Raw genomic sequence first — 72,089 nt, forward strand, 5'->3', positions numbered from 1 at the left:
TCAGGTCAGAACGAACCGATATTCCTGAACAACTCTCTTTCCCTTTCAAATTTCTTGAATTCCTAAGAATGACCTTTTTCATATCCTCCTTCTCCACCGTTATGCGTACGGGGCGAGGTTTGCCATCACAATTTTTTCCAACGGGTAGTGCAAGTCACTCGCAGCTTATAACGCTGATATCCACCTTATCGATGTCAAGCTTATTCTTAAGCCAGATTTCCGCCTCCAAAGCAGAATTAAAATCGCTGCAGGGGGCACCGAAGACCATAATATTTTTTTTCCCTCTCCTTCTTCCGAGCGAGTTCGGCAACCGCTTTTCTCACTACTTGTTCTATTGGTTTCGAGGGATTTCGAGTATCCAAAGTGTTGTCCACCGCACCCGTCTGATTAGCCATTTTCCTGTGCAATTCTGCAATTTCATTCTGAGTCCTCTCAAATTTTTCTGACAACTCCTCAAACTTCAATTCAGATATTTTTGCTTCTTTCAATTTTTCTGTTACCAGATCACCACAATAGGATTCCAAGACCATTTGAAAGTTCGACATTTTCCTCTCAACCGTTTCCTCAATCTCCTTTTTAAGCTCGAATTGAAAAGTCTTCATTTTAACATCGAACAATTGACTCATACGTAAAATAAGGCGATCTTCATCGAACGCATCTCCACTAGACGAATTTGCATTGTCGACTCCATCCGAATATCTCCACACTTGTTTTCCAGACGTTATGCCGTCATCCTGCGCCAAAGCTGTATTCTTAGTTTCCTTTGCTGACCGTAAGGAAAGTTTACAGGGACCCTTTACACGGGATCGTAGATTTGAAGTCACGATCGTTTGAGACATTACGAAAGTGTCACGCGATAAGAAATTCGAAACGCGAGCCACGTTTTCAGTTCGTCAAATTTGCGCACGCTCACCAAAATTGTTAAGAGACTTTTTTCAAAACGTTTGCCCTATTTAGGGTTAAACCGTCAAAAATCAACACCAGGAAACTTCTTCTTTCGCCGAAATAAACAACTTTACGAATAAAAACGCACTGAAAACAGATTCCCGACACTTTAAAATACTATAATAGTCACTGATCAAAAGCAAAAGCCGGGTAAAGACTCCCAAAATCTACGAGAAAATCCACTAAAAACGTGAGTGACATCTACTCTCTTCACCAGCGTAAGGGGGGGGGGGGGCGAGGAGGTAGTTAGGGGTGCCATTTGCTTGTCAAAAAGTTCGGTAGGGTGGCGGGCCATAGCTAGGCAGGGGTGGGCGAGTAGGCCACCTGCCGACGAAATATTGCCGCCCCGGAGATCCAGCCATCTTAAGCCGCCCCTGCTGCCGTAAAGGTGAAAATTTTCCATAATTTTAACAAGCACTATATAAACAGTGACTTGCCGGTCCTGGCTCTCGGAAATATTACTTCTTGGCGATTTCCTGGGAGGATGGTTTATTGAAGCTAGGAATATAATACAGTGCCATTTATGTTTCAAATAGGATACTGTTAAAGCCACTTGCACCAACAACATCTTTCTAACCCAATAAAACTTAATTTAGAAAAAAAGTGACACACAACATTTTGTTTGCTGTACGACCTAACTAATTAAAACAAGTTGTCAAGCTTGCCAAAATATACCTCTCCTCGGAAGAATTTGCCCTTGGGTGTATTAGCTACTGGACACGGTACTCCATGATATTTCGTCATATCCAAAGCCTCTCCCAAAAAAATGTTATCCCGTACTATCCCAACCAGTAGATTATTTTTTATTATAATTATAATAAATATTACAAATGTTATTGCATTAAACAGATTTCCAATATCAATAGAACAAAAAACCAACTTTAGACCAAAACGGTATTAAATTACCAAAGCAACAAAATGAGAAATAGAAAATACAAAATTTAAAATTATTAGAACGCTCACGAAACGTAAAATATACCTATTTTATGGAGAAAAACCAACCCATTGTATTATAGGTCTTAAACAATCGAATTTATATATACAAACAAAAGTTAAAGCGAAAACCAAAACTATAAGTGAAAGCACTTATAAAAACTGCTTGGGCTCATGACGACAACTCAACGAAGCCGATAAAAATCAATGCAAATAAAAAATCGTAGACCTAAATTATCCCCCACATTATCAACATGCAAGAAAAATAACCATAAAAAAATGTATAATAATAACCCACCCAAGTAACAAGTTAATTAAAATACTAAGGAATCAAGAAAAAGTCAATTAAAATACTCAGGAACCAAGAAAAAGTCAATCTAAATACCCACAGTAATAAACATTGTATTAACAGAAATATGCAATAAAAAATATATAAAAATAACCCAATCAAACAACAAGGTAATTCAAATACTTAGAAATCCAGAAAATGTCAATCCATATACCCACGGTAATTAAAATTGTAATAGAAAAAACCAAAAACACCTTACCGTTAACAATTCTTAAAAAAAACCTTAACTAAATAGTGAAGGCTAAACAAGAGCGCATATCTCAAAATATAAAACCAACGTAACCACATTAATGAAAATGTGTCACACATTTAAAGCCGATAAGAAAACACGTAAAATAAATTACGAAGTTACGAGTAAAGTAAGCAAAACGAAAAAAAAACGCGTTGTATACCACTTGAAATTTTATTCATAAATGACCCTTAACGTTTCAAAGTACCGATAGTCAAAAAAATAACTAAGTGGACCACCCGCGGGTTCTATCCTTTAGCCCTCTTATCTCAGCTGACTGCGCTAAAACAAGATTTGACCTTTCCAATTCCATACGTAAAAATTTGAATCGTAACATGTATCGGTGGTTCTGTGGTAGAGCACTCGCCTGTCTCGCAGGAGGGCTCGGGTTCGAAACCCGCCCGATGCGATCGCAAAAGGATACAATGACCAAGAACGCATAGATTTACTAAGAACTATGACAGACTTAAATGGTGGCGCCATGTAGTTATACTTTACCCATGGCTTAAGCCTAACTTGGGCCTTGGTGTAATGGATTTTTACTTAGAGAGAGAACCGTCGACTGCATATTTTATTATTAGACTGCTACTGAAAGTATAACAACAAGGCAGCATAGGCGAATGTTAAGGTTCCACGTTCTTAGTACCTCTATGGTAATAATTTATATGGGTGCCTACATTATAAACTAGGAGGATATAAAGAACGCCTGAGGGTGAACATTTAAGGAAATTAACTTTCAAGGTATGACAGAGATAGTCCGCCAAACAAAAAGTACGGTCAAAGCTACAGCTTCTAATCGGGCCGCTTCCCGCCATTCGAATATGCATTCTAGTTATTCCTCCTATTTATACGGTCTGTACTTCATATCTGTAGTTTCTTCTAAGGATTTCTGCAAATTTGTTTAGGGTTTAGATTTTTATCCTTTTTCATTTTGGTATGGAGATAACATACGTCATGTGGTGAAACTCATGGCTATAAAGAGTGTAAGGCCACAACTAAATGTTGTCGTGCTTGCCATCAAAACAACCTGACCCGTGGCACTTCCTACAAAACTGGTCACAAATCGATCGATCCGAATTGCCCCCTTTACAAAAGGGAGATGGAACTCCGGAAACTTCGTACCGGCTATGTGGAGCTCTCTGAGTAACAACTCCCAACCGGTACTCTCTCTTCTGCTTTTGTACTAACCCTTCCTTCAACTAATTTTATTTATATTTCTTTTCTCTAGTTTTCCCATTTTAACCTGGGTCCTTCTGGCCCTCCCCTTTCGGCCTTTTGGCTTTCTCTCCTGTACTCTTTTCTGTACTTCTCAATATGCCGTTTTATTGGCCTTTGTACTTCTCCTATTAGTAATTTATAACTCCTGTAGTATGGATATTTTTATATACCGTGGAACAGGAGTGTAAAACAGACACCTAATGCTCGAAGACCTATTGGTACGAGCTATTAGTAAGTTTTTAAATTTCTTCAAATTTGTTTAGGGTTTAGCTTTATTATCCCTTATCATAATGGACTAATATTATCATCCTGTAGAAAGCGTTCAACAAGACGTTAAGTAACGGTCCAATGAAAATAATTTTTCAGAAAACTGTTTCCTCTCCGTTTAGTCTTACTGAACGCAGCCTTAGTCTAGACTATACAAAGTGGTCTGGCAGCCACGAATTCAGTCCGTTATACAGCTGCTCTTAGATTTAACAGCTCCTTGTAAATCATGTTAAAAATAAAATGGCGATACATGTTAGATATAAATATATTAGGTTTAAGATATATTTTACTTACATTTATGGAATATTTTACGCAATTTTGCTTCTACAAATAGCAAATATAGGTAACTATGCATTCTGTTTAATTGTTTATTTTTTCTAGTCTAGGTGGAGGATTTTCCTATATGTTTTTTTAAGTGATTTTTAGCCTTGGTTGATCAAGTCAAGTCTTCAATTTGCTTTTCCTACAAAGATTTAACCCTAGGTCAACCTTGATGGTTTTCATGTTAGTTAGTACTGACAAACTCTTTGTGAGATATTATTCATACCTATGGGCCACGTTTAATATCTTAAGATAATGAAAATTCACATTTTACTAAAGTATTCTTTGGTGTTGCTGTCTACCTACATAATTCGCCACTGATACATACTTCTTCAGCCATTAACATAAAAATGATACATGAAGCGATAGGAAATTACTTAAATTTGCTATCTTAAGCAACTGGAGTCCCTGAACTTATGCTATACCTATATTTTCGATTTCCTTGTATTTTACATACTGTTATAAACAATGGGGTTAGAAGGCAATTGGTACCTTTTTTAATGCTCTATACTCATTTCCCAATATCGGTTTCGGTGATTAGGGCTCCATAACCTTTTAATCACAAAATTTAAACATAAATCTCAATCATGAAGGTTTTTCGAAAAATTTCATGCACTCAGAAATTTAGTTAAAAAGTATATGAGAGTCAAGTTTAGAATCTCTGCAGTCTTACATTATTAGGTATTTGAATTTATTTTGAGGAAAACCCTACTTCAATTGAATGGTTTTCTTTTTTAAAGCTTCATCTTTAGAATGTTATTGTTCCATTCATTGTCCTGATGATCAAAGCAATGGGACCTGCATAGCCAGACCAGGCAGTGTCTGCTTCAGTGCTATTGAACAGGTGTACAACCCAGAAAATGGTTTATTGGAAGCTGAGAGATCGTATGGCTGTCTTCCACCCGATGAAAGTGGGCTCATGCTATGCAAAGGATATCTTGTACCCCATAAGAATCCTAAGTCCATTGCTTGTTGCGAGGATTCCGATCTCTGCAATAAGAAATTAAAGCCTATGTATGTAGTGAGACCAACACCTGAAGGACCAGGTAAATAATTTTGTGTAGTAATTGTCTCTTAATCATGCCCATTTTCAATTTTTAATTCGTAACTTATAACATTTTTCAAATGATGTAAAAGCACTGCTTTTTTGATGTTCGCTCTGAAGTTACAAAGATTAACAATTGTATCCTAAATTGTAATATCATTGTTAACCTCTTAAGTATGACTATATTATAGTTATTTCCAAAAGATACGCCTGGGGTAATATGGTACTAAAAATTAAAAGAATATCTGCAGTGCCTATGTGAAGAATAGCCACCCCTCCCCCCATAATTTTTTTGGGTGAAGTGCACTACAGCGGCCTCATCGAATTTTATATTAATTTAGGTTGCGCCTGATAGACCTTGTCACGTAGATGTAGAGGGTAATTTTTATTTTGGCCGCAAATGATTATTTAATTTTTTAATGTAATTTTAAATTTCTAATTTTTTGGCATTTTCACGTGTTTCGTTGTACTTATTTCCGTCGTGTGTTCGCCGACACCACAGTTTCGGTGTCCTAATGAATTCCACGCGATATTCCCTTTTTTTATAAAATCAATTACAGTTTTTGTTCATTTTCGCGGTGTTTTGTATTTTTGGGCCACAAAGTGATATTCCCGTACTTTATGAAATCTATTACAGTTTTTGTTCATTTTCTAGGTGTTTTCTATTTTTGGGCCTCTTTTTTTCTGGTTGAGATTAAAAATATATACTTGATGCGCAAGGCTTGGTACTGTCCTTTAGGTCGCGTTATAGATGGCCCATCGCCAATACGAGGAATCTCAAAGTGCGTCAGGCGCCAATACGGGGAGTTTAGTAACGTGTTTTGGAAGTAATTATCTTCGTTGGAATGGGGCTGGGGCGTGTCAAAACAGTGGTGTCGACGGATACACGACTAAAATATTTTTTAGAAATACGTTACTAAACTCCTAAAATGACGCCTTTTTTAAAAGTTAAGTTGATTAAAAATTTATCATTTGCGGCCGCAAAAAAATTGGTTTAGTAAAAAAATACAAAAACACGGTAATTCCCTAAAATTACAAAATTTTTAAAATTAAGTTAATTAATTAAATTATCATTTGCAGCCCAAAAAAAAAATAGTTTCGTAATCTACGCGTCAAGTGCTACATTCTCCACCAAAAAAAAAACGAAATTACATGAGGCCGCTGTAGTGCACTGAACCCTTGCCATTTGCTCTTTCCATTTAAAACCTTTCTAATTACTTCGGTTCATTTTCTGATTTTACTCACTTTAAACCAAATCCTTTTATTAGATGTTTATGTGTTTTTCAGCACATCGTAATGCATTACTTTTCCATCTGTAATTTCAGATCTTGAAGTTGGAGAGTTTCGTACCTACGATGACAGCATTCACCAAATAGCTTTGCTAATTTCGATCACTATATGTTTGATATTGCTTGCTATTTTGATTATCTTTGCATACCTCAGATGCAAGAGGAGAAACGTTGGCCATAGAACTCATCATCATGGAAAATTTTTAACTGAACAGTGTGACGCGTTTCTGCAACCTGGAGAATCATTGAAAGACTTAATTGAGCATACTCTCAGCTCTGGTAGTGGATCTGGTCTCCCTCTATTGGTATGTTTTTTATTATGAGCTAGGCATAAGCCATTCAGCCCCTACTACACAATGTAACTGTGAATTTGGAGCATGCAAATAGAATAGGCTAGTTTAAACAACTTTTTGGTTCTGAGAAAGGGATTTTAACTAACTTATTTTTATGATAATTCAACTCATATTTACATTAAGAACTAGGAAGTTCACTAAATTAGTACTAATAGGAGGCAGGATTATTAAATTAATATGGAGCAGCCAAAATTACAATTAAAACTTCTGGACCCTTAATTCCCCGCAATTTTTTTTTTAATTTGCGTACATAAATAGGGTTACTGCATTTATGTTCTTTGTGGATGCTTTATTACCTGACTGAAATGTTTATTATCGTAGGTTCAAAGGACTATTGCCAAACAAATAGAAATGGTCCATAGCATTGGAAAAGGTCGTTACGGAGAAGTGTGGAGAGCAAAATGGAGAGGGGAAGATGTTGCGGTTAAAGTATTTTTTACCACTGAAGAAGCTTCATGGTTTAGGGAAACAGAAATTTACCAAACGGTTCTACTTTGCCATGAAAATATCCTTGGTAAGTAAGATATGACTTGATTCTGTTGTGCACTAGGCTCTCAAATAAAATCATCCGGGACTTTCTTGCCCACTCCCCCACCCCCCTTTTGGCAGCGTAAAGAGGAACTATAGACAAACTAGTTATATCATTTACTACCTGATTACTATACTATATGACTGAAAAAGTAGAAAAATATTCAAGTTAAACTATTTTATACCAAACAGTATTTGTGTAAGAGATCTCACAGAGACCCATCATGGACTAATTAACACAGGGACACCCCGTTCCCATGTTATTCCTATAGGGAGCTCCGAAAGACCCTTGTTAAATGCTCTTCCTCTTTTTATCCCCCCGACTGAATTTTACTCGGGTCAAAACGTCACAAAAAGGAAACTCCTACCGCCATCTAGTATATAGTTTTCAATATCACTTAAAGACCGAGACCAGAGCGAATTTCCACCCCTCTTATCCTGTACTTAATTTTTTGACGAGTGACAACTGATTGACATCTCTGACAACTTAAGTGACAGCTCTGACAGCTGGAGTGACCGCCTGGACAATTCCATGTATTGTAGCTTACCTCTTTTTTTGATGCTCATTGTATATATTCTATTCTAAAACATTCCAAGCCGTCGGTCTAGCTGTCGAAATCCAAAAAACGAAACTGTACGCACCGCAACATGGTAGCCACATTGACTAGGTTTATGTTCACCCCCCCCCCCATTTTCCTCCTTCCCGTTTGACCCTAGTTTTCCGTTAGTTCTTAACTATACCGCCAGAGCGCACATTTAACAATCGCCCGAAGCAAATATTCGGGAACGGGGTGTCCCTGTGTTAATTAGTCCATGGACCCATACTCTGACCTTGGAAATAGTGGTTTCCATTCCCAACTTCCAGTTGAGTTGGCCGGGCTGGTCAATTTTATAATATAGCTTACAATGAAAAAATTATAGTTTCAATAATATTTGACACATGCGCAGTTAGGTCGAAAAGCAGGCAAGGTCAGTACTTTGATGTCAAATATCACCGTAACCTCAGTGACCTATGATGTCTGTTTAGGCTTCTTTTTGTTGTTGTGTTATAATTATTTTTAAAGCTGGTAGATGGGCAGTACTTTTATTGAAACTCCAAAAGTTAACGTGTTAAATGCAGGGTTGGCAGGTTTAAACCACAGTGGTTTATTTTTAATGAACCTGGTCCAGGTTTTATTCCAACCCTGGTTAAAGATGGATGATCAACAACCCGATTGTTTATTTTATCTCTAAATTTTAATGATTTGATTGAACCATTTTTCTTACAAATTGGTCTTGTTACAGGTTTTATAGCAGCAGATATTCGTGGAACAGGATCATGGACTCAGCTGCTTCTTATAACGAACTACCACGAAAAAGGCTCTCTCTATGATTTTCTTCAAGTGCATTCGGTGACAACAACAGAAGCGATTCATCTGGCTCATTCCGCCGCATGTGGTCTTGCTCATCTTCACATGGAGATGGTTGGGAAGCAAGGGAAACCTGCCATTGCTCACAGAGACATCAAAAGCAAAAACATTTTAGTCAAGAAGGATGGCTCTTGTGTTATTGCTGACTTTGGTTTAGCAGTGAGGTTTAACAGGTAGTTCAATTAATTTTTCGGTTCTTTACCTATTATCCAAACCCTCTGGGCATTTATAACAAGGGGCTGACTACTTACCATAATTGGAGTACATGGAGTAAAATGCATACACTAATTGCTGTAAACGTTTCCAGATTGCGTGTTTAGTGTACCGAAAAATTTTAAAAAAAATTTAATTTTATCTTGACACTTCTTAGCCTCACCTCTCTAGTTATAGAGGGATTGAGGTTGTAACAGTTCCGTTCAACCTAGTCGTATCCTGACAAGGATGTAACACGACTAGGTTAGTGTAGGGCTTGGCTAGCAGGGCTTGCCACCACCCTCCTACGCATTGTTACCCAGCCACCTGAATTAATGGCTTTAAAAGTCGCATGATGACTTAGGCCTAAGGTGGTGCTTTGGGTATTAGCCTAGCTGGTTATTATTATTATTATTATTATTATTATTTTCTCTTTACTGAATATATCTATATCTAACTAACTAATCGCTGGTTTGCAAAGAAAACTAAAAAAACTCCACTGGTGGTTGACAGAAACAACAATCAAACATCGAGCTGCCAGGCCGCGGTGTTTCGTGCTATCTGCATTTTCATTGGCCATGAAGCGCTGTGAATCGTCGTGGCCCGCTAATGTCATATTTTTTGGACAACTACAAATAATTAAAATTCTGATTCTGATTCTGAAAACCCAAAGTTGGTATAATACAAAAGAAATTTTTGCAATGATAACCGAACTAGACGCCATCTGGTGACTGGATCGGTTACAAGGTTATTTTCACTCTTGACGTTATCGGTGATGGTGGTGGTGGTGCTGAATACATCGAAAGGGGCACCGTGAAAATTCAATGGCTTTTGAAAAAAGTGAAATTGATACGTAGTTTGATTGGTATTAGTTTCCTCTATCTAACTATTAAACTGAAAATTATTCGGATATAGATAGTTATTTTCTATTGCCTAAAAGAATGAACTTAAAAAATCTTAATTTATTTGTGATATTCAAACTGCTTTTCCTTTTCAGCGAGTCAAATGAAATTGATATTGCTTCAAATAGTAGAGTCGGAACTAAACGTTATATGGCACCAGAAGTTTTGAATGAAACATTGAATTGGCAACAATTTGAATCATACAAGATGGCTGATATGTATTCATTTTCATTAGTTCTTTGGGAAATTGCTCGAAGAGTGGTTTATGAAGGTAAATTTTTAGTCACCACATCTTTATTACCCATTTTTTTACTGTCAAGTTAATGTTATTTTTGTATGTCAATGATATTAGTTTTATTACCCAATTTATCTGAGGTGTTGCTCATACTTGTCTAATGGAAACAAGTTTGTTTTGTATAATGTTTTGTTGTAAGCAATTAGACAGTTTTAGGGCTATTTAAGTTTAAGTGGGTTACTAAAAGATATAAATTTTAAATTAGGCCTATTAATTATTTTAAGATACCCTAACAATTAAGTACTTGTTTTATCATTTGCGATAGTATGATTTAGTTACAAACAGTAAAAATATGTTATTTAAGCATTTTTTGGGGTTTGGTGCTATTATAATTGAGAGAGGGTCACTGTACCTGGTACATAACTTAAGGGTTTGGAATTTCCAATTTTTAATCTTTGTTATGAGTTACGCGTTGTTTTTCTGTGTAATTTGCAAGGAAACAATAATTGAGGTACTAACTAAACTTTTTTAAGGACTCCCTTGTGAAGACTACAAGTTGCCTTACCAGGATGTTGTTCCATCGGATCCAAGTTTTGAGGACATGAGGAAAGTTGTCTGTGTTAGTAACATAAGACCACCAGTCCCTAACAAGTGGACTGCTTCACACCCAGTAAGTTTTTTAGTTAATAGATTTTAAGATTAATGGAATGATGGAACCTGGTTTAAGTATGTTTGGGCACATTCGTTATTTGACCTTTAATATAAAATGTTAAGCATGATTACGTATTACCTTGCAGATGTAAGAGAGGTGTTCCAATGGTCATCAAATCACTGTATATTTTGAGCTTACTTTACATTATGGCGAAAGAAACTTTTCTTCCTAAGCTATTATTATGTGTAGTCCAACTAATTCATAATATTCATTTTAAATTGTACAGGGAGAGAATTGTCTAGGTTAGGATGTGGGTTATTAAATTTCTACGCAATATAATATACAATTATGATAGATCAATGAGGGAATAGGGCCTACTACCATTAGGTATATATTTAAACCAGCTACATTTTATGATAGTGGTACTTTTATAAATAAAAATAGTGGATCACTAGCTAGGCCTAATATTTAATAAAAAAATTGTTAGTTTTAATATAGTTTTCTACTAAGCTTTATCTCTACCTTATTATATTTACCTTATCTAGACCTATTTCTGTATCTGAATTTAGTTATAATTTCTGGCATAATTTGGCGCTCGTCAACGTTTTAAGGAATATCAAAGATAAGGAACTAAGTTAAGTTTTAAATTGATACTATTCCCAAAAAAAGAGCAGCAAGACCATGACCTAGTAGTAATTTTTTTACCAATAAATATTTCAGTAAAACTGACACCACCTTAGTGACTTTTATAGCCATTAATGAATTATAGTTATTACCAATAGTGGTACCAATATGTTGAATAATTGATTATTGTTTTTAATGCAGGTTCTCCAAACTTTGTCCAAGGTTATGCAAGAATGTTGGCATAGTAACCCAACAGTTCGTTTAACAGCCTTAAGAGTCAAAAAAACTTTATCAAAGTTGGATGCAGATTTAAATACTGATCATATGCGTCTTCTGCAATCTATGCAACATCAGCAGTTTATAATCCTCAACTCGGACAAAGAGTATAAAGTGAATGTTTGATAAAGTTGCGTAGGTGATGTGAATCTGAAGGTGTGGATCGCACATAGTGATGCATTGGAAATGTTTCATCAGCTGGTGCGCGTATTAGTGCAGTGTCGATAAAAAATATGGATTCCAACCTGTGGAAATTGTGGCTAGAAGTATATATTTAGTAGCGTAATAAGCCTGAAATGTGATTGTTTTGGGCAACTTCATACATCTACTAAATAAATCTTTAGGAAAAATTATTTAGTTAAAATTTATGAAATTAGCCTGTTGCGGATCTTCTGAAAAGAAGTGCAATAAACTCTGAATCGTGTTTTATTCCGAGACTCAAAACTGATTCGTTGAAACTAATTGATAATTTTGAAATAAGACTTACAATACCAATTCAAGCTTATTATTTACTGAGAGTTATATTTTTGAAATGATAAAAGTCGTAGAGTAGTTTTACTTCCAATACAAAGGGTCATAATCATTTGTTCTTAAAAGTTGCCAAAAATGACCTTTTTTAATATACCATATTAATCCTTCCCTGTACATAAGACTGTGGCGGAGGAAAACTCGTCATTATAAAACTTAAGAGTTTGTGAGGAATCATTGCAAATTCTCAGGGAATACGTAAAAGAAGTATGTTGCAAAATTTGTTAAAAACTACCAAGGTGCATCTTTTTTATTGGAGCATCCTGTTTTTATTTATAATTTTATGTTTGACAACATCTGGAAGAAATGGATCTGAATTACATAAAAATTGAAGAAACATCGGATCTTAGCTATACTATAGAAATATACTTTAAAGAAGCGTCAGTCGTGTACCAATGTTACAGACTATCTTAGTGTAATTAGTTCCTACCAAGTTATAGGCTGTTTAATTTTAAAGCATATAACTAATTTCAGTGCAATTTTATTCACCGGGCAATATTATATTTGGGATTTGCTTGGTTTCTGCATATACATTTTTGCATTCTTGCATCTTGAATGTAAACTTATTTTTTACGGCTAGGCGTGTAAATACTATCCACATTATGATATTTAGTTATATGTTCCTTGTAAGTTCATGATTGAGTGCGCTGAATTTGGAAAACTCTTGTAGTTTTATCTGTACTGACAGCAAAGAGTAATTACATCAAAATAAATCCCAAGCTTTAAATGGCTGGAAATCAAATGTGCTGGTGAAATCGTCCAAGCCTGTTTTAAAGTCATGAATCCTAAAATTGTCTCACACCATTGAAAGTTTCTCATATTATTAGATATTAATTTGTTGTATTGATAAATTAAGCTTTGTTTTCGTTTCACTTAAAATGAAGTTCTATTTCATTGAAAATAGGTAATGATTTGCATTTCCAACCTAAGAACAAATCCGTTTTAAAATAGAATTCTAAGTAGCTACTCACAGTACAAAAGGTGTGATTTGGCTTTAACTGGCGATGCCAGTGATTTCATAAATCAGTTGACACATTCATATCTCTAGAGTTGAAAGCCCACTGAGCATGAGTGGGAAATTATCATTTAGTTGGAGACCCTGTTTTAGCCAATTATTATTGGTCGGCAGTGTGCTATAATTTTCTAAATACCAGTATAAAATGCTATATTAATATATTTTAGAAAAACAGACCAAGAACGTACTTAGGTTACTGAGAATGTAGAAGCTGGCTTGTTTAAGGAAGCAAGAAGTATACTAGCTAGACCCAAATAATTTTCCATATTCAATAATTAAATTATAAAATAATGGTTAATTATGGTTCCAATGATTAAATTGTTTAATTCAAGCAACCTTATCTAAATAGAGACTTGACAGCATGGCGTAGGTAATATGTTACCAATGCTTTTTCCAATTGCAGAAAAAGCATACCAGCATGGCGGCCATAGCCAAAGGTCATGTTGCCAATTCCCTGAATATTTATGTAACTAATTATAAATGTTTTCCGAAAAGATCAACAAAAGTGCTCTTTGAACCCATACTAAAGGAGTTTTTCAAATGGAGAAAAGAAGGGCTTCCGTTTGAAAGAAGAATTTAGATCATGGTAGTTTTCCCTGAAGTTATTATCTTTTTAGTTCTCAGTACCTATGTACGTGCTTAAACAGTGTAAATTCACTGGTTATTTATAAAAAGTAAATTGATTAATTCCTGGTCTGAAAGAATTCTTCACTTAACTCTTATAGGGAAAAGACTATGCAAAAGTATTAGAGGTTGATCCTTTAAAGTTCTTACCATTGAAATATTTGTTCAATCAATTAACTTATTTAGGATTCAAAGTATTAATTATACTATACAGATCGTTTCTTTATCCAAACATTGAAATCAAGTGCCGGTTTAAAACTTTGGTGTTTAACGCCCTAAGCTAATGCCATAAGCTTATTTATAAGAAGTTTAAAACAGCTCCAGGTTTAAGAGGGACATTTGTGTATTTGTTTAGTATACAATGATATTTTAATTTGCATAAGAAATTGATTACTATAATGAAACAAATATGAATGGTATACAAACTTGAAGTGTACATAACTTGATCAGGCAGTCTGCTTGCAATGAGACAAGCACTTTTGTCTCCATAACTAATTAAAATGTCCTGCTTTAAAAAATATTAATGAAATTCAGTCGCCAAGAATGAAAACGAGGCTGATAGTGCGTTTGTACAAACTCTCTCACACTCCCCCATTCACAACACTATTCCATTTTAGGGCATGAAATAACTGTTCATGTTAAGTATAATACTTTGCATAGCTCTTAATATGTTACTAGTACGCTTTTTTATAAAGTATTTTGAATGAAGGCATTAAATTCTTTAAGTAGCGAAGAATGCCAGTGAATCGTTAAATGAGAAAGTATAAGGAATCTTGTCACCACTGGCTAAGGTTATCAAATAAAACCTAGGACTTAATTTTCTATTTCTAAGCAGTCAAAAATTTTTAAAATTTCTAACAAATTACGTAACTGAAATTCAGGATATCAGTGACTGCGGTTTGGGATGCATTTTCTCTGGAAGCATGAAAAAAAAATTTAAGTAAAATATTTTCCCGCCGGTCAGCAAGAAAAATATTATTGTTAGTGGTGGACTAACCATTATAATGAATAGGCTTCAGCCTATGACCCAAAGTATTAACCAAAATATTGGGGACCCAAGATAAGATAAGAGCAGTGTCAGAGGTCCCGGGCTGTTTCAATCCACCACTGATTCTTGTTCCAACTAGTGAACCCCCAAATGATTGAAATCTTTAATCAGCTGTCATACAAATTTCAATGGACTTATCGTTTCTGAAAAAAGAAAAGGTAGAGAACTTGCATCCACTGGAAAGTTCGCTGATAATTTTGGTTAATGCATTTCTGTTGGTAGTAATTGTATCAGTTCTTATAAGCATATTATTGGCGTTTTTTGTATCCTGTATGATTAAAATTAAGGCCATATAAGGTTATTGAAATTTCCTAATAGAAAATTATTTTAAATATAAAATAATATTGTTGAAACCAAAAACCCTGATCGTAACGTTTTGGGATGAAATGGAATCGCATTGAATAAATTTCGGTACGGAGTTACGTTACTCAAGTAATGTTGGCTTAAAGTTAGTTTTATTATAGCAGTATTTACTTAATAGAAGGCAATCTCTTACACAGGCTATAACTTTACTTTATTGAGAGTGGCGATGCTAGCCATAAATCTCGTTTAGATTTAGAACATTATAATCTGTTAAAAATAAAAATAAAAACCCTTCTTTCCAAAAAGTGTGAATAGTCTGTCTTTGGTACCCAAAAACACTCGGGACCTCCCCAAAACTTTCGTTTGAAATATCAAAATTAACCTTTAATAACTAGCTCTTTAAAACATTTTGATTGAAATGCATACTGAAATAGTTTTATGTTACACACACAGAAATAGATTAGATATCTGAAATATTTCTTCACTATTGAGCCCATAAAATTGGTTTGAAAACCTCCTATGATTGCTATTGGCTCTTTACTGATAACCCTTGAATCATTTTCTGTGTGTGAGATAAGTTAATTTGTGTGGCTGGCGCTGCTACCAAACCCTTCCCTGAATTAAAAAAAAATATTTAACATAAATGTGTTTATAGCAATTTTCACTTAATCCAGCGTAGAAAAGAGTATTGTTTTAAATGCTTTATTAAATTAAAAGTGAGAGTAGCCAGTCTTGAGTTACTTCAGAATTATTTAATTTTTAAAGAAAAGTCTGTTTTATGTTTCACAGTAGAAAACTGCTGTAGTTAACATAGTTTTAATTAAAATTATTATTATAAAGCTTCATTTGAGGAACATTTGTAATTATAGCTATTATAGTCTAGAATATGGTACTATAGATTTTAGGTTTTTATAGAATTTTGTTGCTCAGTATTGAGGTCATACTGTAGTAGTGTATGCATTTTACATATATTTTATTTTGTAGTGGTAGTGTAAGATAAATTTAACAAGGTGTTATTATTTCAAATACTAAGATGTCTGTAACAAAAGATTTCTTGCAATCAAATTAAGCTCTTGAAAATGTAACTGACCCAAGTCAATTTTTAATTTTCTATAAATTTATGTTGCTTTATTGCAAGCGCATAATTTTGCTATGACATATTTGTCTACTGAAGTTATAAACTACTGTTTATGTATTTGCCTTTATTTGATTAAATTGCTAAAGCTAAAAGGATAATGAAATGCTTCAATTACTTTCTATAAATTTGTAGATTAAATTAAGAGCAAAATTCAAATTAACAATATTAAATCAATTGAAAGCAATTAGTATTAAACCTAACCCATTTCTCAAAAGATGATGTTATAAATGGCTGGGTTATAAATGAGAGGTGTTGGGCAAAATTATCATAGTCGATGAGTCATAGTTGGTTTTGGGTGATTTAAATTCCAAATTTAGTTTAATCATTTTAAAAAATGCTAATGAATTTTGTACTAAGTTTCTTTAGATTTATATATGAAAGAAGTTTAAGCATTCTATTCTAACCTAAAGTTAAGTGCTGCAATTATTTTTCATCAGCATTGCCAGGTCTTGATATTCAAAATTGGTTGATTTAACAAAATCAATGCTCCAAAAAGTGTTAAATTGAAATTTTGTGAAAATATTAGCAATGATCGTGGTTATTTGTTTCTTCTATGACAAGCCAAAATTTTTAAATGATTTAAATTTAAGCTAGTCCTATAATAAAAAATATTGAATTTTAAATGAAATTAATATAAAAATTTTCTGCTAAATAACAACTCTGGCTGTTAAAAATAGCCTACTGTAGATAGTATGCTGTGGAATTAATTTCAAAATTTGGTTCAAATTATCGACTTTTACTATGATTATTCAAAAATGGGCTTCTTGTTGATAATTTCCAGAATACTTCAATGATAATGAGCTGCTTTTGACCAGCACTTTTCCATTCTTACTTATGAAGAACACCTAAACTGTACAAGAGTGCCATAACCATTATGATTTGTTTTTTATATATGCTTCCCCTTAAACCTTTCAATAAAAAAGGGAAATTTTTTGTAAAATGTCACAAATATGTTAAAAAAGGAAATTTATTCCAAAACAAAAAAATTGGTAAATAAAATTTAGTACAAAAATTTAAAACATTTTATTTTACATTGACTGCAGTTTGAATTACAACGAATTTCATTTTGTTTACAATTCTGCTATCTCATTTAAAATTGACTTCTTTGTGCTGGTAGTTAAAATGACTTCTTTGTTCGTTGGAATATAAAACGTTTCGTTTCCACAAAATATAAATCTGAAGATAAATTAAAATTAATAGAAATATGATACGTACAATTGAATGGTCTGACAAAACTGTGATCTTCAACTTATTCTCACAACATAAATTTTACAATAAAATACATGAACCTAGGTGATGCGTAAATAAAAAAACTAGTAATAATGTTCAAAGTTAACACTTATTATTCGTTTCAAACATTTCGAGTCTCTTCGTCGTGATACGTTATAACAATTAAGGAGATATAGCTTTTTCTCATGTAAGTTCAAATATTCATTGGGCCAAAAATAATTCTAGCCAAAGATTTAGTAGTAAGTGTTTTCCAGAATATTAAAAAAATTGTACCTCATTTTTATCGTAGTCGCACTACCACCATCCGCCGCCGCCTCCGCCTCCACTAGACCAGCCTCCGCCGCCTCCACTAGGCCAACCTCCACCGCCTCCACTAGACCAGCCTCCGCCGCCTCCACTAGGCCAACCTCCGCCGCCTCCACTAGGCCAACCTCCACCGCCTCCACTAGACCAGCCTCCGCCGCCTCCACTAGGCCAACCTCCGCCGCCTCCACTAGGCCAACCTCCGCCGCCGCCTGGAAATGAGTTTTTAGTTCACATACTCAACTCACATTGAAAGAAACTAGTTAAGGTTAAAGGCTCTTTCAATCTGCGTTTAGTAACTATTTTTTTCCGCATACTAGTAAAAAAATATCATTACCTCCAAAGCTCTTTCCTCCACCGAAACCGCCGCCTCCAAAACTCCTTCCTCCACCCCCTCCAAGAGACCATCCACCGCCACCTCCACTAGGCCACCATCCGCCTCCGCCGCCCCCTCTCCTTCCACCACCGCCGGACCATCCTCCTCCACCTCCTCCTCCTCCTCCTAAACTGAGGATTATGCCACCCTCGGTGGCTTCAAGACACGCCCATAGAACAACGCACGAAGATATAACCTGGAAATTTAAATTATCACATTGTAAATTTTTCAAATCTTAAAAACATTTTCAGTTCATTATTCCAAGCTCCGAGAAGCGAATTAGACTCATATTTGAGTCTTAAATTTGTATATCGGCACTCAAATGTAACACTTTTAATTTTCTTATGAAAAGTATATACACGGCGCAGGAATTAACGACCGAAAACTATCGCTACGCCCTCTTTGGTTCGCCATTGAAACCTAGACGCTATTAGTTTTCCTCATCGTAATTCGTGGATTTGTCTTTATAAATAATGATACTTGCATTTCTAATTTTAGCATCGTTTCCTTAAATTTTGATAATTTTTTTTAAGATAAAACGTTCTTATGACTTTAATTTGTCTGTAGCAGACGCTAGGTCATAGGCTCAATTTCGGAGAAGGTAATGTCATTAAGCCACCTAGACTCGTTTCGGTTGCGAATAATCGACATCTAACCATTTTGTCTACAAGTTTGTGGGTTTAATCAACACTTATCTCCAAAAAATCGTTCACAACTGTTACAGCATTGGCAGAATAATGTAAAACCGGTTGTAAATACAATCATCGTATAGCTATAGTCATATTTTTCTAGGTAAGCTCAAGTGGCCCCCTAGGAGTAGAAGTACACTACAGCGTATTAACTACACTACCCAGATGTGAAAGGCTCGGATAAAAGAATACTGTCAGCTAGGGGTGTTGTGTTTGTTGCTCCTAGCTGCCAGCTGGTTTAATACTCGTCAAATAAATCAGGAAATAGCAGACGATTTTTGATTTTGCAACCTTAGAAATGCATAATTTCAACTAGAGAAATCACTTTTAAATAATCCGCTGCTGACTTCACTTTACCCGAATAGGCCCTTTAATAAAACATCTTCAAGGAAATATAATTAAAGAAGTATTATATCCGAGAGCCAGGACTTGTACGGCATGCAACAAGTGTTTCCTTTTATCCAGGTAGCTTTTTTTTTATATAATGAAACTTAGCAGCAACACTGTTGGTGAAAAGTTTTCATTATTTCCACAAGCAAAAAATAAACTAACTTGTAGGTCCTAGTTTACTTCTTGGCGATTTCCTTGAAGATGTTTTATTGAGTTAAAGGAGCAAACACACTGATAAACAGAAACCTCAACGAGTCAAATTCGAAAATGTTTTTCAAATTGTATTTGTATTGTAGTTTTTCGATTTCTAAGGTTGCAGTTAGCCCATTTTAGTTTACATAGAGCCGCCAAGTGGCAAACACGAGAAGCTCATAAACTACTGGATTTCCATCGTGTTATTATAATAGCAAATCGTCTGCTTCGGAGACTAAAGGTTTATGAGCTTCTCGCGATGACCGCTTCGTGGCTCTATGTAAAGTGAAAGGGCTTATTGAGTATTTTACCCGAAGAATGCATTCAGGTATCAAGAGTATGGTTAGGCAGACATTTTTTCTCGCATACTTTGTAGCGGAAGTTCGTCTGCTTTTTCTTTTATGGTGGCATAATGGTTTAGGTTTTGTAATGAAAAAGCCGGCGAATATGCGAGGCTGTGATCAGAAGCTCTCATATTCTTAGGTACATTAATGCATTCTTGATAACACTGTATAAATCGTAAACTTACCAACAACTTCATGTTGAGACTTCGATGCCCAAGAGCTGAAGCAACTCTGTGTTATCCGCATCGCGAGTTTGGCTTTTATATCTCGCGAGCTGTTTACATTATGTTGACCAGAAAATATCCGGGGATGGGGGGGTGAAAGTAACTGAAATTTTTAGGACATAACCCAATAAAAGGGGTGGATATGAATGGGGGAGGGAAAGAGATTGTCCGTAGGTATCCCCGTTATTTTCCTTTTTTTTAATCCATCCATGTCGCACCTGTGGATGTGGAGGTTAAATCATAGTTTCGATTTCGAAGGAGAGAAGGCGGTATTAGGTGAGAGTAGCGTTTATTTGTCCGGTTTTGCAGGCTGGGGGGGGGGGGGTGATATAGGGATCTCTAGTCTCCTCGGCTTCCCTATACATTTGGTTTCAATTCCTATAATACAATGTAAATAATATGTACACTTTTTAAATAAGTAATTTGTATCTACTGAAATTTAGTTTGAGATACTACGTTTTAAATAAACCGGTACTTCCAAGATTAAACTAAATTTATTTATTTTTTATAAATATGTAAATGTAGTTCAAACAAAAGTAAAGTAGAATTGACGTAAATTTAGTTCAAACTATAATAAATTACAATTAATGCTATTTTAGTTCAAACTAAAATAAATTAGAATTAATGTGAAATTAGTTTAAACGAAAATAAATTAGAATTAATGTGAAATTAGTTTAAACGAAAATAAATTAGAATTAATGTGAAATTAGTTTAAACGAAAATAAATTAGAACTAATGTAAATTTAGTACAAAACTTATCTACACTAGAATTAATGTAACTATAGTTCCAAACTTATCCACACTAGAATTAATGTAACTTTAGTTCAAAATTTATCTACACTAGAATTAATGTAACTATAGTTCAAAACTTATCTACACTAGAATTAATGTAACTATAGTTCAAAACTTATCTACACTATAATTAATGTAAATACAGTTTAAAAACAAAAAATATAAATTTGAAATACGCGTTTAATGATATTTTGAAATAAACTGGACTATAAATTACCCATGTCAAAATAAATTAATTGAACTAGAATGAAACGTTCAATTACATTTCGAAATAAACTGGACCTGAAATAAACTTTTAAATGCATTTCAAAATTAATAAATCTTGAATTACAGTTTTAGTTACATTTCAATATAGATAGGACTAGAATCAAGCTTAATTAATATAGCTATAGCGAAAATCACCATTATGTATTGAAACTATTATTTAAGTTTTAAATAATTTTATACTATTTTTGAAAAATAATTGGAAACTCCTAATATGTATTTAAAAAGAACGAAATACGATAAATTTAAAAATTATACCCTAATGTTTTAATTGTTATTTCTCTTTAATTTAAAAAAATACTACTTTTCTAATGATAGTTTAACCACTTACGTTTTCTTTAAAAACTTAATTTATTACAACTAATTAATTAGAGCCTGTTTAATTACGTCCTATTACAAATATTTTTGGAAGTAACATAAAATAGATTTATTAACTTTTGTAATTTGTAAAACCTTTATATTTGAGACGAAACAGTTTACGAAAAGAAGAATTGAATTTTTATCGTGTATTCTTCGAACAATGTATTATATTTCATATAAAAAAAGACCAATTCGAACTTGTAATTGTTTTCGCTTTTTTTGGTTCGGCGCATCGTAGAGGACGCCGAATTATAGACTGATAAACTGATAAATTTAGTTTTGGTTGACATCATTGCTAAAGGTAGAGGAGCCTTAGATATCTGCTAACTGTGTCCCAGAGGGAGAGGGTACAGAGGAAAAGTACATAGATAACGTTTCGCATCGGTTCGTCGCTGTCTGTTCTAAGAATATAGAGCCCTCTATCTAGTGTGACTGAAGGCTAAACTTGAAACCCTAATTTTAGAATTAAATTTATATTAAATTGAAATTTAAAATTGAGAATGAAATTAGTATAAAATTGAAATTGAAATTAAGAATGAATTTAGTATTAAATTGAAATTGAAATTAATATTGAATTAAAATAATGAATGAAATTAGTATTCAATTAAAATAACGAATGAAATTAATAGTAAATTAAAATTACGAATGAAATTAATAGTAAATTAAAATAATGAATGAAATTAGTATTCAATTAAAATAACGAATGAAATTAATAGTAAATTAAAATTACGAATGAAATTAATAGTAAATTAAAATTACGAATGAAATTAATAGTAAATTAAAATTACGAATGAAATTAATAGTAAATTAAAATTACGAATGAAATTAATAGTAAATTAAAATTACGAATGAAATTAATAGTAAATTAAAATTACGAATGAAATTAATAGTAAATTAAAATTACGAATGAAATTAATAGTAAATTAAAATTACGAATGAAATTAATAGTAAATTAAAATTACGAATGAAATTAATAGTAAATTAAAATTACGAATGAAATTAATAGTAAATTAAAATTACGAATGAAATTAATTTAAAAATATTATTACTGTGGTTTTTGCGGCAAATAATCGGTTTCAGGAATGTAGATGTTGACGCAAGGGCCACGTAATCGTTTAAATTTCGGAAATAGGATTTGAAAAAAGGTCGAATTATGATTAGTGGGATCTATTATCACGAGCTACGGAAGGGTAGAAGCTAAAACAAAATGCAATCTACGATTTGGTAGCCTTTTAAGCGCCGGACCTTATTTTGGCTTTGAGCAGCTTGTTTGTCTACTACACTTCCCGTTGTTTCGGCCAAGATACCCTGGATCGTGGCCCAATAAAATAGTCACGTCTTGGTCACCGCGGAGGGTGCGTGGCCTCCCCGATTTCTTTATATTTTTTTTCCAAATCACGCGTTTGATATATGATTATGTCTCGGCCTCTGAAGAAAGTTTTCCGATGACCCGAGACCTCACGCTGCTGAAACCTGCTTGATGAGATTTTTTTCTTCAAGAAAAAGCGTGCGTTATGAGAACCTTATAATTTTTTTCGTGGGCAACTGATCGTTACAAGGTTTTATACGGGTAATAATTAAGGACATTCCTATTAGTAACGCTTTTTAATTCGCGTACAATAATGTCATAATGGCTCATCCAGAAACAAACGTGAATCTATCAGGTTTTAATGAACTTCGGAGGGGTAACCGAATGAAGCCCCAGTTTTAAACGTTGTTATTACGAGCGGAAGGTTTTTTTGCCGAATAACTTATATTGTTCAAATTGTAACGTATTCATCATACACAATACCGGAAGTGTTTATCAGTGTTTTGCACGTTTTACTTCGAGATGAAAGAATTAAAATTTCAAATTGGAATACGGATTGTTTACCATCGTTAAAACCGGTTTTTTTTTCTTCCCATTCGCGAAAATTATCTGTAGAAGAATTTGGGTTTCTTCGTTTTTATTCGAAATTTCATTGGGTTGAAGAGTTTTTAACACTGAACTTTCGATATTTAGTCCTTCCATGGAGTAAAGGTCAGGAGTGGTGCTGTTAAAACAATTAACAATTACCCAGCGCGGGTGATAACAAAAGTCTCCACAGAGGGGGATAAGCACCTGGTCGTCTTACGCGAGCGGGATGCCACTGTTAGAGTGCGAGGGTGGAACAACCAGTGGCGTAGACCTGGGGAGGGTTTCAGTGTCCTTGGTTGTAGCTTTGGCTGTACTAAAATTTCACCCCTTACTGAACCCCTCTCAGGTATTTTATATAGGTTGAACCACGTCCGTTGAAGGATTTCTGACTACGCCACTGAGGAAAACCAACACCTGGTCATTTTAATCATCCTCTGAAAAAAGGGCCGTTTTCAGGTTCCTTTTTATTAAACACGGTGGTATTACAGTGACACGGTAAAATTTTATTACAGCACGACTCCTTACTTTTTCTCCGTGGTCTCTCAAATTCCCGATTTCCAGTTTTTTACCTCCAAAAAACTCATCGCAAATGAAGTTTACGGTACTTAAAAAGTAAAATGTCAAGATGAACCCAACTAGAAAATCATTGGGTCAAAATTATTACCTTCGTTTCAGTTTTCGTATATGACGAAGCATTGATTATTGCTCCGTGTTCGGTCGAAGGACGACCTGTTTGATTTTTAATTTGCAAATATTGGCGAGCGAGAGCCCGCTTGTTGAAATCAATGAAACTAGCGACGTATTTATTATGACATTTACTGTTATTATTTTCTTTTCCTGTAGGTCTTTATTCATTTCATTTCCTTTCGGCTTATTAAAAGTTATTGGTCAAGGTGTTTTACTCATTATTACATTGAAATGACGAGAAGTGGTAATTTGAAGTACGGTGTACTTCAAACTACCATTTCTTCAAAAATTGCTTAAAGCAAATTCAAAGTCGTTTGATTTATTATCACGTTAATAACGTTTTAAATTTATTTTAAACCAAAAATAAAACGTTTCGTCAATTCTATATTTAACGAGTAATGTTTGCTGGGTTTTCATATGCCAAAGTTATGACGTCTATAAAATCGTTCAACGTCACAATTGTATCTTTAATAGTGGCTAGAGGCATTAAATTATAGTCAGTGGCGTTGGACATGAGGGGTACAGGGGTACATTGTACCCTCCCAGATTTCTGTAGCGGTTACAATTATTTGTACACCCAAAATTTGCACTCCTAAAAATTTTTTAAATCATATTTTCCAAATAAATTTAAAGAAAATTTTGGTATAAGAGAAAAATAATAATAATAATATTAAAAGTAATATATTAATATGATATAATTATATAAATTATGGAAATAGATTATGAAAACGATGCTGAAATTCAACGTGCTATTTGTTAATCTACTCTATTAAAATAAGAAAATCATCTGAGTTTTGTACAACGCTTAAAAAAATTCTAATGTTAAAATCATAAACATATGTACGCCACAAAATATTTTTCTTCTACTGTTTGTAGTATATTAGTTAATGTTAATAATGTATTAAGGTGAATATCGTAAGTAAAATAATATCGTTAAGTATGACACATCTAGCTGTTAAAACTATCTACATAATAAAACTCTAAGCCCCTTTCGTCGCATTTTTTTCTGACTGTCATTCGCGACTCTAACGTGGCATCGCCGCGGGTACACGGAGGTACACACCGAAGGTATGCCTAGCGCTTCGCCTTAATACTAGGTCATTGAGCATATTTCAGAAATCGGGTCTAACGTGACATCGCCGAAGGTAATTTCTCTGTGTAAAACCCGCGGTCGTTGCGCTTCGCCTTAATACTCAGTCAAGTATACATTTGGTCATTAAGTTTGTTTTTAGAATTTCGGATCGGATTTCGCACTGGCTCAAATTTCGCACTGTAAATCGGGACTCAAGGACGAGCGTATTTTAATTTGTTCGTCATGAGAGTAAATCAGCCATTGGATACAGGGGGTTTCAAGGAGTACAGATGGGTTTTTGACGCCTGCAAGTCTTTGAGTTATTTTTGCGGGGAAAAGAGTACCAAGGAAACTCTCGCATGGGAAAGGGGGGAGGGGGTACCACGGTAGTTATCACATGGCACGTAGGGGGAGGGGGTCCCGCCGGTTATTATCACATGGGAAAAGGGTGGAGGGGACACCACGGTAGTTATCACACGGGAAAAGGGGGAGGGAGTACCAAGATAATTATCGCATGTGAAAAGGGGGAGGGGTACCACGGTAGTTACCACATGGGAAAAGGGGGAGGGAGTACCAAGGTAATTATCGCATGTGAAAAGGGGGAGGGGTACCACGGTAGTTACCACATGGGAAAAGGGGGAGGGAGTACCAAGGTAATTATCGCATGTGAAAAGGGGGGAGGGGTACAACGGTAGTTACCACATGGGAAAAGGGGGAGGGAGTACCAAGGTAATTATCGCATGCGAAAAGGGGGGAGGGGTAATACGGTAGTTATCACATGGGAAAAGGGGGGAGGGAGTACCAAGGTAATTATCGCATGTAAAAAGGGGGGAGGGGTACCACGGTAGTTACCACATGGGAAAAGGGGGAGGGAGTACCAAGATAATTATCGCATGCGAAAAGGGGGGAGGGAGTACCAAGGTAATTATCGCATGCGAAAAGGGGGGAGGGAGTACCAAGGTAATTATCGCATGCGAAAAGGGGAGAGGGGTACCACGGTAGTTATCACACGGGAAAAGGGGGAAGGGTACCACGATAGTTATCACATTTGAAAAGGGGGGAGGGGGTACCACGGTAATTATCACATTTGAAAAGGGGGGAGGGGGTACCAAGGTAATTATCGCATGGGAAAAGGGGGGAGGGGTACCACGGTAGCTACCACATGGGAAAAGGGGGAGGGGTATCACGGTAATTATTATATTTGAAAAGGGGGGAGGGGTACGACGGTAATTATCACATGGGGAAAAAGGAGAGGAAAGGCCGTACTGGGGTGGGCCTTACACTGGGGTGGTTCTACTATGGGGAAAAGAGTTACTGGGGTGGTTCTACTATGGGGAAAAGAGTTACTGGGGTGGTTCTACTATGGGGAAAAGAGTACCATAGAAATTATCCCCTAGGGAAAAGGGGGAGGAGGCCTTATTGGGGGGGGGGTCGACTATGGGGTAAAGGATACCACGGCAATTATCGCGTGGAAAAAAGGGTCGGGGGCCTTACTACGGTGGTTCGACTATGGGGTAAAGGGTGCCACGGTATTTCTCGCATGGGAAACAGGGGGAGGTGGCCTTACTGCGGTGGTTCGAATATGGGGAAAAGGGTGCCTCGAAACACACCACTAGCTGAGGGCCCGCCTGTAAGGCGGGCTTCTCAGCTAGTATTCTATAAGAACGTTTTTAAAATTCACATTCGAACGTAACAAATAGACAATTTCATCAATTTTATTTGTTTCTGAAACTGTCTATTTTATTTAAATATAGACTTCGTTGCGTGCCAAAAGGTGTACGCCGCCATTTTAAACAAAACACGATGGGAAACACTGTATCTTGGTATATTGTTAGGAGGCAGTTTATTAAATATATACCCAACTACGGCAATTCAATAATTATCAACTGTATTTCTTAATTTTGTACTTATTTCTTGATTTTGTATTTATTTCTTAATTTTGTACTTATTTCTTAATTTTTACTTATTTCTTAATTTTGTACTTATTTCTTAATGTTGTAGTTATTTCTTAATGTAGTACTTATATCTTAATGTTGTACTTATTTCTTAATTTTGTAGTTATTTCTTAATTTTGTACTTATTTCTTAATGTTGTAGTTATTTCTTAATGTAGTACTTATTTCTTAATGTTGTACTTATTTCTTAATTTTGTACTTATTTCTTAATGTTGTACTTATTTCTTAATTTTGTACTTATTTCTTAATGTTGTACTTATTTCTTAATTTTGTACTTATTTCTTAATTTTGTGGTTAGGAAAAATTATCTAGGTTTCAAAAGGGCGAGGCGATAGTTTTCGATCGCGAACAACAATAAAATATTTTAATATCGATCTTAAAATATCGATTATTATCATTAAACTGGAAATCAACCTAATCCGAGCGAGCTAATCGCTCCAAAACTGTAAAGTACCCCACATTAAATGCGGATGGCGGTAGGATTGCGGAATATGAAACCATGTAAGGCTTACAGTTGCCTTCGGCTAAGAAAATAATTATCACCTCCGAACAAGTAACATATAAAAAAAAATTATCACCGAACCGATTGTTATAGCTATATAATTGCCCTAGTGTCTAAATATGCTCAAAGTAGCACCAAGGACACTAATAATTTTTTTTGAATTTTGCTGGGCGCGTCCATGTTGAGCTTACCCCTCTTAACCCCCATTTTCCATATCCTGGGACCAAAGACCCGAGCCTAGACCCCCCACCGGTGGTTCCAGGTAATGGCCGACTAGCGGGCGGCCAAAAAGAGGGGTCGAAAAGACCGCGAAAAAGAGTGTATATAAAGGTCTAGATAAAATATTTCAAAGGGAGTGAATACGGAGGTGACAGCTAGCAGAAACGCGTAATTTCTGCAGGCTATCCTTATAAGGCGCTATCTATCGGTAAGAAAGCTCGTGCTATCGTCGCGAGAGCCATTGTTTCCTGCTTAAAAATTATACTAAAAGTCACCAACAGATGGTGTCTAAAGACTACGGCCTGCGGAAAGGTCAAGCACTTAGTACTAAAATGCTAAGAGAGCTCGCGCTCTTGGTCACGTGCCTTCCTCGGTGTCTGCTAGGTGTCAATTCCGTATTTTATGTTAGGCTTAGACGCCCCGAAATTTATCTAGACCTTTATATACATTTCCATGACATTTCTTATATCTATGGGGGCGTACGATATTTACTCATTTTTCGATAATTCAGTTTGCGCGTACGATAACGTACGATATTTTTTTTAATTGGACGGAAACCAGTTAAAAACTATGACTTTTAAACATAAGTTTTCATCCAGTCGAACTTTAAGTGTCATTAAAAAAAATATTTCACAAGTTTATCGTCAGTATTTCACACAAAATTCCAATTTATCGCCAGTTTTCAGGCATACGACAATTTATTTCTCAAATCGATAATTTTATGGCTTAAGTGTCAGTGTCGAAAAAATGTTCGGTAAGACAATTAGTATTAAAACAATAGTAAGTGTCATACATATAAATACTATGTTGCTTAGGAAAAAAGTTAATTATTATTGGAGCCCTAAGTTAAAGGGCCACACCGGCGTTTTTAAAAAATTCGCAAGTGGTAGAAAATACTACCAATCCTATTCTGGAAACCAGCGCGTGAAACCGGTCAAATTCAAACGGCGGTATGGCCCTTTTATAATACGGTTATGCTGCCAACTTATTAAAAAGCACGATAGCAGTGTTGTCGGTCGTGGTATGTACAAAATTCTCTACAATCTTATCACGCGCCCGTAGACTACGTAGACAGTGACGTACGAGCTTTCAAGAAAACCCATTTGAATATTGAACTGTTATCAAATAGAGTTAACAAGCTATGCCACAAGATCAAAGTGTAGTATTTTTTCATAACAAATGTTTAACATAACTGTAAATGTCTACAGTTAAAAATGGATAGATCTGTACGTTACATACTGCCAAAATAGTAATATCAGAAAAGGATAATAAAATGGCTGAACTTCGATCATGTAGGTATGCCTTTATGGCGGTATGTTGATACCTGATTTTATCGTAGATTTAACCATTGACAAATTAAAGATTATCGACGACAGCAGGCTATCCCATACCTTTCTCTGTAGCGGGCAACGCAAAAAGCTCATAAACTGCTGGATTTTCGTCTGCTAAGCAGGCGCTTTTCCTTTTAGATTTATAGACTGCTTAGCAGACTAAAATCCAGCTGTTAATCAACTTCTCACACTACGAGGCTATCTTTAAACTGAAACGGTTAATTGGGTATTATATCCAGCTGGTGTTTCATTTCGGTATTCGTCGGTCTAAAGTGTCTGTGACTTGAGCTGTACCCGAAGTGACGTAATTCCTCATTTGCACCATTTTTTCAAAGTTTGGCGCTAGTTGTCGCGGGTTACGTTGGGAAGACGCGTTTTGTAAAGGATTTCTCTACGATTCAACTAAATCTTAAATATGAAGGTAGTATACTTTTTTTTCGTTTATTCTCTTCTGGTGCGTGTATGTCACTCTTTTCTAGCCCGGGGCTCTGGCCAAATAACTCCATTGTCCCTGCATCACAGCATTTCACTCTCTTTCTCGTAAACCGGTAAATCTCGCGAATAAAAGCGGTCATCCCTCCGTAATCATTTCCGCGGACAACAGCTGTTAGAGTCCCGAAAAACGACGATCCATTGTGTCGGATTTATTATCACATATTGCCCAATGCGTTGGTGTAATAATTGGGAACTGGGCTCGTTATTCATTCAGGCAAAACTTCACGGAGTAATTAGTGTCGAATAATTTTGATAACCACTAATTTATAGGATCTCAATGTCGGATAATTTATTGTTATATCACTCAAAATAAGTTCTGTTGTTTTTGAATATCTTAAAAAAATAAATTGTGTCGGTTAGTCGAGATCAAGGTTGTAAAATTTGTATTTAAAAAATCGTATTTTTAATGATATTAATTGATTTTTTCCTTTTATTTTTTAAAGTTTTATGCCTTTTTCTTTATAATTTGATTAATGATTTATGTATTGCATTAGTTTAAAATTTCAATTAATTGAATATAAATTTAATTAGTACTTCTAATTTAGTTTGCTCTGAAATAGCATTGCTAATGAATCTACTTTTGTACATTTTCATACATATTCTGAAGTTAAATAGACGATTTAAATCATTTTGATTGCTTTATGTGGAGAGACGTAGAATTGATGTCATACCAAAAAGATGAGCGCCTCAATCGAGAAAAATACGCAACTTTCAAAATCAAAATACGCGCTGGTACTGGTACGCCATGGCGCGGAAAACTGCACCCGCTGCGCTTGCTATGACCAAAGAAAATCTAGACGACGAGTATTAGTCCTAGTAGGTGGTTTTTTTTCGATTGTCCGGGGACAAAAAGTGTAAACTTTTTACCCTAAGACGTTTTATTCGCCTGTTCTCGGGGTAAGATTTATCCTGTCCCGAATTTTGTTCGCTTGTTCCAGAGCTCTAAGGTTACACTTTTTACTCCTCCTCGAAAGGAGGTGTAGAGCGAGTAATCTAGCTTGGTCGTCTGCTTAAATTTTGTTTCATGAAAACATGACGGGCAAGCTTTTTATAAATAACCTTTAACCTTTAACTACTCCCTTCTTACTCCAACTCAGAATTGAAGTAAAATGACGTCATATGGCTACACTTTTTAACCTGCTCAAAAAACCCAGAACAGGCGAAAAAAACCACCTAATGAGTTAATTCATGGCCGCCTCCATGCGCTCGTTCCGCGTGCGCATGGAGGCGGCCATGGTTAATCTAAAGTTAGCCGAAAAACGTGTGGACTGTGGAGCAGTGTGGGAAATAAGGCAGTGGCAGTGGGCAAATGACCAGTTTAAAAATTGCCCGGACCAGTTTATTAACTAAATCGGAGGGGGGTTAATGGTCCACTGGACCACTTAATTATTTCGAGGTGTTTTATTTTTTGGAAGTGATTCTGCTTGAATATTTTGCAATTGGTAGGTCCAAATGTTATATTATTAGTCTTTGGATTTGAAGGTCTGTGTAACGGCGGCTGTGGCATGTTTGTACACTACAATTCGAATTCAGTAATTCACGGTGAAAAGTTAAAACAAGCTATTCTAATATAGCAGACGACGTGCACTGGTCATGGTCCAGTTTATTTATTCTAGGCCAGCGGGGTCACTGGTCACCTGTCCACTTAAAAAAAAATCCTTATTTCCCACCCTGCTGTGGAGTACTAGCGATTGACGCGCAGTGCCTCTAGGGGCGAGCTCGCGCGTAACTTGGTTTAAAATAAACTACAATTCCCGTTGACGCTAATGTAAATGTAGCGATGATATAAAGTAAATTAACAAATCGATTTTAGGAAAAATATTTGGTTAACCTTTTTCCATAATAAATGAACTTAAAAGAAACCCATAAAAAGCCTTAAGGATACATTTTATCGTTTTATTTTCGAAATAGGCGGGCTCAAAGTTCACGCAGTTTTTTACGAACCTTGGCCTAGACATACATCTAGAGAGAGAGAGCGGTTATTCCCGGTGAATTTTAAATACTTCTATCTTTTACAATCTAGAGTAATATTTTATAGAAATTATATGACGATTAAATTTAAATTACTTACATTAATTCAGTGGCGTAGACAATGGGGGGTTTTCGGGGTACAGACCCCAGTGGCGGACTGGGTCTAATATTAATGGTTTCCAGGAGGCAAAGGGCCCCAGCATTAACAACTATAACGCTATCATGTTTAAGAGGGCCCACTTCATGAACGGTCCATGGGGCCCACTTGCCATTAGGCAGGTTCACTCTATGGCCAGTCCGCCACTGCAGACCCCCCCCCCCTCTTGGACCTACCTTTGACTGTACTAAATTTGCATCCCCTTCTCGACCCCCCTCTTAACATTCACGTGCTTCGACCCCCCCCCTTAACGAATTTCTGGGTAAGCCACTGCATTAATTGCTATATCGTAAACGTTTTTAGTCACCGACGTCTCTCACATGCATCTCTCGGCTCTGAGCACCCCTAGCGGAAAATTATTTTTAGAATAGTTTTTGCATTGAAGCCAATATAAAAACGAGCGTGGCGCTGAACGCCGATAGTTTATAGCGGGAAAGTCCTTGTTCATGGAATTTCGGCGAATGGGTTAGCCGCTATTTCGCAAGTGTCAAAGTTGGCCGTGAACCGATAAAGCCTATAGACTATTCAATAAATCATATTTAAGGAAATTGCCAAGAAGTAATATTTACGAGAGCCAGGACCTGCATGTTTATACAGTGCTTGTTGAATTAATGGAAACTTTTCACCTGTACGGTACGCATCAAGTGTTTCCTTTTAACTCGGAAATATTACTTCTTGGCAATTTTCTAGAAGATGTTTTATTTAAGCGCCTATTCAGACACCCACGCATATCCCACGGCCATTCCTCTAAGCATAAGTAACATAATAACAATAAGTATGGCAATTAACGAGATTTACAACCAAACTGATTTTCATAGTTATTGCGTAATCAAGATGTTTTCACAGCACAGAGCCCTCTAGTGTCTAAAATATGCGAGACTTCCGCTAAGCCGAAATATCCGGTTTCCGATAGATAGGCGGAAAATTAGACTAAAATTATAAAAAAAAAAATATCGGCGCCACGAGCTCATGTTTTTTATATCACGCATGATTCGCACGCGGGCTTCAAAACAAAGCCCAAGCCTCTCGCGACTTCAGAACGTGCTCTCCGATATTAGGCTTAAATTTTTATCAAAAAGTAGTCATCCAAAACGGTATGTTGCGAGTCCAAGTCATAGCTTGAAGAGAGTATCAGTGCCGAGAAAAGTTCGGTTAGAAAATTAGCATTAAAGTAAATGGAAGTGTTATACTTATTGTTATTATGTTACTTATGCTCTAAGTATATGATTAGTTAAAGGAAGATTCTGGCTAAACAGCTGATATAGCAGTGTACAGATTATACTCCCTTTAAATGCCAATTCAATAAATTTGGTGTGCAGAAAGGGCCTAATGGGTAATATCATATGTAACATAATTACTCAGAAGGATGCCTCTGTATAACATTTCCATTGAAAAAAATTCAATGAGACCTGTTTCAGGCCAAACATACATTAAGCGGACCCAAAGATTCCTAAATGCTTATAATCCTTGCGCTATTAAAAAGGTTACCATGGAAATGAAATCATGTGATCGCGAGGCACGAACTAAACTTGACACGGGCAAAGCCAGAAACGCGCGAGGAATTCTCACTAACTTCCGTTTCCAATCAGTAAAGTTGATGACGCGTATTTCGTCACGGAATTGTAAGTGACGTAATTTACGTCATATCCCGTGAACAAGGTTTCATTAACGAAAATGCGTTTAGGGCATACTTATGAGTGATTATGTTACATATGGTAATATTTAAAAAATAGTGATGTTTTAAATTGTAAATTTTGGGAACTCCTGTAACTAATACAAAATTAATACACAAATGGAATTTAGATAAACGGTACTTTAACTAATTTTATTGATCTTTAATAACAAATTGGTACAAGAAGCCATTGTTGTTTGACTACTCCGCGGCATCTTCCTCGCAACACGACCGAGTTGTCCGAGTCATCCCACAGCTCGACGCACATGTTGTTCGAGGCAGAACTGATTTCCACTATTCCCGTCGCGTCATCAATGGAATTCACTTTCCAGAGTTTATTGACATTTTCTGTGCCGGTTATGTCTGCAGTAAATCTTAAGTTAATTATATTCCTAACAGACTCCATTGATAGTTGAGGCGATACAATTGGCTTTATGGTGAAGTAGCCATCCCGCGTAGAAACGGTCGAGAATTTTTGCGTTGGTTTATTGGCGTAAGCAGTTGCTTTGGCGAATACCACAGTGTTATATTTCGTAACTTCCATAACTCGTCTATTCCAATAGGAATAAATGATGTACGTTTTATCTGGAATTGGTACGGCACTTTCTTTATCGCGTAATCCTTTCCTGGCAAAATCAGAAATGTCCATTACCGAAGATTTTTCACTCTGTTGATTCGAGATGTCCGTTGATTGCGAGCCTTCTTGACCTTGCGATGAAGTACCGCTAGTTTCTTCGGCAACAGCCGGGGATGGTTCTGAGAAGCCTTGAGAGAATGGATGAAAGTGATGAACGTTCCAGATAGCGTTCGCCGCTCCGGACAAACTAACTTTCGTCGCGTCGATGGTGCCATGAAGGATGGCGCCAGGCGCTTTGACCACGGTTTCAATGTCGTGTTTGGCGTTTTGGAAGCCACCAATTAAAGCACTCCCTGTGTCCTTAGCTACGTGAGATACAGGATTGACGTTAATTTCTAGACTTAATGGTAGAATTCTTTTTGGTGAATCTGCAACTCCAGATGCTTCGAGACCGAGAGAATGATGGGAATGCTTGGTTAATTTTTCTTTCTCCGTAACGGAAAGATTACTGACAGTTTCATATCCGGTGGGCTTAAAGTCTTTCTCGAATGTGTTAGCTGTGTCAGTGGCGCCGTGATTGATGGCTGCAGGAGCTTCGACTCTGGTGGTAATATCGTGTTTAGCGGGATTAAAACTACCAACTATGGGGTTTGACAAGTTTTTAGCCATGTCAACTGTTCCAGATACCTTCAGATTAAATGTTGGTCTCTTTTGGGAATCTGTAACGTGAACTGTAGATGCTTCGAGACCGTGAGAACGGTGAGATTGCTCCTTGGATTTTTCTGGCTCCATTATGGAAACGCTAATTTTTCCACGCGTGGCGTTATTAAAGTTTATTTCAGATGCTACACCTCCACTGGTAAAGCCGCCAATTAGGGCTCTCACCGCATCTCTGCCAGCGTTAAAGGTTTTGGCTACAGATGGCGATACGTTAACTTCCACGCCAATTGGAGATGGCCTTTCAGGCAATTGTTGAGATTGCTCCGGTAATTTTTGATATTGTGCCGTTAAATTATCTTTTTCCATAACGGAAAGGTTGCTAACAGTTTCATATCTGTCGTTTTTTATGGGGCCGTTATTAATGGCTCCGGGGGCTTGGACCACGGTTGTTACATCGTGTGTGGTGTGATGGAAACCATCAACTAGAGAGCTTGACGAATCTTTAGCTACGTCGATGGTGCCGTGATGTATGACTACAGGAGCTTCGACTATGGTTGTAATATCGTGATTAAAACTACCAACTATGGAGCTTGACGGGACTTCAGCCGTGTCAACTACACCAGATACTTTCATATTAAATGTTGGTCTCTTTTGGGAATCTGTAAATGGAACTGTAGATGCTTCGAGACCGTGAGAATGGTGAGATTGCTCCTTTGATTTTTCTGGCTCCATGATGGCAACGCTAATTGTTCCACGCGTGGCGTTATTAAAGTTTATTTCGGATGCTACACCTCCACTGGTAAAGCCGCCAATTAGGGATCTCACCGCATCTCTGCCGGCGTGAAATGCATCAGCTACAGACGGAGATACGTTAACTTCCACGCCAATTGGAGATGGCCTTTCAGGCAATTGTTGAGATTGCTCCGGTAATTTTTGATATTGTGCCGTTAAATTATCTTTTTCCATAACGGAAAGGTTGCTAACAGTTCCAAATCTGTCGTTTTTTATGGGGCCGTTATTAATGACTCCGGGGGCTTGGACCACGGTTGTTACATAGTGTGTGGTTTGATTAAAACTACCAACTATGGAGCTTGACGAGTCTTTAGCCGTGTCAACTACACCAGATACCCTTAGATTAAATGGTGTTATCTTTTGGGAATCTGTAACGTGAACTGTAGATGCTTCGAGACCACGAGAATGGTGAGATTGCTCCTTTGATTTCTCTGGCTCCATGATGGCAACGCTAATTGTTCCATGCGCGGTGTTATTAAAGTTTCTTTTGGACGGTACAGCTCCACGAGTAAAACCACCAAATAGTTCTCTCACCACGTCTCTGCCGGCGTGAAATGCATCAGCTACAGACGGAGATACGTTCACATCCATCCCAATTCCTTTCGATAGTTGAGACCGAGATTCGCCGGAACGATGTGATCCGTGCATCGTGTTTTGGAAATTTCTTTCGGGTGCGCTCTCTGCCTGTGAGGTTCCCGTATTTCTGCTAGATTCTGCTGCCTCGTGACGAAACGAATTTCTATTAGATTCTGCTGCCTCGTGACGAAACGAATTTCTATTAGATTCTGGTGTTCCGGGATAGTCTCTAGATATGGAAAGTTGTAAATGACCACCATCTTGGCTTATGTTTGGCTTAGAATCTTCCTTGGTCCCAAAGTTTCGAACGCCTCCCCAAAAACCGAATGGATTGTGAGCTGAAAGTCTCGCCGTACTGGCTGGCAGAGAGAAGAATATCTGCGATTTCACTATTCCGATGACCAACAGCAAAATGAATTCTCTGTACTGCAAAATACGAATAAAGAAAAATTAGGTACAGTCGATTTTTTCAGTTACCATAATCAAGGTGACCCCAGAATATTTTTAATTCATTTAAAGGAATTATAGGAAATTTATCAGTGAAATATAGGAAAATATATAGGAAGAAAATTGGGGGGCGGGGGGAAATGAAAATATATGAAGAAAATTGGGGGAAAAAAGGAAGAAATAAGAGTAAATTAATCATACAATAAGATAAAACAGTTGTCAAAATTATTTGAAGCGGGAATAACATTCAAAATAAAGTTGATAACCGATAGAAATAGTCGAAAAACTATCGGCAAACAGTGTTGGAAATAAGCATCTTTAAAAACTAGGACAATATGAAGACTTCTAAGGGTAAAATATCAACTATTTTAATTTATTCAGACGTTTTGAGTTAAAATATAGGGTATTATAGGAAATTTAATGAAATTATATTAAAAAATAGGAAATATAGGAGCTGTGGTCACCCTGCATAATGTAATTGTTCCATAATTGTGTCAGCTAGTCAAAATAAATACTAAGAGCTATGTGTGGAGTGACGTAAAATGGCGTCATTACCAAGAGATAAGCGCCTCCAGTGATAAAAATACGTAACTTTTATATTGGTCATTTAACATTTTTGCCATTAGGTTTTATCAGAAGGAAGGGACGATTGACGCTATTTAAGTTAAAAACAAGGCATGGCGCTTTTTACGAGACGATTTTTCGATTTAGATAGTATCCATTTAAAAATTAATCATAACGTTACGTTACGTATATTTAGAGGGCAACAAAAGTGGATAGGGAAAACTGTGGCACAACCTAGTTTAAAGGAAGTTCACCGGTGGCGCTGCCATCTTGGATTAATAATCCAAGCTGCCATACCAGCTTTTAAGCGTTCACACTCCCAAAACTGAGCACGAGATGGTTCATTACCGCCTCGAAACGCCGATAAGGAGAACGGGACATAATTAGACAAAGCTAAGCAACTTAACACCAAACCTACATCCAGAAATTCACCGATCCAAATTTTTATCGGTGGTGAGATGGTTGGTTTTCTGGAGATTCTATTTGTTCGAACAACTGCCAACGTCAATGTATTTTTGGAACACGCGGTACTATACATGTAAGCATAAGTGGATATTTTTAATACACATAAGTTTGATACTTCCTATTCACCCAATGCAATTTTTTTTAATGATAGTCTGTTTCGCCAATGACAATTGTGTAAACCATTATGTACCGACGGACTGACAACTCTCCGCGAACTGTGTATTTGGAGGAAGCCCGGAAAATCGCCGACGATCCGCCGGCAGCATAGAGATAGAACATTTTCTATCTCTATGGCCGGCAGCATTTTCGACGGTCCAGCCAAGGCCTATTGAAAATATAAATGCTTTCAAAAGTGTAATTAACGTTTTTTTTTGGAAAATAATGATGCAATATTGAATCGGAAGATAAAAGTAACTATTATAAACACTGGCCCCATTTCAAAAGTTAGTTTTTTTTTCGAATTTCAAACCTCAACGCGTGTACGCTCGTATTTCTCGCCATCAAACTAACCAACTATTTGGCTAACGGGAAGAGTTCCGAAACATCCTATTTCGCAATCACTCCACGACCGACTATCATTAACTGAATTCTTTCTGTGCCATACTTATGTTTATTATCCACTTGTGATGTAAGTAAATATAGCTATTGAAACTGTGAGGCTTTTTCCTAAACTGGCATCCATCGCCTTAGCTTCGTAATTGTTGGTATTTTTAAGCAGCTATCTATTAGGAAAAGAATCCGCTAACTGGCGATAGTAAATCTTTGACTTAGACTGCGTCGAAAGTTGTAACACACAAAATTTCTAAATTTTTGATTAGAGGGAAATTTCTACAATAATACGTGGAAATATACCTTTACTTCTGGCCGTACCAAATAATAATTATCATAATCAGCTAGGCTAATACCCATGGCACCAGCCTAGGCCCAAGTCATATAGCGACTTTTATTGTCCTTTAATTCAGGTGGCCGGGTGCGTAGGAGGTTGGTGGCAAGCCCTTCATGCCACGCGAACCAAGAGCTCCCTACGCTTACTATTACCGTTAACAAGTTTTTACTTGACAATTCAGTCGCTATAGACACGCTAATTACAACACTTCTACCATAAGTCTATAATATTTTTACATAAGTATGTCTCTTTGGGAAATATTTTACTGAGAGCTATTCACGGAGTGACGTCATCGCCCCCTAGCGAGACGCTGTCAAAGGCAACGTGAGACGCGGAAGCGAGCGGACGCAGAATGGTAACGAAACCCATTATAGCGTCTCTCTTGTGAATAGCTCTGACAAGGAGACTACCCGAGGTGGTTATAACCGATTTTGTTGAAACTCGGGGGTTAGGTAGACCTTATGGTAGTATGAAAATTCGCAAAGGGAAAAGTTGCACTGGGCTTTAGTTTTCCTATGGCAACCCAAAATGTTTTTGACCTCTCCATTTAAAAAAGCATGGGATTTTCTAGGTTACCCAAATTTTGTTAAAATTTAACCAAAATTTATCAATATTAGCCAAAATCATTGATCAATTTTTGGGTATGTTTTGAAAATAAAATTTTTTCAAATTTTTTAAGTAAGTAAGTACCCTGTGAAACCGAAGAAAATCCCATGCTTTTTTAAATGGAGATTTTTTGTTATGAGAGATCAAAAACATTTTCGGTTCCCATGATAAAACTAAAGCCCATTGCAACTTTTCCCTTTGGCAATTTTCATACTACCATAAGGTCTACCTAACCCCTGAGTTTCAACAAAATCGGTGATAGCCACCTCGGGTAGTCTCCTTGTCAGTAAAACGTTCGAATGTGAAGAATGGAAAGTGTCTTACTTATAGTATACTCTTATATACTTATGCTTCTACTAACCGTTAAGGGGGGTATTTACCGGAGGGCCGCTACACTCACAAGGAGACGACCCGAGGTGATTTTCATTGATTTTGTTTAAATTCCGGGGTTAAATAAACCTTTATGTAACTTGAAATTTACCAAAAGGAAAAGTTTCGACGGGTTTTAGTTTTGCCACGGCAACCAAAAATGTTTTTGATTACTTAAAATCAACTTTTCTTATGGAAATGAACATGGAGAAATCACAGATTTTAGTGATCCCCCATTTGAAAAAATTTTAAATATTAAAACAAAATTATGTTAAAAAAATTGTACATTGGGTAAATTCCGGTTAATTTGGTAAAAAATAAGAAAATTGGTTAAATGCTAGTAAATTTGGGAAATTTCAAGTTATATAAGGGTCTACTTATCCCCCGAATTTAAACAAAATCGGTGAAAATCACGTCGTCTTCTTGTCAGTTTCGCCCTTGCATTTCGCCCAGAGCCCCGAGACCTCTTAGCGCGGCCCTGCCTGTTTTTGGACATATCACGGCCAACTTAGATCCACTGCTACTCGCACTAGAAGGCCCCCCAGCTTTATTTTCCTCCCATGTTAACGACCGTATGAGGAAAAGCCGATTTACGCGGGAAAATTCCGCTTGGCGCGTTAGGAACCGGGACAACCCTTCTAATGTTATCCTACGGGGAAAATTTTTCGAAACAGTCCCACTTTTAGGAACCTTTTCCCTTATCTTTGCAATATTGTTCAACGCTGAGATTTTAATATGATTTGAAGTAAGGTTTTAGCTTTATTTTAAGACTATGTTTGTAATTTTCCGATCTTTGGTTCGCGTACAATCTTCTTTTAAAATCGACCAAAATTTTAAGGCGAGGAATTGACTCCGTATCGAAAATAAGCCTCAGCGTCATCTTGCGCGGCGCGAGATTAAAAAATGTAAAGCTAAGAACACAAAATAAAATATCTCAGATTATCTGATAATACAACTTGGGTTCTATTTTTTACTTAAGTTAATATTTTATTACTTAAATTTTTACGTTTTATTATTATTAAACTGTTCAAAGCATTATTTCAAATGGTTAAAGTTTGCTGTCTCTGATACAACCTAAGCTAATACAGTGTTTTGTATTAATTTGTGATTGTAACAATCAACAACACACTGAGAAATTGGATAAAACCATTATGAATCGCTTAGTTCCTCCTCTTCTGGACCATTTGATACACAATATTTCTCAAAATTTTTAAAAAGTTAAACACCTACAATACAAACCAGTTAGTCGAAAAGTTTTGAAACTTTAAATTTTATCTAAAACAATTTTATATTTCACGTGAAATTTGTTACAATAAATTAGATTCAATTTGTAAAACTATGAAATTTAATATAAGACAAGTTTTTAAAATTTAATACAGAGTTTGAATTTATGTTTAGTTTTCAATCAGGCGCGCAAGATGACGCCGAGGCTTATTTTCGATACGGAGTCAATTCCTCGCCTTAAAATTTTGGTCGATTTTAAAAGAAGATTGTACGCGAACCAAAGATCGGAAAATTACAAACATAGTCTTAAAATAAAGCTAAAACCTTACTTCAAATCATATTAAAATCTCAGCGTTGAACAATATTGCAAGATAAGGGAAAAGGTTCCTAAAAGTGGGACTGTTTCGAAAAATTTTCCCCGTAGGATAACATTAGAAGGGTTGTCCCGGTTCCTAGCGCGCCAAGCGGAATTTTCCCGCGTAAATCGGCTTTTCCTCATACGGTCGTTAACATGGGAGGAAAATAAAGCTGGGGGGCCTTCTAGTGCGAGTAGCAGTGAATCTAAGTTGGCCGTGGACATATTCACGAGAACATTTCACAAGATGGACGCCATAGCTTTAAGGTAGGGTCTTATAAGGGAAGGAAAGACACTAGCTATCCACTATAACAATGACGACACGTGAGTAATTACTATAGATTGTTTTACGGAGAATATTCGTGGGGGAATCCATCCAAGATATTTCAATAGTGGAGGCATAGGTAGTACCAAAAGTAAATATTGGGGAGAACGCACTGTAGAACATTTGAATCAGAGAGCCAATAGGATTGCTAGAAATTCACGCCTTTTTCTCAAAAAAATAGCGCTCCTCGAGAGCACGGCCAACTTTGATTTCTCGTGCATCTCTCGCGCTACAGCGGCCATCTCATTCGTTGACGTTTCTGTGTTAACGTATGAGCAAAAGATGTGTATGACGTCAGCGCCCCTAGCGGATTATTATTTTTAGTATAGTCTTTACATTGAAGACAATCGCCTCGCAGCAAGAGGAGCCGGGTTCGATCCCAGCCTGTGGCACTGGGTGAAAACTCGGAACAACTCCTTCTGCGTTGAGTTTGCAAGTTCTTTCCCCACTGGTTTAAAGGGTTTTCCATCGAGCTCTTCGGTTTCCCCTTCCATAAAAACTTGTTGAGGTTAACGGTAATAGTTAGTGTAGGGAGCTGTTGCCACCACCCTCCTACGCATTGTAACCCGGCCACCTGAATTAAAGGCTTCAAAAAGTCGCTTGATGACTTAGGCCGAAGGTGGTGCCTTGGGTATTAGCCTAGCTGATTATTATTATTATTATTATTACACATTATAGTACAGTTTATAGGGGGGAAATCCTTGCTCGCGGAATTTCGACGAATGTGTTGGCCGTAGTAGCGCGAACAGCGCGTGATCAAAGTTGGCCGTGTCTAGAGGCTTCTGGGTAGGTATTTGAAGCGAGCGATTTTCTTCGCGGCGTCCGCTTCGTGTCGGCTTTGTTGTGTAGACTCATTTCATTGTTTTTAGTACGTTTTCATTTTTAGATTATTATAAGTATTAATATGCCGCGAAAAGGTACCACAAATTGATTTAAAATCTCCATCCAATAAAAAAAATCATCATTATAGTTATCCAATAATAATTCTACACTTAAGCCTTGGCTGGACATTTCCAAGATTAAAATCACGTTTTCCCTAGTAAGAACCAAGGATAATAGCTATTATCCTTGTAAGAACCGAGGCGCAGTTGGTTATGGTAATAATGTGAAATTAACCAATCAACGGACTTTGATTAATTTTATTAAAACCTGAAATATATTAGCAGTAGAAATGAATAATTCGGTGATAAACTGTAAAATGTAAATTTATAACTATTTACAAATTTAGTATTACCTGAAAAAAAGCCCAGAAAGAATGGAACTATTTTATTCTGAGGCGGAGTACAAAGTTTCAATAAAAATCCCTGTAAACACGACTGAGGGATAGGAGCAAATTCTTGAAATATTCTGCCCCAAGACTTTCTCCCCAATATTGGGGGGGGGGGGATACGCTCGTAAAAGCCGCCCCGAGAACTAGGGGCCCCCCAAACGTTTATGATTAAAATCGGTGCTATTTAAAAGGGCCCCAAGTCGTTTTTCGCTGGGGGGCCCCGGAGTTCCCAATTACGCCACTGAGAGCAACCTATGAAAACGTATAACGAGCAACAGAAATTAGAGCACGATAACATCTGCTATCATACTTTAAGAATATTGAGAGGAAGTTATTCATTGGGTCCGACATATTTGCAATAGAGATTTACCAAACCTTAGTTGGGTGAAAATTAAGTAGCTAAACCCTAGGCAAATGAAATCTGTCTAAGAATATTTTGGGATGTTTCTTTCTATAAACTAACTTGGCCTTCTTGTTTTAATGTTTATTTTACGTCACTGTCTATTACTTTTACAAGGCTACGAGCTCCTGATGGAGTCGCGATAAATGTCATATACTTTAGTAGGCTTGCAAATCGTGAACGTTAAGGCTGTACAAACTTGGATTAACAATAGTAGTGCCTACCTGGATATATCACTTGGGAAAAAACCTGACAAGTAAATGACATTTGCGGCAGCAGCGCCGCTTTAGCGAAGTTAACGGAGAATTTCCGAAACTCCCGTAACACGAAGCCTTTTACAAGGCAGAATCCGTAACAAACACTTAGGAAATGCACGCGGAACGCTAGAGTGATATATCCAGGTAGGCACTACTATTGTTAATCCAAGGTACAAATAAAGCTCTGTTTTGAGACGTAATAGCAAACTTTTTTTTATTTATTTACATTAACACGTGACCTCACGTATTTTATAGGTTCTACTTCACATGACGTCACCCACGCTTGTTTCAATAGGGAACTAATACTCCGCGTAGTTTTGGCCGCCATGTTGGGTAGAAGTTTTTTCAATACGAAAAAGCATGGGTGACGTCTTGTGAAGTAGAACTGTTACCTTCCTATTGAAAAAAAATTTACCCAACATGGCGGCCACAACCAAAGCTACAGAGTGTTAGTTCCCTCTAAATTATAATTTTCGTTCGTTAGTAGGAGTCTTCAAATTTCAAATCGTCTCCTAAGCTAGGAATATGAATGACCCCTATCCTGGAATGCTCATCATCGCAACTATGGTAACACTTTAACCAAAGTCTGTAGCGCCATCTTACGGCCGGCAGTGTTACTAGATTAACATATTTGGGTGTACATATAATTGCGTCTGCTAGACGTTCGAAATAAGTAGTAACGTTTTTTGTTTAGTGGTGGAAACTGATCTTAATTAGTGGAGGAAGCTGAATATTTGGATTTAGTAGCAAAATATTGTAATATCTAATTCAACAATATATATTTAGTTTATATAATAACAGATTAACAGTATAATTGTGTTATTGAAAAATTAAATTGAACGCTTTTCCTTGTTTCATTGTAAAAACTATAAAAACACGTGGCGTGCCAACAACTAGCAGAAGAAAATATTTTGAGGCCCCAGTCACGCGCCTTATGAGCCTGTGCGGTAATCCGTCACTGATAATAAAATACCAGAAGTAAATGAAACGAAGTTATCGATAAAGCGCTCAAAATCGGAGGGCGATTTCCTTATGAAAATTATGAGAAAATCGAGTCAAATAAAAGCTAATTTCTATCCCCGTCTTTTGACGGGATAAATTCCCATGCATAAAAAATGGTTTCATAAAAACAAAAGTTTATTTTGGCTTAGGAGCGTGCAAATTTTCAAATTCGAGGTGAAATGTAACTTCATAAGGTAAACGCTACGTCATCAAAATATGTAATTTTCTCCACTCGAGCGCCTCCGAGTGAAGCGTTTTAGAACGTATGACTACGGGCCAGTGTTGTTCCGAGCAGTAAATTTGTACTTTTTTAAAACGTTTTCAAATATTTAGTACGAAAATAAGTTTCGGATTTATTTAATGGTTTTTAGTACGTTTGGAATATTATGATAAGGAAATACGTTTTGATATTTTTGGTATATATTTAGTACGTTTGAACTTTTTGGAGTTCGTTGAAAGTTTTATAAATAGTATGTGGTCTAATTTCACCACCAAAGCAGCTGGCTTTCTCCCAATTCCTCTTGTATGCGACATTCACGCTGTTTTCAAGGGCATTGTAATTGTTACCAGCAGTTACAATGCCGGGTTCAATCTTAAAAAGGAAGACTTTTTGTTTCATAGATGGCGCACTAAGCGGAAAATCGGAAAGTACGTTTACCCCACAAAAAATGATTCGAAAATACGTTCTGTGATTGGAGGAAGTACGTTCATTAGGCCTTGGACTCGAGCAAATATTAGCTACCAAGGCTCAATGGAGAATCCCCTAGCCAAGTTTGTTTTAAAATTAGGGAGAATTACTATGTTGAGTCGATTTTTAGAGTTGTTCCCAATCAAACGCTTAGGACAGCGGTTCCTAAAAGGTGTCACCAGAGAATATAAAGCCCCAGGAATGGAAGGTGTAGCTCCGTCTAGTGGAACTTTTGCGCCTCTCGTTTTTAAAGAGAGACCGGGTTGCGTTAAACGTTTCCGGTTACTCTGATTTGCTTTGCCGGAAGCTTCTAGTTCGGCCAAAACACGCGGCCAAAAATATCAATCCTTCCATTCCTGGGGCTTTATATTCTTTGGTGTCACAGGCGTTCCGAGAATTCGCAGCGCGGCCATCTTTGTTTGTGTCAAGAGTTTTTTAAGATAAGTAAAAAAAATGAGTTGGGGTTCCGCCAGAATTAGGCCGATAATTTAGGGTTCGATAGCAAAAATAAATTGGAAGCCACTGGCTTAGGAACGTTTTGGGAAAGGGGGATGCAGCGTACTATCATGGGCTAAATAATGATTTATCATTATTTGGCCCATGATTCAGCGTCCTTTCCAATTTTAAGAAGTTACACTGTACCCCTCTACCGCCCCGTTCCTCAATAGCGGCGCTAAGAGTGGGCTGAAGTGGACTTTAGCCCCCCTACATTTCTGAGAGGGGCCACATATTTATAAATAAGAGGCCACGCCTAGAGACGTTTTTTTTGGGAAAAAAATCTTTCAAAATCAATTCGTTTACTCAATAAGATAGTAGACCATAAACAGATAAGATTCGGGAGGAAGGGATCGGAAATTGAGAGAAAGTTGAATGGACAATAGAAAGAAAAGAAAGGGGATTTAGGGAAATACCCCGGGCATGCACGTGTCCCCTCCAAGTCGGATACAAGGTCAGTAGGGGGTCCAGTAAACGCGACGAGCAGTGTTTCCACTTTGCGGCGAAAACTGTCTTGGTGAGCACTCGAAATTTTAAAACCGGCGAAAACCATTGCAAACGGTGCAAATTGCGGCAAAAATATTTCTAGATATTTTCAGTCAGAAAAACTAAAAAATCATCGTCTCTGTGCCCCCATTAAATTTTTTGGCAGAGATAAGTTTTATCTGATAAAAAATAGTTACCTTTTGTTAAAAAATAAATGTATGGCCTAAATCTAAGATTCGAAATTAAGAGAAGAAACATATGCAATGACACTAAAGTAAATTAAGGTAAATCTATGGGGAAATTGCGGCGAAAATAGACTATAGGACCGGCGGAAACTGGTAAAATTGGCCCTAAAATAGGCGCAAATCTCGACCGCAGAGTGGAAACACTGGCGACGAGAACCGCAACAATAAAACCACTATTTCAGAGCGAAGTTTTAGTACACTCAGGGTGACCAGGGAGAGGCTTTGACAATTTTATAGGAAAAAATAGAAATTTTAGAGACGAATTATAGGAAAATTAGGAAATAAAATAGACGAATTAAAGGAAATATAGGAAACTAAATAGGCGAATTATATAAAACAATAATAAGGTAATTATTGCATATCAGTCAGTGGCGGCGCTAGGCCAGGTAGGCCACTGCCTACCTTAAGATTTTGAGGGTCCCCAAAATCACCCTATAAGGGGCCCCAAATTGATCTAGAAAGGGTCTCAAAATGGTCCCAAGAGATAAAATTATTTATAAATAACAATGAAACAATTGTCAATAATGTATTTAGAAATGATTGAGGTATCTCCTAGTAAATAAAACCAGTTCTGTTATATTTGGACTCGTTTTACTGTTGTTAGAACTTTTTTGTTCGTCATTGGAGCATTTCGTTGAGAAAAGGGGGGTCGCGGGTCGGGGGCCCATTTATTGGGCTTGCCTACCCTCGCGAAAATTCGTGGCGCCGCCACTGATATCAGTGTTCTTTGACCCGAATCACCTAGAATACTCATTCACATATTGCCTACAGGAAAATATGGAAAAAGGGGCGAAATCCACCCGAGGTAACTTCCTATTTAATAATGTTTGAGGTAGATGGCGACACTATAAAGTTTATGAAAAATAAACTTTTTTAAAAAGTTATTAATTAATTACTAAATTATAGTACTTTAAATTCTTATTAAAAATATATAATTTTTGTAATTTAAATTAACAATTAATTTTAACAGTAGTTAACACTCTCCGCCATAGATGACACTATAATACGATTTTAAACTATCCAATCAGGGAAGATAATTTTGTATTTTAAATTTCGACAAAACCGTTCTCCACTAAAAACTGAAAACTTTCAACCAATCGTTGAAAATCAAAATTATGGCGTCATGCTGCTATCAGAGCGCCATCTACTAACAAATAACGCCATCACCACGTTACCTCGGATGAATTTTAACCCTTTAAAGTCGTCTTTGCCCGTTAAAAATTGTAAATCGATCTATATTGATAATTATTTGTACACTTAGCGGATTTACAAAGCCCGTACCGGGGCCGTACATTTCAAAATTTTGTTCGAAATTAAGTGGCAGTGTTTTCACTAAATGTTCTTTTACACGTAAAAAAAGTTCTTTCATTTTCAAAAGGCCGTGAAATTATAGGAATTTATAGGAAGGCATTAAAAATATAGGAAGTCTGGCAAGGGCGTATTTAAGGGGGGGGGGGTTGGGGGGTTTAACCCCCCCCCCCGAAATGCTGATGACCGGGGAGGAGGTGCCTAATAAAAATCAGTGAAACTTCCGTCAGCAACCCCCCCTTGAAATTTTCCCTCAAAACCACCCCTGAAATAAAATCCTGGATACGCCCTTGAAGTCTGGTCACCCTGTACACTTAATGTCTGAAAATCGATTAACAAATTTAGCCTGGCTCTCTATAAATATAAATTTATCTAATAGGTTGAGACAATCCTTAATTATAACAAAATAATTAGCCCACCTGTGAAAAAACCTTAGCGCCACTGCTCCCAATCACCCTTATGTTTCAAGAAATCAAAAATTATCCCTAAGTATAAATTAATACATTCTTATGTGACTACTTAAAAGGAGAATAACCTTAGCAGGGAAGGTTTAAACTCCCTTTCATCAAGTCAATATATTTTTTGGCGTCAACGAGGTTTGCGTTCAACAACTAAAATAGGCCAATTTCAGCGAGGTTTCAGTGCTAAGCAGCGTTACATCAAGAGTTTGTTGTACGGCATTTTAAAATAATTTTTTATCGATTCCCATCGTGACGCGCTATAGTTTGTTGTATGGTTTTATTTCCCCGAAAAATTGCTATTTTGCTCTTAAATGAACTTTGTAATAATGACAGGCCTGATACTCACTTAGACAGTAGAATTTAGTGAGTTTAGCCACTAAAAAGTTTAAAAAAGTGACTAAATAGTGACTGAAAATCTACCTAAAATGGTAAAAACAAATACCAGAAATACATGTATTTCTGCAAATACTGTTTTATTACGTTTTTTGACTAGTTACACAACCAAAATAGTAACTATATAACCATAGGAAGTTATATCACTTAGGCTATTTCCACTTCTACACAGTTTTTATCACTAACAGCTTTTTTAAACCACTTTATTTGTTAATTAAAAAAAAATTAACGGAGTTTGATTTTGTTTTATTATTGGTTAAAAAGGGTTGTAAGACAGTTTTCTAACGTTCAATGCTAAAGAAAATTCGAAAAAAGTGAAAAATAGTAACTAATTTTGGGAAAAGTGACTTTTAGTGACCGATTTAAAAAAAAATTATTTTAAGTGAGAAAAGTGACTCAGTATCAGGCCTGTAATGACGAGATTGAAGAAGATTTATTTAGACCATCCTTCAATGTAACATTTACATACTCCATCGCCAAAAATTTCACCACGTGTTTTGCGCACGTGCTCGAAAAAGAATGCACTTTCTTCGATGGGCTTCGGATTAATCGGCTCTCGGCGAGTCGATGGATCCGATTGGAAGCCTAACGTAAAAACCGTAAATTGTAAAACCCCGTACAACTTTTTTTCATCCGATGCTCAGCGCTAAGCCTTTTTTTTGAGTTGTTGAACCATGGGCCAATAAAAGATCTTTTATTGGCCCATGGTTGAATTTTATTGCGCATTAAGCTAACTGAAAGGAAGTTGAATGTTCGCGAGTGCCGAAGCGAATAGTGAAAACAAAATGAAAATAATTAAATAAATTAATTTACCATTTTGATCATCCTGGCGACAGTATAAAACTTTCGACTGTAGGGAGAATCACACTCTCCAAAGTAAAGTTGTTTGGGTGGACGCGAGCAAATAAACTTATCAACCGATACCACGATGTAACTTCGAAATAATCTTCTGTTCTCGGTTTTTAAAGCGATTCGAATATCTCTATGCAAGCACGCACCAAAAGATTGCTTATACTGTAAAGCTTTTACATTAATGGTTAACAATAATCGCGGACTTCCCACCTGCAAGTTAACGCTCGAGGGGCAGATGAAAATAGAAAAAGTTCGGACGGGGTCCCCGCGGTTTTAAGACCTCGGACCTGCCCTACTACAATTCCAAGAACTAAAGGGGTGACAAGTGGTTCACTCGCCAATGGGTCCCCCGGTCCGCGTAGGAATTTCCAATTTCTATTGGAGTTTCACAATATAGGCCAAGATGGAAATTTACTATTTTTTGAAAAGGGGGGTTTCTTTTGGGAAGGAAATAAACAAATTCACCATGAAGGCCATAATATTATTTCGTGCCCGTATTCCATTTAAAGAGACTTTCAAGAAAGGCCTAGTCAATATGAAATACGTCATTCGGTCGTAACTTTGGCTTCAAAATGAACGGCAACTTAATTACGTATTTTAAATTGACTAGAGGGTCTCTTGAAAGTCCCTTTAAGCAGGTAGCATAAAATCATGAATTAGTAATAAACCTTAAATTTTAGTGAAATATTGCATCTGGCCATACACGGCTTCGGTGAGTAAGTGCCACCACGGGCCAAATAATGATAAATCCAGGCCATGACTCTGGTACCTTCACGCGTACTAAATCGGTCGTCCACCAGAGATACAGGCGGCCATTTTAGTAGGGGGGGGGGGGAGGAGCAAAAAAAAAGAAATTGGGAGCAAAATCAAGCAGAAATTTTTGATTTCCCGAACGCCATCTTGTGTTGACTGAGTCGGAAATAAGTGGCGGTTGTAATTCGAAAATCCTGCCATATTTGGCCTCTCATTTTTTGATAAATTTTATCGATTCTAGGAAAGTATATGTTTAATATTATATAATTATATAAATTTTACTAATTATGAACTTAGTACGTATAAAAATAAGTACTTACTTTAATAACCACACTATATATGATAACTGTGAGTAAATATTCCAGAATATTTACTACGACAACCACGTGTATTAGTTTTGAAAACTGTCCCTAAAATATTTGCCCCCAAAATGACGTAGGTCCGCGATCGCGCGTTTTTCGCAATAGGGGGCAATAGTGATCGGTGGTTAGCGCTGTTGAACGGGTTTTTCGCGTAGAGTCATGTCCTGGATTTATCATTATTTGGCCCATGGTGCCACACTTATCTATTACCAAAAGCATAAGACCCAAAAGTGTGTCAGAACGGTATAGTAGTTAATGAGAGTTTGTCGCAAAGTAAAAAAGGGAAACGAAGGGGGGTTGGAATATACGTCATCAAATTCGAGGTACTCCAGCGCTACCGAGTGAGGCGTTTTAGAATGTAGAGAGAAAATCGCGCCAGACTATAGACTAAATATAATGTTGCTAGTACTATTCCAACTAGTAGGTTATGTAGTTTATAGTGTGACTAGGTCTCACTAAAAATATTAATACGCGCGAAGGTACAGCTGACACACTTTTGGGTCTTATGTTACTTTTGCTATTACTTCTGCCCATACACTGCTTCGACAAGTTAAACTTATTTATTATTTTCGAATATTAACAAACCGGTGAGGCAAAGAGTTATTTTAAATTGTAGCAAACGCTTCAAAGGCAAAACTATTCCGATATGAAACTATTTGGTGACGATGAGCGTTCTGAATAACGAAAGTAACGCCACGTTGCCAGGCCACAAAAAAATAAATTTATATTATAGAGTAAATAAGTACTGGCAAACTTTGATTACTCGCTATAGTGTGGTAGCACTTGGCCATAGTTGGCCTTGACTCACATTTATTTTAGAGCAAATTTTAAATTTATCTATTGGCATATTATAACCCCTATTTACATTCTTAAGTTAACAAAAAGGTACGTTCTAAAACTTCTTTAATTATAGCTCAAATATTGGAAATATATTTAAATTATCGCAAAAAGCGTATTATATAGTACGCGTTTAAAATTATAATTCGGAAAAAATCGAAATGTTTATCGAACTGTATGATAATAATAACGCGATTGGCCTCGCTGAACGAAAGTGGAATTTCAGCCCGCCGAAAAGGGGCTACAGAGAGCGATGCCATGGGGTGCTTTCAACAACCATAATACGGTTTTTCTAAAAAGCTATTCCAATTTCAGCGATGTTTAAGCTCTGAGCATAGGTTCTTGTACGCTTTTCGTTTTCCGTTGACTTTTTATCCCAACGAAAAAATTTCGTCTGCTACCGCGCCTTTCACTGTCGAATGACGTCACGAAACCGATGGTCATCGGTTCCATCGGCTGGGCGAGCAGATGGATCCGATAGATAGTGCCGCTTGTAAGAACCTTGGATCCGATGGCCATCCGATTGGAAGCGTGACGTCAAAACCGGAAATTGAAAAATATATACAATGAGCATCAAAAAAAGAGGTAAGCTACAATACATGGAATTGTCCAGGCGGTCACTCAAGCTGTCAGAGATGTCAATCAGTTGTCACTCGTCCAAAAATTAAGTACAGGATAAGAGGGGTGGAAATTCGCTATGGTCTCGGTCTTTAAGAAAAAGTAAAAACCCCTGCTTTTGTTACATGCTAACCTGCACACTTATTTATTACTTCTGGCCATACACTTATTTTGGATAGTTTGGATTATATATAATAAAAATTGTAATATAATCCCCCTTCCCCCCATGCATTTATTTATAACTTCGTCACACTTATTTATAACTTCGTCACACTTATTTATAACTTCGTCACACTTATTTATAACTTCATCACACTTATTTATTACTTCTGCCCCTACACGACTTAGATAATGTCCATGACCCAGCAGGCTCACACTTATTTATTACTTCTGGCTATACACGGCTTCGATAACCTCCATGACCCAGCAGGTGGTCCGACACAGAATGGTCATCTAAAGAAACTGTGCGTTTGCCAGATTAATTTTAAGGATCCCGCACACTCAAACAAAGATTGCTCTATTTTCGATACAGCCCAATTCCAGTTGTTTCCTGATGATTAAAGCAATGAACTACGAAGGCACTTTAGCCTTTGGTAGTGATATCAGCCTTTTGAACGATAATTCGAAAAAAATAAAGAAACTTATAGCAGTACATAATACATGAACCTTAAATTTTACATTGTCCAACCCTTTTTTCCCCGCAAAAGCATTCCTAAAGTAGCCCAATTTTTGGCGGGAAACTGCCCATCTGACAGCGTTCCAATCCGTCTTTCAATACTTCTTGCCCGGGGGGCACGAAATAAAAAAAAGACATTATAGGGTTAGGTTTCAACTATGTACGAATATTTATAAAATACAAGGGAATTAAATCTTAACAAGTTGGCAATCCAAAATATACCTCTCCTTGGAAGAGTTTATAATTTTCAGTGAAGCGTAACTGTATCCGTGGTTCTGCGGTAGAACGCTCACCTGTAGTACAAGAGGGCTCGGGTTTGAATCCCGGCCGATTAAAGAGCTATACTATAACCAATGACAAAAAGAGGGCGCTTTTGGAAACACCTTTTCCCTGATTCTAAGAAACTGCGTACGCAGTGATTACCCTTTGCCCCGAAAATGCAGGCCTGACAGACAGACCCACAGACAGACAGACACGGTGGTTGTATAACCCCTCCTAGGGTACAAAGTCCCCTCGGAGAGGTAAAAATTAATACATTAACTATTAACTCAGGCTCAAAACACTGATCAATGGATTCGAATTTCTTGGCGGAATTAAGTGTGCATAATCATTTACGATATTGGGATAGCTCCTTCCCTTCCGTCACGTGACTCAACCATAACTTCCAGCTTGCAAAAACAGAGTGTTATCTCTTAAACAGAATCATTTGTATTTCGTAAACAGGACTTGGAATATGCCAATCTTTTATTAGTCATAATTGTTATGTGCCCCTTAAATTTAATTAATACAAGCTTCTAGATAATAGACAGTTTCAACAACAGATGAAATGATTTAAACGAGAATGTGGGACATTCAATAATCAATATCTCGCCTCGCCGTGGAACCAAACGTCGGGGAGAGATGATGACGTTTTCTTGAGATGCTGAAACCCAGGAGCCACAAACACAAGGAGAGCGCAGCTAGCCTTTAAACACGCTAACGCAGTGTTGTGTCAAATGACATTGGACGAACCTTTACGCTGAACGTTTTACGTAAAGGGGGAAAACAATTTCCGAATTTTCCCCTTCCGACGTCAGCAGGCGCTAATGCGTCTAACCCATGAAAAAATATTCGCAAGAAAATGCACGACTTTTGACGGGTTGCGTTCTCCTTGTGTGGGGTGCTGTGTTTGTTGCTCCTAGCTGAAACTGTTTAGTGTTTTGACGTGCGGTCGTAGTGCGCCGACAATCGTTTTGTGTCCGATCAAGAAAAGATTACATTTTACATTGCGACGTTGTTCCGCGAAAGGACAGCTAATTTTTTTGTTTCCTGAGGGCAATGACAGAGCAACCGAATTAGGAGCAAGATTTTCGTTTAAAAACACTAATGGAAAAATCATGCGTCGTCTGTTTAGCTTGGTCACACCACTAGCGACGAAAGTTTCTTTTTAGATTCCATTATATTTGGTCACAGCCATTTCCACAAAGGCAACACAAGTCATGATACAGATGATAATTATATCATGACTCGCATTTACGCTACCTAGGCAGAAAAGGAAGCGCAGATGCAGATTTTTAAATTTTATCTATAATGGCTGCCTCACCGTTGAGTCATGGATTGTTTAATCCATGGTTGAGTAGACGTTGAATTCGGATTCGCGCCAGCGTTGCCAGATAGCCAAAATAAAATTATAGACCCAAGGACTAAACATTATAGATTTCCAGTCCAAATTATAGGACACATTGTATTTGGCGGTAATTTCAATTTTTATGAAATTTTAAATTAAAAAAAACTGAAATATTAAAAATAATAAAAACACATTTATTCATTTTTATCTTAAATTTAGTATTTTTCAGTCTGATATTATAATTCCCGAACCTGACTAAGAAATTTTGAAATTATAGGATTTATAGGTCATCAATATCGAAAAATTATAGATTTTGCCCTATAATTATAGGGAAAATCTATAATTTTGTCACAAAATTTTCGCTGATTCGCGCTGTACACTTTTTCGCGTTTTCGGTTTTGACGTCACGTTGCCCGTCGAAGTCATCGGCTGTAAGAGCAGGTTTTTTCGTTGCTCAAGGGTCACGTGACGTCGCAGCACGGAGAAAGGCTAGTTGCACACGCCGTGACAAAATTAACAACAAGCGTCAAAAGAGTTCAACAAGATTACGTCGCGTTTAGCAACGGTCTCAAAGAAAATAGTTTCCACTAGGCACTAGCACGAGCAACGACGGGAAATTTAACTTAAGCTGTGAACTGAGATTTTTAAAGAGCCCTAAGAACGAGCTAATGGAGTCGATAATTTTAAATTCGTAGCAAAAACAAATTTTTAAATTATTTTGCTTCGGCTGTTTTATTTGACACATGAAACACTGCTGTTGTGCGTTAGCCTTTACGCAATCAGAAAACCCAACTCAACAAACAATAACTCGGACGCTATAGACCTATCTACACATACAATTGTGGTAGACGGAATTACAGGGGCAGGTTCCATTTGGCAAAAAAAGTTTATGACTAATCCTACATACAGATGGCGCCTTAGGTTAAAACATTGTTTTGCCAGTTTTTAAGATCGTCTGCTAACTTTCTAAAAATGGCGACTTTATTTTTCCAATTGTCGGTTACGTATCTTCTTTAAAAGACTTGCCAAATATATCAAATACAGGTTAAAGAATGATACTGAAAATCATTACAAGAAAAGTTTTAGGTTTTTCGCCGAGGAATATATTGAGAGGAATAGTTTAGTAACGTTTACAAACAGGTAAGCCTTGTTACCCTTCCTAATTTATAACTGTGTTAGAATTGAGCAAATGATAATTTCTAATTGATTACAGAAAGGATAACGTGTACTACGTTAAAGGAAAATGCTACAGAAGTCAGAGAGCCAGAGAATCACCTTATACCGAAACGAGTCTAGGTCGCGTACCGTCTGTTACAGACAAATTGGAAAGTCATCAGAACGTTTTTTCTTAAATAAACTTATCAAAATATAAGCAAATGAGTCAAAAATTATATTAAAATGAAAGTATCATATTTCTAAAGTAAAATTTACGAATAACAATGAGTAAAAACTAATAGCCGCTACCTATCTAGGTTTCAATGGCGAACGAAAGAGGGCGTAGCGATAGTTTTAGGTCGCGGATACTGTAAACTTCGAGAGCGAGATGACCATCAACGTTCTTCTCGATCTCGAACGTAGATGTCGAAAATAGAAAACTTTTTGGTTGAGTTTTTATCCTCGATTTTCGAGAAAGATCCCGAATAGCACCTGTGTTCTAGCGTTTGCTACAGGTCAAAAGAATGTTTTTTCGGTGCTTTTTCAAAATTTCTTGACATTAATGTATTCGTTTATACGAAAAACATATTTATTTATACCAAGAACGTATTCATTTATGCCAAGAACATATTCATTTATACCAAGAACATATTCATTTATACCAAGAACGTATTCATTTATGCCAAGAACATATTCATTTATACCAAGAACATATTCATTTATAATAATAATAATAATAATCAGCTAGGCTAATACCCAAGGCACCACCTTAGGCCTAAGTCATCATGCGACTTTTGAAGCCCTTAATTCAGGTGGCCGGGTTACAATGCGTAGGAGGGTGGTGGCAAGCCCTGCATGCCACGAGATCGAGCCAACAGCTCCCTACACTAACTATTACCGTTAACCTATACAAGTTTTTATGGAAGGGGAAACCGAAGAACTCGGGGGAAAACCCCTTAAACCAATGGGGAGAGAACTTGCAAACTCAACGCAGAAGGAGTTGTTCCGAGTTTTCACCCAGTGCCACAAGCTGGGATCGAACCCGGCTCCTCTTGCTGCGAGGCGAAAGTGCTAACCACTCCGCCACCCCACTTGCTAACCACTCCGCCACCCCACCAAGAACATATTCATTTATACCAAGAACATATTCATTTATACCAAGAACGTATTCATTTATGCCAAGAACATATTCATTTATGCCAAGAACATATTCATTTATACCAAGAACATATTCATTTATACCAAGAACGTATTCATTTATGCCAAGAACATATTCATTTATACCAAGAACATATTCATTTATACCAAGAAAGTATTCATTTATACTTAGTGTATTCGCGACCGAAACGAGTAAAGGTGGCGTAACGGAGCTCAGGGAGATTTTTCTCAATTGTGGGCCCCCTATATTAACTTCAAAATTAAAGTTTGCAAAGTTTTATTGACTTGAGGAAGCTTTTTCGCGACCCCCTCAATTCGATTTGTGGGCCCCTAAGGGAAACAAACGTAGCTTACCCCTAACGCCGCCCTGGTGGAGCTAACTTTTCCGAGGTATAGCACCTGTGTTCTAGCGTTTGCTACAGGTCAAAAGAATGTTTTTTCGGTGCTTTTTGAAAATTTCTTGACATTAATGTATTCGTTTATACGAAAAACATATTTATTTATACCAAGAACGTATTCATTTATGCCAAGAACATATTCATTTATACCAAGAACATATTCATTTATACCAAGAACAAATTTATTTATACCAAGAACGTATTCATTTATACGAAAAACATATTTATTGATACCAAGAACGTATTCATTTATACGAAAAACATATTTATTTATACCAAGAAAGTATTCATTTATACGAAAAACATATTTATTTATATCAAGAACGTATTCATTTATGCCAAGAACATATTCATTTATACCAAGAAAGTATTCATTTATACGAAAAACATATTTATATCAAGAACGTATTCATTTATACGAAAAACATATTTATTTATATCAAGAACGTATTCATTTATGCCAAGAACATATTCATTTATACCAAGAAAGTATTCATTTATACGAAAAACATATTTATTTATATCAAGAACGTATTCATTTATACGAAAAACATATTTATTTATATCAAGAACGTATTCATTTATGCCAAGAACATATTCATTTATACCAAGAAAGTATTCATTTATACGAAAAAAATATTTATTTATACCAAGAAAGTATTCATTTATACGAAAAACATATTTATTTATATCAAGAACGTATTCATTTATGCCAAGAACATATTCATTTATACCAAGAAAGTATTCATATATACGAAAAACATATTTATTTATACCAAGAACGTATTCATTTATACGAAAAACATATTCATTTATACCAAGATGTATTTTTTTATACCAAGAATCAGAAATATATGAACCGAAATTATCAGCGACCTTTTCCTCTAACGCTAGATTAAAATTCTCTGTCATCCCGCCCTCCTCAAAAAACGAGAATCTCCTTCTCCGGGGTGAGCGTTTTAATACGCCACCTGGTGTTGCCTAGGTAAACCTTTGTGTTAACACAAACTAAAAAGGTGCTTCGCGTGCATCATTTTTAGTCTGTGTAAATAAATTCAAAATACGATAATTTTCCTTTTATAAGTTATTGAAATTTAATACGAAAACGTTTAAAATGTCAAGTATAGATGCTTTTACAGTTAAGAGGTAAATCGATACTTGGCAATATAATTAAACGCCTAGAAATTTTAAAGGCATTGAGTATACTTCAGAAGCTCTAACAAATATTAACATACATTTCAGACTTTAATCATACTAAAATTAACTCTCTTATTTCCAAAATAAACGGACGCGCAAGGTTTCCCAAATAACGAATTAACTTCTGTACGTTTTCCACGAGGGGTAAGACACTCTGCGAACTCGGTGTACACTGCCGCACCTTTGACAGTGCTAAATGGAACTCTCGAACTCTTGAAAATATGTACCTTTAACAGTACTAAATGCACGAACTCGGTGTACAGATTATCTGAGACTGTCTTACCCCTCGGATTTCCATTATTATTAACTAAAAGACGTTTAGCTAAAGCAGCGTTCAGACTAGGTGAAAATATGACGTTTGCGTCTATCGTTTCGGTTCTTTCGATTTCTTACACCGTTCAGACTTCTCTCTAAATGTAAAAATCACTCATCAAAATTTCCCTATTTCTTCGGTTTTTAATTCTATTGATCATGTAGGCCGCAAGTAAATTGTTATTATTCAAAATTAGCGCCTTTCTATTATCTGTCGCCATTGTAGCCTATTTCAATTTTTCCGCAGTTATTACTGAGCTCTGATTGGATGAACAATCACCTTTTATTTTAAAGGTTGGTTCCTTTCTGAACAGTGAAATGAACGAACCGACACGACCAACATAACCGAAACGACACGGCCGACGCTAACGTAACATTTTCACATAGTCTGAACGCTGCTTTACATACACCTTGGAGGAATAGTTCCTCCATGCATACACTAAAGCCACGGTCACACTTGAGCTTCAAACCCAGTTTCAGGGGCGTAGGAACCGGGAGGGGCAGGGGGGGCAATGCCCCTCCCTAGAATTTTGCTGGGAGGGGCAACTAATGTTATTGCCCCCTCCAACCTTTGGTCAGTTGAAATCTTCAAAAGGCTCAAATTATCATTTTAAAAGCATATACAGTTTATAGAACCTCAACTGTGTTTAAATTTCAATCTTTTCCCGCCAATTTACATAGTAGTAACAAATACACATGCATTCGGAGAAGCTACACTCCATTAAAAATTAAAAACCATTCTCCAGACCCCTTTTCGTTTATCTTTGCCCCCTCCAACTTCTAGAACGTTCCTACGCCCCTGCCCAGTTTAGGTCGGTTTGAATGCCAGTTTTGACCGCCGACGATAATTCTTGGTTCACACGTGCGAAATCTATTCAGCCCGGTTCGCTTATAGCCAAGGCTTAACGCCATTTCAAATTATGACTAGAATTTTGAAAATACTAAAATGTATCCCAAAACAATTAGTTAATCATGTTTACTATACATATAGTAAAGTTAGAAGAAACCACCTATGGACTCTAAGATCTATTTGATCCGAGTTTCGCGTTTTTTGCTCGAAGACCTATTGGGTACTAGTTAGTAGTAAGTTTTTTAATTTCTTCAAATTTGTTTAGGATTTAGCTATATTATCCCTTTTAATTATGGTCTAATCTACTTTTTCGCGTATTTTATCATACATATAGTAATATTATTTGACATTATTTAGAATTTTATCCCCATTATTTTCGAAAATACGAGCAATTTGACTTCCCCGCCTTGTCGTTTTGAAAGCGATTCTAAGCGAGCGGACTTGGACGAGTTGCTTCCCGAACCAACACGAAGCGATTTCTCACGCTGGTTTCGAAAACTAGTTATCTAAACGAAGCGATTTAGGGGTAAGTGTGAACGCGGCTTAAGCCTCGCCTCGCCTCCACAGTGTTTCGAAATCGCCTTTTTAGTGACAAAATTAAAAATCAACTCAATATAATAAATGTATATATATTTTAAATTGTTGTTTTAAGTTGTATCCGAAAATATAAATTATATTTCGCTACCTGCCACCAGAGGGCCAAACGTTCCCTACATGGAACTCCATAGAATTTCTTTTTGCAAAGCGTGTGTAGAATTATGTTATACATAAATTTAAAATTTGGTAATATTCGGTTGAACAGATCTTCTGTAAAATGCAATCAAAGGGCCAATTTTGACCAAAATACGGCTTTTTCTAAAGGCTATTTATCCAAAAGTTGCAAGTTGTTGCAAAATATTTTATCACTGTCTTGTAGAACCGTTCCCGTAAGATAACTTAAGCTACGTTCACACTTACCCCTAAATTCGCTTCGTTTAGACACGGACTGTAAATTTTAGAGGACCGGTATTCCCGAGGTATTTTACGCCCCGTTCACCGATCAGGCTGACGGGAGTCGCTCAAGGTCATAAAAAAAACTAAAGCGCGTGTCATTCGGTCGGCCAGATTTCCAGATAACATGCGGGGGGTCTATCTCTATGCGTGGTACAAATGACCTTGACGGACTCTCTCTCTCTCTAGTTCGAAGTGATTGATGCTCGGGGCACGGCCGTCTCGAGATCTGCTTCGCGCTCATAGCGGCCCAGGCGATCGTACGAAAATCGCGTATGGGAAATTAGTTCAAAAACTTCTCACATCGTTTTCTGGCGCTAGTCTAGCCCCCCCTTGAGAAAATTCGCAGCCATGTTATCGAATGGGAGGAACTGCGCAGAACTTTGGAATTTCAATTATTATCGCGTAATGTGTAATTTTTTGTAAAATATTTTTTTAGTAATATTTAAGTTAATTAATAATAAAAAAGTTAAACACCTCTTGAGATTTTTTAACGCAAAGTAAAGTTTTGAAAAACGTTATTAAAATTTGGTCATTCTGGAGCCAGAAGTCGCCGTCGACGTTTTCTGTATATAAATGTAAACATAAACACGTGGTTCTCCTTACAGCTGTAATTTTGCTATGTAGTAACTTCCAGAGGCCTTTTATTTAATTTATTTTAATTAAAGTAGTTAAATAAATGAATTTTAATTAACTAACTGACACTTGGAAGATCACTATGAATGAAAATAGTGATGGAAACTTGGAAGGTATTTAAATCTGATAAATATAATAAACCAATGTGAATTTCCCACTGAATGATACAGGACTAAAAATTTAGAAAACTAAAATTTACAACTTGAGTACTTTTCAAGAAAGAGGCTTATGCACAAGTTCTTTCACTTTCTCAAATTTTGCGGACAGAGTTTTGGTAATATTTGTGATAATTGGAAGTACGACCTTTCAACAAATTAAATCAGCAATTTCATTCGATGATTATTATTCAAATCACATTGGATGTAAGGGCATAGAGCAATTTTTGGCCACAAGTGGATTTCAATGTTTTTTTAAAATGGCAGGTGAATCCCGGAGATAGGGTACAGCTCTCTCTATGAATGTTGTTACTATAGCCATTAACATGATAAAGCTTTGCTGCGGATACCTAAGGTTTCCTCTGTCGGACAATTTTATCAATCCAACTAATGGTGAGTCAGAATTAGGCTGTGATACATTTTCAAGGCACAATTAGCAAAAATGTTTTTCCTCTAGGATTTGTACTACATAACCAGCCAATTATGCGATACTTGCTAGCCGTAAGGTGCATCTCTGTGTATCTGGGTACTCATAACTTCAGATGGTAACGTAACTTAATTGCCGTTAAAAATAGTTGAAAATCCATCGAGTCTAGTATCAATCATGGCTGATAGATCTGTGAAGCTGTCTTGGGGAACGTTAGATGTTTTAGGTTTTGTTAATGATATAGTGCCTCTCTTAAGGTAGGATTCTAAACTGAATATAGTTTCTCTTGCATCAAGCATGTCATTCCCTCCAGCCATTTTCCTGAGAATGCTGAAAAACATTTCAATAGCATCGCTCGTTAAATTTCTTGTCAAGACAAACTGGAAACCAGATTTAAGGAGGTATGACACGCAAGATATTGTAGACAATGAAGTTATTCTAATAGATATTATAGATTCATATGTTTCCTTTGTCTATATTTTCTTTAATTTGCGGATCTTTAGACCTTGATAGTAATCACTTTCCTTAAAATGTCCCACTACAAACAAATCTTGCGTGATGCGTAAGCTTGATTGACCCCAAAATCTTTTCTAGATATGTTCTTAGTCCACAATTTTCATAAACTTTCATCAACTGGAAACTGATGAAATTATACATTGATATTCTTCTTAGATTCACAAAATGGAACACAACAAATTTTTGTGGTGGGCATTTTTGCAAATTAAAAATAGGCAATATTTTAAAACTTAAGTTTGAGAAATGTGAACTTAATTTAAAGAATAATAAAGGTATTTATTAAAAAATATGAATAATATTGTGGTTATTTATTTAAAATTCTGATAAAAAATGCGAATACTGGTTTGAAAATTGTGAAAAACAAAAGAAACTTTGGTTAGGCTTAGCAATTAACTAATAAAACTCAATATAAGCATATTACTTTAATTAAATAAATGTTTTAAATGAAAACTTTCCAGAAGTTTTTGAAAAACAATGCAAAAAGGATTAACTAGTTGAATTTACCGCCATAGAAAACTATTAAATATCCCGCTAATTCTTTACATTTAAGGGGGGGCTCGGACAGCGCTCCTAGTGTTAAAAGAAGGTATTCGAGGAAATACATAGGAGAGGAAATCTTTGCCTGGGCCGCTATGAGCGCGAAGCAGATCTCGAGACGGCCGTGCTCGGGGAAACCAAAATTCTACAGGGGAAGGCTACGCTTTACTCGTCCTCTAAAATTTACAGTCCGTGGTTTAGATAACTGGTTTTTAAAACCAACGTGAGAAATCGCTTCGTGTTGGTTCGGGAAGCGATTCGTCCAAGTCGGTTCGCTTAGAATCGCTTTCAAAACGACAAGGCGGGGAAGTCAAATTGCTCGTATTTTCAAAAATAATGGGGATAAAATTTTAAATAATGTCTAATAATATTACTGTATGTATAGTAAACATGATTAACTAATTGTTTTGGGATACATTTTAGTATTTTCAAAATTCTAGTCATAATTTGAAATGGCGTTAAGCCTTGGCTATAAGCGAACCGGGGTGAACTAAGAATTATCGTAGGTGGTCAAAACTGGCATACAAACCGACCTAAACTGGGTTTTAGGCTCTAGTGTGAACGTGGCTTTACAAAAAACCCGAGCACCAATCACCTCCAAGTTTTTAAAATATATCAAGTTTTATCACGTTTAAAAATATTTCTTGAAATAGCTAATTCATGGTACATTTTTACCTCACTAGATGGCGAACTAGTTACCCGTGGTGCACTCGGATATTTTCTTTCTACCCTCCCCCTGGCGTACAAAGAAAACCTACCCCCGAATAAAGCGTTCGCTGATATTTGATTATTTCGGTTCATGTATTTCTGCAAGAATGTATTCATTTATATCAAGAAAACACTGGTTATTTATAGGGATTTTTCGGTGAGTTCTTTGGTTTCCCCTTTTCATAAAAGCTTGTTGATGTTAAGAGAGATTCAATAACGTTAAAACCAGTTTTACCCTTTAAGGAGCATGTTCGAATTATAGATCTCTGGGGTTACGTTCGGATTTTGATTTAGGCACTTTTTAAACGCAGACTTAATTACCTCTTCGAATTTGGCCAGTTATAGCATTCCTTACTTGCTGCCGGAACTTAGATGACAGCCAAAGCGATCGATCGACATAAGACCTAAACGTCTACCAGATCGTTATATGTATTTTCCACCGAGAGCTTGCCACGAAGTAAAAAAGTGTGTAGGAGACGGGGTAAAGAATACGTAAGCAAATTTTAAAATTTCACCACTCCAGCGCCACCAAGTGTGTCGTTTTAGAACATATATCTATGCGCAATAGACCAAATAGAACACCTCCATCTGGTTGACTATGCAGTCGATGTTGAAACTAGCTCTCAGTAAATAGTTCAAAATAAAAGACGCAAAGGTAGAGCTGACACACTTTTGAGTCTAATGTCGCTTATGGTATTACATGTAAATAAAACATCTTCAAGCCTAGGAAATGGCCAAGAAGTAATATTTCCGAGAGCCAGGACCTGTAAGTTACGGTTTATATGGGGCTGTTGAAATAATGGAAACCTAACAATTAAGGGGACCCGTTGGCTATTTGAGGAGATAAATTTGAAGAACTAGAACGATTTTTATAATATTTCGGTGTGCGCCGATTAAAACCTTAGCTATAGCCTGTGCTTTTTGTTGGCTGGGGTACGACCGTATCGCCATCTCCACCGCGTCTAACTAAAAACTATATCTCCAAAAATACCAAAATAAAATAGCGGTCTCAAGCTAGACCCGTTTTATTGAAACCGAAGAAAGCGGCTTTTTTTAAACTTTTAAATGCAGTTTTACATTAAGGCGGAAGTAAGTGGTTTTGTGTTTCTGGGAAAATAAAAGAGATGGCGCTGAAACACGTCTCTTGCTGGTGTTGCCAGAAAAATATTTTAACTTCAATTTCACGTGATTTAGTTAAACTTATTGTACTGTTAAAGTTGAAAGCAGCGCGCGCGCATTTAAAAAACGAACTCGCGCTGAAATGTTAGCTCGCGGAATAAAACGGTATGTTCCCATTTAACCCAATTTGACCTTCTCCCAAAGTTATCAGTTCTCCCAAAAACATGGTGTCCCATTTGTCCCAATTCCATTTCTCCGAACCGGAGTTCATTTAACCCAAAAATATGTATTCCCATTTTTCCCAACGATCAAGTTTCCCAAAAAAATTGATTCCCATTTCTCCCAACGATCAATATTCCCAAAAATATGAATTCCCCTTTCTCCCAATAATTATTTTCCAAATATATGGTAATTGCGCGGTTTTAGATCTCATCGGTACGAGTCGATATGTCGAAAAAAATACAGCGTAACATTTTGACGGCATTATATTTTTTGACGACATTGTCTAATAAAATAGAAAGGGGCCCATATGTGAATTGACTTGGCGTTAGGTTAGGTTAGGTTAGGTTAGGTTACGATAGGTTAGGTTAGGTTTACCATATTCATATGGGCAAAATTTGATGTACTTGCATATTAAAATAAAACTTAGATTCATGTTTATACCAAGTGTAATTTTGGGACAAATGGGATTTGGGATAACTATTTTGGGACAAATGGGATTTGGGATAACTATTTTGGGACAAATGGGATTGGGACGAATAGGATTGGGGGAAATGGGATTGGGAGAAATGGGAATTGGGAGAAATTGGAATTGGGAGAACTATTTTGGGCGAAATGGGGGTAAACCAATAAAACGATACTTTAGCTCGTTATCTTTGAATTTTACTATATTTTAAGAAAGTCTCTCACCAAGAACGTAGCGACTTCTCTCGTCAGCTAACTACACAAAAATACGGTTTTAATTTAATATAAAATTAGTTGCTTTGGTTAGCGGTGCCATTTTCAATCGTAAACTAGATTTATTTCGAACCTATGGAGAGCAATTTTAATTTTTAAAATCGGTCCACTTGTTAAGATTTTTTCAAGGCCGCCAGTTTTCAAATACTATAGTTTGTAAAATATTTAAAATTAAATATGAAAAAGAAATTTGAATAGTAATCTTCAATCATTGACTAGTTAAGTTTTCTAACAAAATTATGCAAAACACTGAGGTTTAATATCTGAATTATTGTAGAATTAGGGAGTGCCGTAAGTTATTGCTGACTTCCCCCTTAAAAGTTAAGCAATGGTTCAAAACAGTAGCGGCGCTAAGGTGGGCTAACTATTTTGTGGCCCCTAAGAATTTTGTGGCCCTTACAACTTTAGTGACCCCTTATAATTTTGTGGCTTGCCCTCCCAAATGTCTCTTATAACGTATACATATTCCAAAATTTTAAAATTTAGCTCTAAGTATAAATTGAACTCGTCTCTTTTTTTACTAAACTGGTCAAGAACCAACAAAGGATTGTCTATCAACCTATTAGATAAATCTATATTTATAGAGAGCAAGGCTAAATTTGTTAATCGATTTTCAGACATAGTTGTTCTTAAAAACGATTCGAGTCTATTAAGTGTACTAAAACTATACGCTCTGAAATAGTCGTTTTATTGTTGCGGTTCTCGACTCGTCGCGTTTACTGGACCCCCTACTGACCTTGTATCCGACCCGGAGGGGATACGTGCATGCCCGGGGTATTTCCCTAAATTGCCTTAAAGGGAGTATAACCCCTCTTGTTTGGTAGGGTGCGCTTAGACTACACCGACTAGCTTCCACAAGCCTTCCTAACGGGGGGCAAGGAAGTAGTAGGAAGGCTTGTAGAAGCTAGTCGGTGTAGTCTAAGCGCACCCTACCAAACAAGAGGGGTTATACTCCCTTTAGGCCCCTTTATTTTATTTCTATTGTCCATTCAACTTTTTCTCAATTTCTGCTACCTTCCTCCAGAATCAAAGACTATACTATAACGCTACGCTCTAAGCGAAGCGTATATATAGTCTTTGTCCAGAATCTATCTGTTAATGGTCTACTATCAGTAGTGCATGCACGATTTTAAAAACCTTGGTCTACTATCTTATTTCCAGAAAAACGTTTCTTGACAATAAATAAAGAAAATTCATAAATTCAAATATGTGGCCTCTTAATTATAAATATGTGGCCTCTTAATTATAAATATGTGGCCTCTTAATTATAAATATGTGGCCTCTTAATTATAAATATGTGGCCTCTTAATTATAAATATGTGGCCCTTTTAATATAAATATGTGGCCTCTTAATTATAAATATGTGGCCTCTTAATTATAAATATGTGGCCTCTTAATTATAAATATGTGGCCTCTTAATTATAAATATGTGGCCTCTTAATTATAAATATGTGGCCTCTTAATTATAAATATGTGGCCCTTTTAATATAAATATGTGGTCCCTCTTAGAAATGCAGTGGGGCTAAAGCCCACTTCAGCCCACCCTTAGCGCCGTTACTGGTTCAAAATTGTATTACTAAATCTTGTAATAGTAGCTACTCAAACAAAAATATTCCTTTTCACACGTTAGTGTTAGAAATTCTTAATAAAACCACTTAACTAAAAATTAGAGAATGTGAAATTACCAAAACTAGGTAAAAAATTAATTATCTTGCCCTCTTTTAACATTACATAAGTAATTAATGAAATGTTTAGATACATTCATATTTAAAAATATTACATTTAGTACGTGGTATACAGTGTTGGGTAGTATTTTAAATAATTTTTCAGTTTTTTTGTATTTTATTTTAATAATTTACGCTTTGAGTATTTAGTATTTTATTTTAAATATTTTATCGTAGGAGTATTTAGTATTTTATTTTAAATACCGAAAGTGAAGTATTTTACCCACAACTTATTTTATGAAATGCACTAGCTAGGGAACTTATAATTCCTTGCATAACATAAGCGATTACAAAGAGGTAAGCCAAAGGCTACTAAAAGCATTTTAGAAACTAACTTTATGGATGCTGACAGGTTGACAGCCAAAAATACCACAAACCCACTTATTTAAATAATTAAGTAACAATAAAAAGTATTTAGAAGAAAATGTATAACCTTAAAAACGTTATAAATAAATGGTTTATTTACATTCCGAAACGTAGATCCGTAAATTGACAGTCTAATAAGTAGTTACATAAGTGTATAATATAAAGAATGTATTTATTTATACCTAGGGAGAATGTCTATGTCGAGACGGTTTTTAGCCTTTCTGTCAATCCACCCGTTGGTCCCCCCAGTACGCTCCTCCACTTAAAATAAAACGAATAGTCCCGGTATTTCATTGGCTGCTTAAAATTTACGTCACCTAACGCGATGGTAATCAAACGCCGGTGACGTTTTGTCTCCCCCCCCCGCGGGGGAAAGGCGTTCAACGTGTCCGGCGATTGTCGCAACATAATCATTCTTCCTAAATATAAATAAATACATTCTTGATAATATTATATTATATAATATATATAATAAATAATATTATAGACTTATGGTAGTTACTACGTGTTATCAGTTATGTAATGCGAGCTGACTTCGTTTAACTCTGGTGTTAGGGAAAATGAAAAGGACCCCGATGAATCAATAACGCTTTTCCATAATTATTTATATGGTTGCCTATTATATGGGTGTATCATGGATTAAACACTAGTGCTTAATCCATGGGTGTATATAAAGAATGCCTGAGCAATGAACAATTAAGAAAACGTACTTCTAAGGTACGACAGAGATCGGACCCGGATGTTTTGCTCCCGCCGTTTTGACCCCAGTTGTTTTGCCCCCGCCGTTTTGACCCGAGGCCAGTTCAGCCCCGACCCTTTCGACCCCGACCACTTTGACCCAATCTTTAATTTTCTTATCTTCTTATTTGAGGTTTTTTTATTTTCGGGGATATTCTTTTTAGGTATTTTTTTAATTTTTTAGGTATATAAATAGTTGAAATTATTACGAATTAATAAGTGTGAAATGGAGGTCTCATCGGACTTAACAATACTAGTCCGTGAGCCAGGTGCCTAAAATCGACCATTCGACAATAAATCTTTTGACCAAAGGAAAATATAATTTATGTGTACAGTAGCGTATCAGGAGTTAAAAATGGCGCCCCATTAAAGATGGCGTCGGAAACATATCTTCAAACGGTCGTATCTCAGTCGCCTAATATCGAAGCTCAACGTGCAATACCTTAAATTACAGATATTAATCTATTCTTCAATGTATGTTCAGTACATATTTATCGTTAATAGATTAGTTTGTCTGTTACATTAAAAAAACCACATTTTTACTCCGTAATACATCTACGTTTGGCTTACCCAGTACTAAACAGCGCCACCTAGACTTTTATTAACGAACACAATGTATTTTTTATCTAATTATCTTTATTTTAAGGTATTTCACTAGTCGCTAGAGTACATATTAATGGTGCTACGATAAGAAAACTCAAAGGGGGATGGCAGAATTTCGCTTTCGGCAGCGACCCGAAAGAGAAGCAATCTGAAACCTTCCAGAGAGACGGCGGAAAAACTATACGGACGGGTCAACGTTAAACAGTTTTAAGGGAGGTTTGGACAAGTAGAAATCGGACATTTGAGGAGTGTATAGTGGTAAAATGTAGACAATTAAGGAGGGGGGGGGGGTTGGAGAGGTGAGACAAAAAGGAGTTCAAAGGGCGTGGAACGACCACAAACGTTTCGCAGCTCTTTTTCCCAAAACTAATATTATTTTGAACAAGTCGGCCCAGGCCGTAATATTAGTTCCACATCAGTGTATTAGAGTGGACAAATATATACACCCTTAGTAGACACAGGTAGGCAAACTAATACAAAAGCTAATGAGGCTACGTGATTTATTATCTTTTTATAAATAAATTGCCACCCTAAGTTAAAGAGTGGATGCCGCCCACCATCAGCTGACCCGGGTGGGCAAACTAATAAAAAATCTGTTGGGCCCATGTGATTTCCTATTGTTTGAAATAAAATTCACCATCCTATGTTAAAGAGTGGCCACCGCCCACCCTCATGAAATCAACTTTTTTTTCCGGTAACTCTCCCTTTAAGGGGGTTGGTCGGAGGGGGCGGAAATTAACGGCACTGCGTGCGCGTTAAAGAGTTCTATCGAATGAGACCAACTGTTTTTTTCGGTCACTCTCCCTTTAATAAGAAAGTGCCACACTTATTTATTACTTCTGACCATACACGGTTTCGATAAGAAAGTGCCACACTTATTTATTACTTCTGACCATACACGGTTTCGATAAGAAAGTGCCACACTTATTTATTACTTCTGACCATACACGGTTTCGATAAGAAAGTGCCACACTTATTTATTACTTCTGACCATACACGGTTTCGATAAGAAAGTGCCACACTTATTTATTACTTCTGACCATACACGGTTTCCATAAGAAAGTGCCACACTTATTTATTACTTCTGACCATACACGGTTTCGATAAGAAAGTGCCACACTTATTTATTACTTCTGACCATACACGGTTTCGATAAGAAAGTGCCACACTTATTTTTTACTTCTGACCATACACGGTTTCCATAAGAAAGTGCCACACTTATTTATTACTTCTGACCATACACGGTTTCGATAAGAAAGTGCCACACTTATTTATTTCTTCTGACCATACACGGTTTCGATAAGAAAGTGCCACACTTATTTATTACTTCTGACCATACACGGTTTCCATAAGAAAGTGCCACACTTATTTATTACTTCTGACCATACACGGTTTCCATAAGAAAGTGCCACACTTATTACTTCTGACCATACACGGTTTCGATAAGAAAGTGACACCCTTATTTATTACTTCTGACCATACACGGTTTCGATAAGAAAGTGCCACATTTATTACTTCTGACCAAACACGGTTTCGATAAGAAAGTGCCACACTTATTATTATTATATAATATTATATGCTCTCTGCTGCAATGTCTAACGGATCTATCTCTCCTGCCTTTACGGGCACTACTAGTTAACAATCTACTTGTACCGCTATAGAAAGTGCCACACTTATTTATTACTTCTGACCATACACGGTTTCGATAAGAAAGTGCCACACTTCTTACTTTTGACCAAACACGGTTTCGATAAGAAAGTGCCACACTTATTATCCCCAGTCCGACCCGCAGACCGCACCGTCAGCGGGGCCTCGCGATTCAGGGGCGAGGGAGAAAATTGACGGGCGAAAAAGCCTATGTGATACGAAAAGAGAACGGAATATGGTTGTCCGCAAATCTCCAGTCCGACCCGCAGACCGCACCGTCAGCGGGGTTTCGCGATTCAGGGGCGAGGGATAAAATTGACGGGCGAAAAAGCCACAAACGTTTCGCAGCTCTTTTTCCCAAAACTAATATTATTTTGAACAAGTCGGCCCAGGCCGTAATATTAGTTCCACATCAGTGTATTAGAGTGGACAAATATATACACCCTTAGTAGACACAGGTAGGCAAACTAATACAAAAGCTAATGAGGCTACGTGATTTATTATCTTTTTATAAATAAATTGCCACCCTAAGTTAAAGAGTGGATGCCGCCCACCATCAGCTGACCCGGGTGGGCAAACTAATAAAAAATCTGTTGGGCCCATGTGATTTCCTATTGTTTGAAATAAAATTCACCATCCTATGTTAAAGAGTGGCCACCGCCCACCCTCATGAAATCAACTTTTTTTCCCGGTAACTCTCCCTTTAAGGGGGTTGGTCGGAGGGGGCGGAAATTAACGGCACTGCGTGCGCGTTAAAGAGTTCTATCGAATGAGACCAACTGTTTTTTTCGGTCACTCTCCCTTTAATAAGAAAGTGCCACACTTATTTATTACTTCTGACCATACACGGTTTCGATAAGAAAGTGCCACACTTATTTATTACTTCTGATCATACACGGTTTCGATAAGAAAGTGCCACACTTATTTATTACTTCTGACCATACACGGTTTCGATAAGAAAGTGCCACACTTATTTATTACTTCTGACCATACACGGTTTCCATAAGAAAGTGCCACACTTATTTATTACTTCTGACCATACACGGTTTCGATAAGAAAGTGCCACACTTATTTATTACTTCTGACCATACACGGTTTCGATAAGAAAGTGCCACACTTATTTTTTACTTCTGACCATACACGGTTTCCATAAGAAAGTGCCACACTTATTTATTACTTCTGACCATACACGGTTTCGATAAGAAAGTGCCACACTTATTTATTTCTTCTGACCATACACGGTTTCGATAAGAAAGTGCCACACTTATTTATTACTTCTGACCATACACGGTTTCCATAAGAAAGTGCCACACTTATTTATTACTTCTGACCATACACGGTTTCCATAAGAAAGTGCCACACTTATTACTTCTGACCATACACGGTTTCGATAAGAAAGTGACACCCTTATTTATTACTTCTGACCATACACGGTTTCGATAAGAAAGTGCCACATTTATTACTTCTGACCAAACACGGTTTCGATAAGAAAGTGCCACACTTATTATTATTATATAATATTATATGCTCTCTGCTGCAATGTCTAACGGATCTATCTCTCCTGCCTTTACGGGCACTACTAGTTAACAATCTACTTGTACCGCTATAGAAAGTGCCACACTTATTTATTACTTCTGACCATACACGGTTTCGATAAGAAAGTGCCACACTTCTTACTTTTGACCAAACACGGTTTCGATAAGAAAGTGCCACACTTATTATCCCCAGTCCGACCCGCAGACCGCACCGTCAGCGGGGCCTCGCGATTCAGGGGCGAGGGAGAAAATTGACGGGCGA

At 36.7% G+C, this 72,089-nt stretch overlaps 1 protein-coding gene across 1 annotated transcript; it reads left to right on the plus strand.

Moving 5' to 3' along the window:
- The first annotated feature begins 4,127 nt into the window (after positions 1 to 4,127).
- LOC149943770 (bone morphogenetic protein receptor type-1B-like) lies at positions 4,128 to 17,403 on the plus strand. The gene is made up of 8 exons (XM_090174380.1): positions 4,128 to 4,284; positions 5,003 to 5,308; positions 6,633 to 6,901; positions 7,271 to 7,463; positions 8,762 to 9,059; positions 10,076 to 10,251; positions 10,749 to 10,885; positions 11,693 to 17,403. The coding sequence occupies exons 1-8, from the start codon at positions 4,182 to 4,184 to the stop codon at positions 11,891 to 11,893; spliced, it is 1,683 nt and encodes a 560-aa protein (XP_090030506.1). The 5' UTR covers positions 4,128 to 4,181; the 3' UTR covers positions 11,894 to 17,403.
- Positions 17,404 to 72,089: the final 54,686 nt, after the last annotated feature.

The sequence above is a fragment of the Leiobunum rupestre genome, chromosome 5, assembly GCF_980474605.1.
Source record: "Leiobunum rupestre chromosome 5, qqLeiRupe1.1.hap1, whole genome shotgun sequence".
Lineage (NCBI taxonomy): Eukaryota > Metazoa > Arthropoda > Arachnida > Opiliones > Sclerosomatidae > Leiobunum > Leiobunum rupestre.

Excerpts from the sequence above, each read along its gene's own strand:
- LOC149943770 (XM_090174380.1), top strand. The coding sequence starts at position 4,182 with ATGGCGATACATGTTAGATATAAATATATTAGGTTTAAGATATATTTT. Across the intron at positions 5,309-6,632 it reads ACCAACACCTGAAGGACCAG|ATCTTGAAGTTGGAGAGTTT; the intron begins GTAAATAATTTT and ends CTGTAATTTCAG. Across the intron at positions 6,902-7,270 it reads GATCTGGTCTCCCTCTATTG|GTTCAAAGGACTATTGCCAA; the intron begins GTATGTTTTTTA and ends TTATTATCGTAG.